General features: G+C 42.4%; 1 protein-coding gene and 1 long non-coding RNA gene across 6 annotated transcripts in view; one reads left to right on the top strand and one right to left on the bottom strand.

Annotated features, from left to right (window-relative positions):
- Rpgrip1l (RPGRIP1-like) overlaps positions 1-23,882 on the top strand; it is a 102,478-nt gene extending 78,596 nt beyond the window's left edge. Inside the window, exons 24-27 of one of the 4 annotated variants that reach the window (XM_005388309.2) lie at positions 11,693-11,777; positions 16,367-16,500; positions 18,992-19,133; positions 22,666-23,882. In XM_005388309.2, coding sequence (XP_005388366.1) covers positions 11,693-11,777; positions 16,367-16,500; positions 18,992-19,104 — 332 coding nt within the window. In that variant the 3' untranslated portion in view covers positions 19,105-19,133; positions 22,666-23,882. Of the gene's footprint in view, positions 1-11,692; positions 11,778-16,366; positions 16,501-18,991; positions 21,940-22,661 lie in introns of those variants that run through there. The other 3 variants (XM_005388310.2, XM_005388308.2, XM_013516223.1) reach the window with 3 other exon arrangements.
- A 6,683-nt stretch (positions 23,883-30,565) lies between these two features.
- On the bottom strand, positions 30,566-51,837 carry LOC106148925. 2 transcript variants are annotated; one of them, XR_001234697.1, is made up of 4 exons: positions 51,366-51,837; positions 47,867-48,896; positions 38,303-38,410; positions 30,566-30,644 (listed from the first exon to the last, which is right to left on the bottom strand). It is a non-coding gene; the product is annotated as an uncharacterized LOC106148925 (long non-coding RNA). The 2 variants fall into 2 exon arrangements; XR_001234696.1 differs by lacking the exon at positions 30,566-30,644 and adding an exon at positions 31,807-32,046.
- Positions 51,838-72,089: the final 20,252 nt, after the last annotated feature.

Below are 72,089 nucleotides of genomic sequence, written 5' to 3'. Positions count from 1 at the left end.
GAATTTAGGCAAGGTGGTTAAGTTTCATGGTTCCTTGTCTTCTTATTTGAAAAATGAAGTGCTTTATGAGGTCCTTTGTAGCTCAAATTCTGTAATAACAAATTCTATAATAACAAGTGGTTTGAGAAGTCACATTGTAAGTAAGTAGTGTGGTCAGGACAAGAATCCTTGGTACCTCCTTCCTTTCATTTACTTGATATAAAATAAGCATTAACAAAAATATTTTCTTCAAGCTTCCTAGAGAACGGTGCAAAGGTTGCTTGTGGTTGCAAAGTATTAGAAAAGCAAACCATATCAAAATACTCTTAGTAAAGAAAGAACTATTCAGCTATTTTAATGAACATATCCCAAGAAAAGAAACAAATTTCTTTGCCTTTTGAATTATTCTTTATAAAGGTCAGCAGTTGAATGTGTGGTTGGACTGGCAACAAAATTGTTTTTAAAAATGGATTGTACATTGAGAAATTTGGCCATGTAGCAGGACATATGTTTCTATTTGCTTAAAGAGCAATGCAAATCCTTCTTTGGCTCAAGGCTGCAATACATGCTGAAGTGTCTTGTATTTGGTACATTCTCACATGGTTACCTAAGTCTATTGGAGTTTTGTGGTTGTTGATTGGTAGGTTTGAAATTGTTTTCTTTAGTGCAAGTTACAGTATTATGTAATTGATATTTTAAGAGTTGTTTATGTTTCTAATGAATTAGTCATTTGATAACAAGAAAAACAATAACCTATTATGAATGAACTGAGTAGAAATGTTTACTATACTTTTCTTCAATTTCTATTCCTAATGAGTAACATTTGACTAAGTAGAATTTCAGATTAACTGGAAAGAAGGAGCAAGGAATGCACTCAGAAACAAATTAATACTGTTTTATATCTGTTATACCTTTAAAATGAAGTTCTATGTCATTAGCACATTTGAGAATTATTATTAACCTTGTTAAAGACTTTATTTTTCATTCCAGTATAACATAGCAGAAATGTTTTTAAATTATTATATTTGCATTCCTATTACAAGAAGATGGCCTTGAATCTTTGGTTAATAAGCAACTATTTCATCTAATTATTGTAATAATTTACCATTCACTTGTTACTTGATATAGAAGGTCAATACAGTAGAAGGCTCATGTCTTCCAAATCTCATTAAATGTTAATGAAAGTAATTTTATTTCCAAACCAACTTTTTAGTTCAAACGGAAAATTTAGAGGACAATTAGTACGTGCTATCTACTGTTTGATCACCATACTGGTAAAGAGGTTAGCTGAACCTAGCCTGATTTTACCCTGCATTGTGACCTGATTCTGGGCAAAAAGAATTTGAATTCTGGGGCCTAAATTAAGTAAATAAGATGAGAAATATAGAGTAGTGATCCCTTGGATTATTCATAATTGAATTCAGTCTTTATTAAAGGTGTTAATACCAGTTCTACCTATACAAAAATACATTTTCTCAGGGCTGTTCTCGCTGAAAAAAAACTGAATTTGAACCCACTTTCTGGGCATTCAGTTGGTAGCAAGAACACATTTGTATTTTATTGGGCTTGAAAATGTTTGCTCAGAGAATGCTGAGAAAGCAAGAAAATAGTGTGGTGGGGGAAGATTAATGGCAGGTCTGAGAAATGTTGTCTGGCTGAATAAAGCTTTCTAGGGAACTGACAGTAGGAAGAAAAAGATTAATGAAATCATCCGAAGTTTTTATGAGACTTATACAGATCAGGACCCTTAGTCTCTGTGGACTGAATAGTCTATCTCTTGAAACAATTAAAGTTTAATTCAGAAAATGAAAAGGATGTAGAACATCAGATTCTGTTACTAATGGGAGGAGAAATTTGGCAAAGATAAGGATTACAGGGATGATAATACTATAATACAAAAGTTATTGAAGATTCAAGATTATCAACCCTTTATAATTAAACCATCTGCATTTCCTCTGGCATATGACATTGATAGAGAATACAAGGATTTCTCTAACCTGCAAAGTAAGGGATTTTTTAAATATGAAGAGCCCATCAAAGAAATGTACACATACTTCAGGAAAAGAAAAACTTGTATAAATATTTTAATGCTGAATTTATTGAGACATCATGAGATTAATACAAGTTACCTTTGGCCTCTACAATAACAAGAGGTGTTCAAAGTGGTGGCCATTAGCTTTCAGACATTTGTTAGTACAGCAAACTTCTGCTTGAGTAACCTTGGTCATTGGTATCACTGCATGTGCATTCTCAAGTTCTTCTCTAAGGGCCAGCACTATAGTGGGTTTTCTATGACGTACTACATTTTCTAGGGTCCCCCAAATGAGGGTAACACCAGCTACTGAAAAAAAGGTTCTATTTTTCTTTTCCTCAAGTGTGTATTTATTTTTTGGCAGACTCTGTATATATATTTTTCAGGAGGGTTTTTTTTTTTTTAAGAGAAAAAATTTCAAAACAAGTTAATAGGGTAACAATGGTTAACACATTACATATTGTTATCTTTAAATTGGTTACTCATAGTACAAGCTCTCGGCCTTTAATTGTCCAAACAATAGTAGTACAAACTTTTCTTTTAAATGGACTAAGAGAAATTAGTATAACTGTCTTAACTATATTACATATATACATTTTTTTTTTTGCTTTTCCCTTCCTTCTTTTCTCCATTTCCCCATCTTAGTTTCTTTTTCCTTTTAAAGTTTCTTCCCATTTTACAATATCTATTGTACATTTTGAATCTTGTTTACTGTTTCAGCTTCTCACAATAGGGAGACAATATGATGTTTGCACATGTGTGTCTGGTTTCTTTCACTTACGAGTACAGTCTGGAGTTGCATCCATGTACCTATAGAAATCTCCAGTTTTTCCCTCTTTATGGCTGAGGAGTACCCCATTGTATAAAAAGATCACATCTTTTTTATCCATTCCTTGATTGATGGGCATTTGGGTTGTTTGCAACATCTACTTATTACAAATTGTGCTGCTATAAACATGGGTGCACACATAGCACTATGGTACGAAGTTTTTAATTCTTCTGGGAAGATCCCCAGAAGATGAATAGTTGGGTCAAATGGGACCTCCAAGCCTAGCTTTTTGAGAATTCTCCACACTGATTTCCACAGTGGTTGCACTAGTCCACACTCCCAACAGCAGTGGAAAAGGGTTCATTTTTCCGCACAGCCCCTCCAGCATTTGTTATTAGTTGATTTCTTGATGATAACCATTCTTTCGAGGGTAAGATGGAATCTCAGTGTCATTTTAATTTGCAACTCTGAAATGACCAGTGATGTTGAACTTTTTTTCATGTATTTATTTGCTTTTTTTTTATTTGTTTGATTTCTTCACCTGAGAAGTGTGTATTCATCTTAGATGCTCATTTTGGGGTTGGGTCTTTAAATTTGGGAGGTCTGATTTTTTGTGTGCTCTTTATATGTTCTCAATAGTAATTTTTTGTCTGAAGAACAGCTGGCAAACATTTGTCCCACATTGTGGGTTGTCTTTTCACTCTGTTGGTCATGTCTCTTGCTGTGCAAAAGCTTTTCAATAAGATGAGTTCCCAGTTGTTGATTCTTCGTGATAGTTCCTGTGTGATTGGGGTTTTATTCATAAAATCTTTGCCTGCACCAATGTCTTCATGAGTTTTACCTATTCTGTCTTCCAGCAGATTTACTGTTTCTATTTTAATATTTAGATCTTTGATCCATTTCGAATTTAGTTTAGTGCATGGTGAAAGATGTGGGTCCAGTTTTAGTCTTTGGTACCTGCAGAGCCAGTTTTTCCAGTGCCATTTATTAAAGAGGCTATCTTTCTTCCAATGAATGGTTTGGCACCTTTGTCAAAGATAAGGTGGCTCACTATGCCTGGGGTTGTTTCTGCATCTTCTAATCTGTTCCATTGATCTTTGGGTCTGTTTTTGTTTTGGTTTGGTTTGGTTTTTTGCTGTTTTTATCACAATAGCTTTGTAGTATAATTTCAAGTCAAGGATTGTGCCTCCCACTTTGCCTGTGTTGCCCAGAATTGCCTTTGCTACTATAGGTCTCTTCTGGTTCTAAATGAATTTTAGGATTGTTTTCTCTAGCTCTGTTAGATACACTATTGGAATTTTGATCAGAATTGCATTAAATCTATACAACAGTTTTGGAAGTATGGCCATTTTCACTGTATTGGTTCTTCCTATGAAAAAGCAAGGGATATTGTTCCATTTTCTGGTATCCTCTTCAATCTCCTTTCTCAGAGTACTGTACTTTTCAATGTAGAGGTATTTTACATTTTTCATTGTCAATTCCTAGGTACTTCATTTTTGTGGATGCTACCGTGAAAGGTGTTGTTTCCCTAATTTCTTTCTATGACTTTGTTATTCATGTACAGGAAGGCTGTTGATTTTTGAGTGTTGTATCCAGCTATGCTATTGAATTTGCTTATTAAATTTACCAATTTTTAGTGGAGATTTTGGGGTATTCCATGCAGAGTATCATGTCATCTGTAAATAATGATAATTTAACTTTTTGCTTTCCTATCATTATTCCTTTTATTTCTTTCTCTTGTCTAATTGCTCTGGCTGAATTTTCCAGGACTACACTGAACAAGAATGGAGATGTGGACATCCTCGTCTTGTTCCTGATTTTAGAGAGAAAGCTTTCAGTTTTTGTCCATTTAGGATGATGTTGGCTGTTGGTTTGTCATAGACGGCTTTTATCAGATTGAGATAAGTTTCATCTATTCCAATTTTCTGTAGGATTTTTATCATGAATGGGTGCTGGACTTTGTCAAAAGCTTTTTCTGCATCTATGGAGATGATCATACAATTTTTGTCCTTGGCTCTGTTAATATGGTATGTTACATTTATTGATTTACGTATTTGAAATCATCACTACATCCCTGGGATGAACCTCACTTATATAATCTTCTTGGTGATTTGCTGTATTCCGTTTTCCAGTATCTGATTGAGGATTTTTGCATCCATGTTCATTAGGGAGATTGGCCTGTAATTCTCTTTCTTAGTTGGGTCCTTCTGGTTTTGGTATCAGAGTAATGTTTGCTTTGAGGAAAAAAATTGGGAGTATTACTTCCCTTTCAATTTTGTTAAAGAGTTTGATAAGTAGTGATATTAGATCTTTTCTAAATTTCTTACACAATTCAACAATGAATCCATCAGGGCCTGGGCTTTTCTTTGTTGGTAGGTTTTTAATTACATTTTTTATTTCATTGATTGATACTGGTTAATTTAGGATTTTTATATCTTCCTGATTCAGCTTTGGTAATTCATATGTATCTAATTCATATATATCTATCTGTTTCTTCTGAGTTTTCCATCTCATTAGAATACAAGTTCTTGAAGTAAGTACAGATGGTCTTCTGGATTTCTGCAGGGTCCATTGTGATTTCACTTTCTTCATTCCTACTTGCATGGATTATGAGTGGTTTTTTTCCTTTTTTGATAAAGTTTGATAAGGGTTTGTTGATTTTATTTAATCTTTCAAAGAACCAATGCTTCAATTCATTGATTCTTTCTATTGCTTTCTTAGTCTCCAACATGTTAATTTCTGCTCTGCTCTTCATAATTTCCCCACTCTGTTATGGTCTGTGTCTGGGTGTCCCCCAAAAGCCTTATGTAGTCATGGGACAGGCTTCTAGAGTTTATGATAGATTTATGGGTGTAAGTGCTATACTGGGGTGGGTAGTTTACATATAATATAAGGGAGGGAAAGAGGTTTGCTCTTCCCTGTGCCGCTTCTCCTCCCTTTTGCTCTTACTGCTTTTGCTGTTTTTCTGCCGCCATGAGCTGTTGCCCTCTGCCATGTGCCACTCTGCCATGGAGCCAGGCAGGTGTGAACTGAAACCTCCACAAACGGTAAGCTAAATAAACCTTTCCTTCCTTAATTTTGTGCATCAGGTATTTTGTCCCAGCAATGAGAGAAAAATAACCAAGACACCCTCCTACAAGCTTTTGGTTTAGCCTGCCCTTTTTTCTAGAAGTTTGAGGTTCACTATTAAGTTATTTATTTGCACTTGCTCCTTTTCCTGATGTGAGTATTCACTGCTAGAAAGTTCCCTGTTAGGACTGCTTTCGTTGTATCTGAAAGTTCTGGTATGTTGTATTGTCGTTAAGATTTAATTGTAGAAACTATCTAATTCTTTAATTTCATCTGTGACCCATTGGTTGTTCAGGAGGATGCTATTTAATTTCCATGTGTTTAAGAAGTTCTTGTGGTTTCTTTTGCCATTGATTTCCAATTTCACTGCACTATGGTCTGATAGTATGCATGGGATCATTTCAGTTCCTTTGCATTTACTTAAGCATGTTCTATGAACTAGTAAGTGGTCTGTTTTGGAGAACGTTTTATGTGCAGCTGAGAAGAATGTGTATTCTGATGTTGTAGGGTAGAACACTGTAGACATCTGCTAAGTCCATTCATTAAAGTTTGGTTCAGTTCTACTATTTCATTGTTGATTTTTTGTCTAATTGATCTGTCTTTTTGTGACGGGGGTATTAAGATCCCCCAATACAATTTTAATAAGGCTGATTTGATTTTTCATGCCTCTTAATATTTGTTTTATATAGTTGGGTACACTGGTATTTGTCGCATATGTATTCATGATTTTTATCTCTTGGATTGTTTCCTTATAAGGATATAATTACTTTTCTTTGTCTCTCTTAATCAGTCTTGGCTTGAAATTGACTTTGTCTGTAAATAGAATAGAATGCCCCTACTTTTTTCTGGGTTCCTGTCTCATAGAGTATTGTTTTCTATCCATTGACTTTCAGCCTATGTACTTTGTTTTGAATTAAATGTGTTTCTTGTATGCAGCATATTGTTGGATCTTCCTTCTTGATCCATTTTGCCCCTCTGTGTCTTTTGATTGGTGAATTGAGACCATTAACATTGATGTTTATAACTGACATGTATTGACTTATACTTGTAATGTTATTTTCGTGTTGTTGGCTCCCCCTCTTTTTCCCTCTGTCTGTTCAATTCTATGCCTTGCCTGGTAGATTCTTTTAGTTGGGGGTTCATAGAATTGTAGTCCTTGTTACCTCTTTCTAGAAAGTCCTTCAAAACATTTTGGAGTGCTGGTTTGGTGTTCATAAATTTCCTCAGATGTTCTTTGTCATGGAAATATTCTCTTTCTCCATCAGTTTTGAAAGATAGTTTTGTGGGGTACATTAATCTGGGTTGAAGATTGTTTTCCTTTAGAACTTGAAATCCTTCACTCCAAGCTGTCCTTGACTTAAGAGTTTGTGCTGAGAAGTCAGGTGTGATACATTGAGTAATGTTCAAATCATGGTAAGCCTGTCTTCTTAAGCATTTATCATTTCCTTTTGGTGAAGCATTCAAAATCCTTCCCTCTAACTTTTACGAAATTTATAGTACCTTACATTATCTGTAGTCACTCTGCTGTGCAACAGAACACCAGAACTTATTTCTTTATTTAACTGTAATTTAGTACCCATTAATCAAACGTTCCCTACCCCTCTTTCCCCTACTTTCTCCAACCTCTGATAGCACCATTCTAAGATCAACATTTTTATAGTCCATATATGAGTGAGATCATGAGTGTTTATTTTTTGTGCCTGGCTTTCACTTAACATAATGATCCATCCATGCTGTCACAAATGCAAAAAATTTATCATGTTTAGTGGCTAAATAGTATTTCACTGTGTAAGAAGGATGTGTTTTTAATGGTAGACCATGGAAGATCAACGTAGGTATTTGGACTACTTGTTTATATCCTTTCTGAGACATACACTTTTATTAAGTTTACATCAAAAGTCTAGCAAATCCTTAACAACTGATGGACATGAAAGTTAGATATCACAGCCAGTATTTGGTTCATGCCTCTAATCCCACCACTCAGGAGGCTAAGGCAAGAGAATTTCTGCAAGTTCTGGCCCAACTTGGGCTATATAGTGAGTTCAAGGCCAGCCTGAACTACATAGTGAGACCCTGCCCAAAACAAAACAAAAGTTAAATATCTTAGCTTTTGTGAGATTTTTGATACTTTCAGTAGTTACCAGAATCACCTTTTTAAAGGATGGATTTAAAATCTTGAAATTGTAAGAAAAGAAATTAACCACGAGTTTGTGAATACCAAATGAGTCATAACATTCATAGGATCATAGGATTATGACTTAATCACAAGTGGCCAAAGTATCCCTGTTTCCCAGAGGATTCAGTATAAAGTATTGAGTAGTTCCTGATCCCATTTAAAAACTGGGATCAAAGGGCCAGACGTGGTGGCGCACACCTGTAATCCCAGCACTCAGGAGGCTGAGGCATGAACATCGTTGTGAGTTCAGGACCAGCCTGGGCTACAAAGTGAGCTCAAGGCCAGCCTGAACTGCATAGCGAGACCCTGTCTCAAAAAAAAAAAATTGATCAAAGGATAGGAGGAGAAAGGAAAGGGGGCTATAAAGGAGAGTAATACATGTATTAAAATACCCACTGTGAAAGCCAATGTTTTATAAAATTAATATACACTGATAAAAAAGAAAAAAAAATCAGTCAAAGAAATGTTGGGCTAAACAGTTTCTCAATACAGTATATGGTACCATGACCAGCAACAACAGCCAGGAAGGTGTAGAATTGCAAATTCTCAGGCTCTATCCCAGCCCTACTGATTTAGAAACTCAGGGGCTACAGCTCAGTACTCTGCATTTTCACAAACCCTCCAAGGAATTGTAATGCATATTAAAAACTGAGAACAATTGGGCTAGACTAAAATGCCCAATGTAGCCTGTATCTGTACAAGCAGGAGAACTGTGATCTATTTTGGTTCACTTTTTAAAAACTAAGCTTATTGGTAAGGAGCTAGAATTTTTTTGAAAAGAAATTTTTAGACATTTTCAGCTGAAATGTTGGACTTAACTCACCTAGACTAGGTGTCTCCGATTGATATCCCTTCAAGAAAGAGTGAAAGGAAAATGTGGTGCTTCCCTTGGTACAGGTACAGAGCCCTCTCACATGCTCTAGCCTTGTAGTAGCAAAACCCTTAAAGCGTAAAGGGCAGGAAGAGTTTTGGCTTCATACAGAAAGGAGATACAGCATGGAGGTTAAGGAAGGCAGGCTCTGCAGGCAGACCTTCCTGGATTCAATTTCTGACTCTGCTGCTTTCTAACTACATCATCTTGGATGAATGTCTTACCTTTTCTGGGTCTATCTAATCATCTATAAAATGTGGGTCAGCGTGGTCCTTAACCTGTGTGATTGCAGTAAAAATATAGAGTGTAGGGCCTAGTACACAAACATCACTCAGTAAATGACGGCTATCATCATTTTTACCTTTAGGAAAATACACAATGCAGTGTGCTGGCAAACTGAATGAAGCAGAAGCACAAATAATCTCCAATTACGTTGTTTGTGGAGGTTTTTATTTGGGGGAGGAGCATTTCTTCTACCAATTTCAATGATAAGATTTTTTTTTTTAATGAGGTTAAACATACAGTTGCTGTGTGGGTTAGCAATCTGGATAAATACCAAAAAGAATTGAAAGAAAAGGTGCAACAGATATGTGTACACCCTGTTCACAGCAGCACTATTCATGTCGCCAAAGATAGAAACAACCCAAGTGTTCATCACAAAATGAGTCCTTAAAAAAAAAAAAAAAAAAATGAGTCCTTAGCCAAATGTGGTGCATACATGTAATGGAATATTATTCAGCCTCAAAAAGGAATGAAGTTTGCTATATGCCGCAAAACGTTGATCATTGAAAACGTCAATGGGAAGTAAAATAAGCCAGACACAAGGGGACATTTGCTTATATGAGTGGCAAATTCCTCGATACAGAAAGTAAAATAAAGGTTCTCAGAGACTGAGAGGAGAGGAATGGGAAGTTACTGTTTAATAGCTGCAGAGTCTCAGTTTGGGACAATGAAAATATTCTGGAAAGGTGGTAGTGATGGCTGCAACAACAATATGAATGTACCTAATGCTGCTGAGCTATGTGCCTAAAAATGGTTAAAATGGTAAGTTTTATATTACGGACATTTTACTACAATCTTAAAAAAGTGTCTAACCAATAAAGGTGATCAAAAGTGCTCTAGGTTTAACTGAAAATTTTTATTTGAATGTTGGACTTGGAAATTTTTGTTTTAAAGCAACGCCACTACCCTTGTTTTCAAATGATATGAACTACTATAGCATAAAAGCTTTAGGACTCTGAAGTAAAAACAGATATGGAATACCACATCTTGTATTAGTGATTAACAGCTCCCCCCGCAAAAAAAACCCCACTTGAAAAAACAAAAGTTCCCATTTCGCTTGGTATAGTGACACCCTCTAAAAAAAATTTACCTCCCAGCATTAATGGAACTCATCTATTAACATGGCTTTTGGGCATTGGTAAGTAAAACAAAATACTCTGAACCCTTGGTCTTTATTAACTTCTGCTAATCTCAGTAAGTTATGTAATTGTATAGGTCACATTTATTAATACAGTATCATGCGTGAAGTCATAAGCCAGAAGTTGCTCTTCGATCTTGGTTCTCCGGAGATAGTTATTAACTTTGTTATTATTTATTTCTTGAGTAAGGGTTGTAAGTTTATAATCTCACATCAACCGAATGCAAATCAGACACTTTAATTAAGCTGAACCCTTACTAGATTGGTGGGCCCTACAGTGAGTCTTATTTCTCTGAAAGCGCCAGCCTGCCCCATCATGATAACTTCATCTCCCACTCTGTGCGCCACAACCCAGCACCCTGCTGCATCTTTGGCCTTCAGCTTATTTTTGCTCAACTGAGCCAAACAAATGGATGAGTTAATAGCATCATAATTTGGAATTCCTCTGTAATTGTTCAGGGAAATGCTTTCACTATGAAATTAGTTCCTAGAAGAGCCTGAGACCTGGCCATAGAATTGCCAGGTGCCTGTCACCCTGTGTGCAGGGAAGCCTTCACATTCAAATAGGATCGAAGAAAGAAATGTCTTCGGAAGCTGAGGTATGGCTGAAATTCCGCCAAACTGAGAGGAAACATCAGGATGAAGATTGGACTTTCGCACTCTGAGATGCCATTTCCCAAAGTACAGACACTTGCAGTGTCAAGGGTTTCCCGTCTTCTTCCCAGTGGGACTTTATATGAGTTATCTTCTGGTGTTTCAGCTAAGTGAAGTCTGGCCACGGTCTTGTATGCCTGCATGTACCTTTAAAAATCAAAGACAAACCTCACAACCTAAAATGCTCCGTCTCTCTTCCTCCGCACTCCCCGCCCACACACCAACAGACATCAGCCGTGGATTTCCTCAGCCCAGTGCACTAGATGCCTCTTTTATTGCATGTTGTGGCAGGAGAGGAGGATTAAATTACTGAGGCTGTCAGAAAGGACAAGCACTCTGCCATACATTATCATTATCACTCACTTCTCGGGCAAAAGAAAACGCAGTAAATCCCTCAAATACAAGGCAATAAAGACCAGTGGCTTTTACTGTCATGACTGCCAGTGCCATTAACAGGCAGTGACAGTGATGTGGCACTCTTAGATGTTGCCTGTATCTTTTCTGACAGTGTGCATATAAACCTGCCAGTGACATGACATTAGATCACATGACTGTTCAGATTTGATTCTGGTTCCTGGAGCTGTTTTCTTTTCCCAGGCATACAAGCAAGGTGGCATGACTTGTGTCTTTAAAACAGGTATGTGTAAAAATACAGAATGGCCCTAACGTAGCATATTCCTGAGTGACTTCCTTCTGTGGATTTTTTTTTCCTCCTGGTATAGTGATCGACGTGGATAAAGAAAACAACCAAGAAAAGAGAGATGTCTTAAAAGCTATACTGCAGAAACAGGAAATGCCTAACAGAAGGTACATTTAAGCAGTAGAAATGATTTAACAGTATATATAAGTAGGTATCTGCGGCATGGTATGGTTTAGAAAAAGGAAGAGGTCGCAAGATGAGGAATCAGAACATCTGAGTTCTCAGACTCACTGTCTGTCCTTGAATGAATTTGTGACGTCGATGGGTCCTCCCTCCCCCTTCACCCCAAGGAACATAGTGGTCCCACCTACCATACCAGCTAAGTGTGATAATCCTGTAGTACTGGGAAGACCGAAAAACTGCAGTGTATAGAAAGTGTCCCTGTGCCAAATGTAGCAACAAAGAATAAAACAGGTTGAAAGGTAGAGTCACACGCTTGGGTATTAATTCTTGTTCCATCACCTACTGACTGTCTGACCACGGACAAATTGTGTAACCTCCCTGTGCTTAATTTTCTTCATCTGTAAAGTGGAGGTGACAATACTGTGTGGGGCTATTATGAGGACTAAATTAGGTAATATGTATAGCACAGATAGAATAGCGCCTGGCACATACCAAGTTCGTGGCAGTCACTGAAGTAGTGATACTTGGAGTGGCCTGTTGCCCTTGTAGAGTAACTCACTCTCACTGTCTAATGACTCATTTCATATTATTTTTGAGTGCATTTTCTTCAAAACTTGAATAGGACATTTTGCAATTCTGGCTCAGGAGAGAAAAATCTTTCCAGAGGGGGGAAAAATGATCTTAAGAAATTAGTGCTTCTGTGTGAGCCTGAGCACGTCAGCCTGAGCTGAGTTCTCCAGTGCCTACCTGCTGCTCTCCAGCCTTGGCCGGGTAGATGTTTCTCTCTCCACTGTCCTGTCCTTGCCTTTGTGAACTACGGACAGCACAGCCTCTCGCTGACTTCAGAGTGGAGCTCTCCTTGCCACCTCACAAGAGTTCAAGCTCCTTTCTTGTAAGAGGCCATGAAAGTGTTTCAGAGTTGCTCCCAAACATGCATTTTCTCTTTTTTTTCAAGAAGCCTGCAATGCTTAGCTCTTGGGATCTGAGAGTAGCTTTTTATCAGCTCCTTGAAATACACATCATTTCTTTAGATCTCTGTTTTTGCTTCAGAAAAGGTACAAAAACCCTACTATTAAACCTTGGGTTCTGCCTTCCCAGGGTGGTAATCACTCAAGCTCTACTTATGTACCTCGTATTGTTCAGCTTCCTTCATGGCCTCCTCACAGTTACCCCAAGTAGTCACTAGCAAGTGAACCACACGGGCTGTGGAGCTGGCTCCCGCAACAAGCATTCAGGTCACCACCGTCCAGGACGAGCTCTGGCTCCGTGCGCAAGTCCTGGGCTGGAACTTAGCAGTCTTTTTCTCTGCCTCTGTGTGCTCTTCATTTCTGAGATGGTAGAACATATATCTAACACTTCTCCTTGGAAGAAAACAATTTTGTTTTCTCAAGTGTTTTTTTTTCCCATTAAAATCCAGATTCTGCTTTCCTTTTAGAGCTACCTTTCCTCAGAAGATACATACATTTGTACAGAATAGGTAAAAAATTTAAAAAGAAAAAAATTCACAGTAACTATTATGGCTCCTATACTGCCATCATTGTTCCTCAGAAATGTCCAAACACCACACAGAGACACAAATCTCGTATCAGTTTTTAGGAAAACCGCAGGTGTGAAGTGACTGACCTGGAGCCAGGACTGTTGAGTGTGGCCCTCTGTGGGAGAGGGTTACTGCCTGTCCTGAGGGAAGAGGAGAGTTTCACTTACACTTTCCATAGGCAAGGCCAGCTTTTATTTCAGCAGATGTTCTCACCTTTTTAAAGTCCTCACACATTTTATTCCTTCACATTACTTAAAGTAGCTCCTCGTTTCTGAGATTTTTTTTTTTTTTTTTTGACATAGTTCTCACTATGTAGCTCAGGCTGGCGTCGAACTCACAGCAGTCCTCCTGCCTCAGCCTCCCAAGTGCTAGGATTACAGGCATGCATCTCAAACAGCAACCCTGTTCAGTAGTGGCATATAAGCCACAATTACAGAAGTCTGGCCAATCTTGACCTTGACAAGTCTAAAGTTATGCACACTGCCTAACGAATTATTTATAGTCCCTATGTATTTTGCCCCATGACGCATTTGGAAATGTACAAGTGTCACTTTCAAAGGGAGGTAACACTTTGAAATGGGACTTTAAAAATTACCTTAAAGTATAGTTTCCACACAGACTCGGAGCTTCTTTCTTTCTCCCTCTGCTTAGCAGTGTTCTAGCGAGTAGATCTATCCCTGAGGAAGACAGAGCCCTATAAGAACAAGTAAACCATTACATATTGCAATAATTAGTAACAGAAAATTAAACAACTTAAATGCTCAAAAAAACCCAGCAAATCTGAGGAGGTAACATTTAGCTGATTTATGAGAGAACCCAATCAAGTCCCAGGAGCCCAGGGAAAGTCGTTCCAGGCAGAGGGAGTTTCCCACGCGAAGGAACACCAAGTCAGTATTCTAGGCCGGGCCAGGAGGGTCACGAGTTTGGTCCCAGAGAAGTGGATCAGAGGAGGAGAGGAGGAAAGAGGGGGCAGGAGCAGGTCAGGAGCCTGCGGCACCTGCGCAGATGTCCATCCAGGCCCTGAGACCAGACCATACACTCTCCAGGTCGTGGGGCAAGTTTCAGCTCCCGTTCTGGCAGGGTTGAAGGTAAGGAGGCTGGGTTTGTGTCTGCGTGCGTGGATGCAGTTTGGCCTTGTCCAAAGTGATTTTTGTTTTTATTCTAGTGACTTTTCCCTTTTTGAGCTTAACTACAGTTTAGTACATGTATTTTTGATATCTCATTTTGCTGTCTGCAAAATTTAAAGCCAGAAATACTACCTTTTTATATTTCTAGCCCTGTCTCTGGGACTTAGAAGATTTTTCTTCTTCTCATTTGGTCTTAGCATTGTCTCCTTCATTCAATGGAGACAATAGCCTGTGTTTCTAAAGGGACGAGGCTCTGATCCTTAAATATGAGATAAAAATATGTAAAAATATAAAAAGATACATGAAATTACACATCACTTTTACACTCTGGTAGCCTTGTAGTTTTCTTTAGCACTGATGTTGTAAAAACATGGGTCCCATATCACTTCTGCTTCCTCTTCTTCCAAGTGCATTCATCTAGGATAACTTCTTCCATCAGCACTTTGTCTGCTTGAGTGATGCAGTCAATGTATAATTTGCAAATCTAAGTTTTCCATGGAAACAAACTTTCCCATGACAACTTTTTTTCTCCCTTGAAGCTGCTCTGCCTGGATTCAACCTAGTGGTAAAAGATCAGACATTTCCTTAGTGCTTATATTCTTCTTACTGCTTGCTTGTATCATCTTATCTGACCCTTACAAGAGCCCTCCGAAATGGGTATAATTATCCCCATTGCTTAGATAAAGAAACTGATATCAGAGAGGTTAAGTAATGTGTCCCAGCTCACACAGCTAATCGGGTAGAAAAGCAGGAATGCAGACCACCACGAATGGATGCCCTAAACCACTCCATCTTAATCCCTTTATCTTATACACCCTATAAAGTATGCATTTTGTCCATGAAGGCCAGGATTTACTCTTCGTAACTATTGTGTAAGTATTAATTTTGATTTTGACTTAAGGGATTTCTATTTTCTAATCAAAACTTATTGCTAGCTAAAAACAGGGACTTGGTAAAGGAATGAATTGCTGAATGTTTATTTTCAACGAATTGGTTAAAAACATTGTCATGTTTACCTATAAATATTTGGAAAGGATTTTATTTATATTTTTCAAGGCATGATTTCCCAGAGACTTAAATTTTTATGTTTCTTGTTTTGTTTCTGATTTGGGGTAGATACATTCTGAAAAGTTTAACATGCTAGAGTTTACAAGCATTCGTGGTTTAAGCTGTGCTGCCAAGACATATCAGAGGAGTACTTAACTGTAAATTCCTGTCATTTGGTCAATCCAAGTGTGTTTGGCCTCAGCACAAGCCACTAATTCAAATCAGTTCCATCAGAACGCTATAATTACGTGTCTAAAAGTAAAATAAAACTTGGACTCTATGATTGTAAGTTAAAAGATTGCTGAAGTAATACAAACATTTGATACAGCTATTGGGCAGAGCTATAGCATTTATCTAACATGACTCAGAATGTTGCCCAAGGAGCCTGATCTCTACATTTTGTAGAACACATACAGTTGATTAAATTGCCTATCCCACCTCCAGAGCTATACATTGCTAAAGGAAATACAATGCTAAAGGAAATGATGCTTTCTATAGAAACTGCTGACCACATAACCTGCGTGACCTTTATTCACTTGGCACTTTCAGTCTGGAAAGTGGAGGTGTTAGACTGTCATTAGGTGTGTCGTAACTGAGCAAACTTCTGGTCATTCTCCTGACCTCATCATTTTCTTAGATTGTAGAGGAAAAGCCAGTAGTCAGTGCATGGGAAAGTGGGTTAACTTTACCTGAAGGTTGAGCGTGCTCTAATAGTTCTAACAGTTCGTGTAAGGACTTGTCTAAACTACTGTAACTTGCTTATGTCACATTCATACACAGTGATAAAACCCATGTGGGAGTTTTGTTTTGTGGCGATCTCCTCTCCTTTGTGATGCTCTGCTCTGTCCTTGCGCCTTCTCAGTGTTCGCTTCACTGTGGTCAGTGACCCTGCAGAAGATGAGCAAGAGCTGGAGTGCGAGGACATCGGCATTGCCCATGTCAACCTCACAGACTTGTTTTGGGAAGGGAGAGACATCATCGAGCAAAATATCGATGGTATGTGTGGAAGTGTTGCTCAATTTGTACAACCAACAATTGCTAAAGTCGTAACTCTTTATTAAAACCTTCTCTTCGCTGGCCCCAAGGGAGTTGAGTCACACATCAGTGGAATCCTTCGCAGTTCCAGTGGACTTCTGTTGAAGCTGGAAGCCTCTCCCCCAATCCCTCCCCTGTCCTCTCCCTCTGCCTTCCTTTGAACTGATAGAAATTTTAAAATAATTAATAGAGCTTCACAAGGAATTATGCATTTTTTAGTATTAGTAGGGGGTAGAAATTTTTCTTCAGATGTTGTTTATGAAAGCCTCATTTCAGCGCAGGCACTTAGCCGTAAGAATGTTATGCTGTTTATGTTTGTAGAAGGCTCATTTCAGCAAACACTGAGCCTTCAGCATGTTATTCTGAGAGATTATTGTGGTGCCTTTTGCATGGTTTCTTGTGAATTCATTGCTACAATACAGTGATGTAGCCCCTCAAGTGACAGGGTAGCTCGGATCTCACGTTTCCCACCAGCAGGAGGGGATTTCGTCAGGAGTAGAGGATTCCTGACAAAATGCATTTTCCTAATTTGTATTTCACCAGGTGCAATTCCAAGTAATGTTTAATTTCTACATTCTGTCCCTGTATAGCATATTTAGAACATGCTGGAAGAATTATATTTTCTGAATCAGACTTTTTACAATCATAATCAGAAGAAGACCTGGGCTATATACATAAAATGGAGGACATAGCTATTTCCAATCTCATCTGTTAAATTAGCAGAGCCATCTGTGGTTTATTTACTTATTCACTCATGCATTCAACAAACACTTCATTGAACATCTCTTAAGTGTCATACTTTACTTAAATTCTTACATTCTGCTTATACTAGATCTGTGTCAAATGCTCAAAAGTTTTTGTTTTTTTTTTTTTTTTTTTTGTTTTTTTTTGAAACAGGGTCTCACTATGCAGTTCAGGCTGGCCTTGAGCTCACTTTGTAGCCCAGGCTGGTCTCAAACTGGTCTCAAACTTGCAACGGTCTTCCTGCCTCAGCCTCCCTAATGCTGGGGTTACAGGTGTGCGCCACCACGCCCAGCTGTTTTATATTCTTGATCTGGTTTTTCTTTCCCCCTTCAGTTCTGGTTAGCAACCAGTCTTCTTGTTTTCCCATGAGACCACAAGTGACCGAACCAGCTAACATAGACAGCTATTATGGCTGGGAATTATATTTTGGAAATGAGTCCAAAGATTCAGCGCTGATCATGGCAGAATGTGAATTCTTTATTAGCTGGCACTTAGAAGGAAACAGTCCCTAAGGAAAGGTAAAAACTCAGAGGAATGGGCTGGGCATCGTTTTGCCATTTTGCTTTTCCCATTACTCATTCCTCTACCTAGGTTTTTGTATACCAAGTTTTGTTTGATGGCACCCTTATAAATTTGCATTTAAAGACCCGGCATGGTGGTGCACACCTGTAATCCCAGCACTTGGGAGGCTGAGCAGGAGGATTGTTGCGAGTTCAAGACCAGCCTCAGCTACAAAGTGAGCTCAAAGCCAGCCTGAACTGCATAGCGAGACCCTGTCTCAAAAAGACAAAAAATAAAAAATAAATTTTTTTTTTTTTAAATTTGCAGTTAAAACACACAGACCTGGGTGCAGTGGCCTATACCTTTAATTATTCAGGAAGCTGAGGTAAAATTTCTTAAACCCAAGAATCTGAGGCCAGCCTGGACATCAGAGTGAGACCCCTTCTCTTTGAACACTTGCACACAAGCATACATATTATTTAAGTTCAAGGAAAACCACAAATAATAGAAACAGGAAACTACAAAGACTCTTAGAAAGTATCAGACTTGCAGAGTCCAGGATGCTGGTCTTGAGTCACTAGCAAGTATCTCTGTCCACAGAGGGCTGGCGTCTCAGCTGTGGAGTGGGCCTGCTGCTCAGGCAGCCTTGGAGAGGACCCTGGGCTTCAGTCAAATCGTGGGAGACCATTCTCCCAAGAGAACTCCATACACACTCCGAAAGTTCAAGGACCTTCAAAGCCAATCTGTAGTCTTTAAGATTCCCACATGTGCCATTTTAACCCTTTCTAATTTCACATATAATCTTTAAATGGAATATTTTATTTAGAAAGATAAATAACCCAAATTATGATGTTGTAAGGTCTTTACAGTGATTTGTGTTTAGAAATTTGTTTTTAAACTTTTTATGTCTTGCTAGGTTCGAAATTCAGATTCTTACAGGAATCATTATCCTGTCATCTTCTCACCAGGTAAACTTCAGAATTAGATCACTAGTTTCCGCACCATAAACAACCACATGTGCAATGTATCTAAAACATACAACTTCATGTGCATATGACAAGGTTTACTTTTTGAATCTCTGAGATGCCAGTAGATTTAGGGGCTTTTCCAGAGCTGTTTTTATCTTTTCAACTACTATTTCAGCTAGCCTATGTCAAGAAACATGAGATGACCAGTACTAACACCTGTCATGATATTTTCTCCCTAGTTTTTGATGCACGAGCGACTGGTGAAAGTATCGGCAAGCTCAGGGTAACGGTGGAAGCTCTCCATGCCCTGCAGTCTGTTTACGAGCAGTACAGAGAGGACCTGGAGGCTTGAAGGAAACTGCTTCAGAGGCATCTCCTATGGTACTTCTGAGTAAATGCACACAAGAAAGCTCCTCCATGAGAGCGTGTGTAATTACTCTGGTGTATATAATCTATAATTCATGGGGAGCTGGGAGGGGGAGACCTGCGTTTGAAATGGCAAGTTTTGTATAGTTTTTCATTTGTTTATTTTTCTATTCCCTCCTTCCCATGACTGCTATCCCTCGGGCTTCAAGCTCCCACAATGAGCAATACCTTCTCAATAATTTATACCTACATGGTAGCATGAGAAAGCCTATTTGCATTTTCAGCGTTTTCTTATGAAGAACTGAAGTGCAATTCCCATTTTTATTTTTAATAAGGAAAAGGATAAATCTTAGAAAACCTATGAAAAAGAAATACTTTTATGTTATCCTTAATCGTCCCACTAAATGGAATCGTTATGATTAGCCTCATTAAGAGTTTTATACTGTGAAGATTTTATTAGAAGCAATATATGAAAATTACTTGGATTAATGTGTTAATCTTCCTCTTTAAAATGCTAATATCCATTTTATGCACATTAAAGCTCAGTATGCATTTTCTTTGATGCATGCAGTTTCTATCAATTAAATATAAAGAAGAAGACTTGGCACCAACTTATTAAATTGCTGCAAGTTTTTTGGTTTTCTTAAAAATTATAAAACTTGTTTGTATTTTCATGTATTTGTAATGGCAATAGGGGACCCTGGAATGTGTGTGTATAAAGAGGGGATAGATAGATGGTTAGAAGTGAAAGTTACACTTTGGAAACTTAGCCTAGGACATAAAAAAAATTATGACTCAAATTCTGATATGCTTAGTTAGACCTGAAAGGAGTATCTTTTTTATCATTTTTTAAAAATTTACATCAAGCTTATACAATGCTAGGGTGTATCTGGATAACCAGATCCTCAAAAAGCAGCTGAGAAAGTTAATTTTCTAGCTTTTACCCAATCTCACTGAAGGATTTAATTGATATTTTTAATGGAGCTGTGAATCAATGCTGCAAAGGAATTGTCTCTAGAGGTCTAGGATATAATGCATTTCATTTTTTAATTTACTTTTTTATTTGTCATTTTCTTCAAAGGATTTTTATAGGCTGTGGGTTTTCACTGTTTGCAAACAGGCTATGTTCCTTCTTAAGCATATGTAAAGTATTCAGGGAGATAAGTAATTTATTAAAATCTACCTAATTTGCCGTGATATATTAAATCTCTGCTTCAGTGATCACAGACCATTTCATTTAGAGAATTAGGCATTCCCTCTTTGTGTGATTAAAGCTCTGGAAAATGAGTTCTTTGCTCCTATTTGTGAACATTCAAAGCCTGCTAATGGCAAGAAGATGGAATAGATTATGAGACAATTCATTACAGTTCAACAGAAAAAAAAAAGCAGCTATAATGCAAAAATGCAAGTATGAATATCTGCATATAGTTTAAACCATCTGTGCTCTAATGGCTTCAATAATGACTCTCGTCTTTTGGAGGCTTTGAAATGACATCCGTACAATATTAATTTGTTGATGTACATTGCGGGACCAATAGAGTATGATCTGACCGCAGAAATCTATAAATTCTGCCTGTACTGTTGGGCCTTCCTGTCCTGGGGCCTGCCATTGCAAGGAGAACCTTGCTCTCATCAAACTCTGCAACTTTTCATAACAACTCATTCCTCTGGAACCTTGTAGAGACCACAAACATCTGCAGACAAAACCTCTCCAATCCTAGTAAACAACCACATGTTTGTTGTCACTTCAGCTGGCTCTGAGCTCATCTTTTTGGCCTCTCTTTCTAGCTTTCTTTGGCTTTCTGCAGTTACAGTGTCATTAAGGCCCATAATATTCCCTGCAGTAATTTAAAACAGCCAGATTATACCCTGGGATTAACTGAGTGGTTTTTGAGACATTTATTGTGGTATTCTCCCAGGAGGTTTGTATTATTGTTTTAAAATGTTACATCCCAAACTAAATACCCTTCTGCAGGGAGAAGAAATGGATTGCACTGACTTCTTAGGATCTTTAAGTAGAGAGGGAAAGTTTTTATTAGAAAACTTCTGGGAGCTACTCAACTGCATAGAATGAATACCTCAAATAAGATTAGAAAATTAGTCATGTTTCCATCACATTCATGTTTACTATATTAAAGATTCCTTTTCTAATTTTAAAATACTCAGCCTTAAATTCTTTCAGATTTTCACAATACTTGTTTTCACACATAATGGCTACTGACACATTTTCAAGTGTGTAAATGGTATCACGTGCTCTCACGTGGAAGCCAATTGGGATATCTCTTTGTTTTGTCTGTGTCAATCCAAGCACAGTAAGAAGTCCCCCACCTTTTGAGTTAAAGAAGGACGGATGGTACTCTTCTCAGTGTGCGGCACTTGACCCATTCCCTCTGGTGGAGCTGCAGCGGCTGCCACAGTGGCCTTGCCACGCAAGAACACCGGTTGAGGGGCAGGCTCCGCAGGGTGATGCCTCTTGGGGCGACTGTTTACAGTACACTCAGAACTTGGGTGAGCTGTACTGCTTTTGTTTGGAATTAAAATAGAGATGTGGTGTGTTATGAGGGAGAGTGTATTTTACATTTTTTTTTTTTTTTTTGGCCTACTGTGGTAGAAATGTCAAAGTTCCAGCCACTGTCATGAGAAGCAGTTGACAAAAATAAGTTTTATGGTTCACAGCGTGGTTTGCGTAGAGCACATCTCTCTTCACTCTGTTTCAACACGCTTTCTAAATCGTCATGGTTTGTTGCCATTTAACTCAAATTAGTTTTTAAAGAATAAATAGAGAAAATGTTTAATCAAATAAAGAAAGGCCGCATTGAAATCCTGCCGTCCCTGCCGTTCATCTGTTACCGCAAAACACAAATACTGTCTATGGTTAGGAAGAAGCGTGGGCTGAGACGCGGTCACGTGACCCGGGGGGCTGTGCGTGCACCCACACTGCCGCCACAGAACATAAATCACCTTAGTAATCTTACACCCAGAGCCGTGACAATGAGAACCAGTTCCTACACATGTTCTAACAAGAATCTGATTAACATTTTTGTGGATATGGAAAATAACTTTTTTTTTTAGTCAGACTGGCACTGTTGCTGAATTTAGAATGATTTCCTTATGTACTAAATAGCAAAATGTGGATCTTGTCTGTGAACAAATACAAGAATAAAATGTCATCTTTGTGTGATACCAGACAACCAAGGGGGCGCTTTGGGGATATAAAAGTATCGAATGATTGACAATATCTGGATGATAACTCATCTCCAACGATGAGAGCACATTTTAATAAGTCACTCATGCCTGAAGGCCTCTGACTACCTTAACAAAGAAAAACTAAACCTATGATTTATTATAGATTGGGCAGCGCGCCTAATTAAATCCATGAATGGGAGCAAACACAGCTTTACATCCCCTTTGTTCAGAACAAAAACAACCTCCAGGTCAACCAGAAAGCTAAACAGTATCAAAGCAATGGAAACAAGTGTTTTTAAAACTAAAAATACAGAATTAGAAAACATCTCCTCATGCTAATCTCTTTTATCTTGCAAGCTAGAAGTTTCACTTTCATTTGAGAGCACCACCAGTGGACTGCACCTCAGTCTGACCTGCAGGAGGACCGGCCCGTGTTACAGCATTGGCTGCCCTCGGGTCTTACCCTGGCTTTTCCACATGACCCTCACCAAGGTGTGAAGCCCGTTTCTCCGTCGGGCTTTGGGAAGTAAAGCCTGGGACTCTTAGACGGAATATGATGTCTCCAGAAGCAGATGCCTTCTGCTGTTTCCCCCTCCCGATCTACAGAGATTCACAGTCCCATCTCTGCAGCAGCATTACGGAAGTCTTCACTGGGCACCACTGGTTTTCTCTTTAAATAACATTTAGTATCTTGATTTTCTTCTTTCTGTCACCTAATCTGTGAACACCTGTATTCAGCTGAACATCTCCCTTCCATCTTTCTCATTTTTAAGGTTAATCAGAGCACATTTCATTCTCTTCTCTATGTGTTTGTATTCTGTGGTGGAAAGGATCGAACCCAGGGCCTTATACAGGCAAAGCAAGTCTTTTACCAGTGAGCTACACTCTAGCACTTCTCTTCCTTTTTTACCACTTCTCTTGTGGTGCTACAGGCACTTCTTTAGATACCAGCATCTAGCCAGGCATAGGGACACACACCTGTAATCCCAGTATTTAGTAGGCTGAGGCAGAAGGATGGATGGTGAATTCAAGGCCAGCTTGAGCTCTACTGCAAGACCCTGTCTCAAAAAAAGAAAGAAAAAAAAAGATACCAGCATCTGTGACAGGTCCAGGGGCCTTGCCAAAACATTCCTTTGTGTTAAGACATCTTTCTTTTTTTTTTAATTTTTATTCTTTGAGACGGGATTGCTGTGCTGCCCAAGCTTGTCCTCATCTGGCCCCCTTCCTGCCTCAGCTTCCCAAGTAGCTGGGTTTACAGGTATGTGCCTCCATAGCAGGCTCAGGTAGACCTCATGTAACATGATAAGGCACTTGTAGCTGTTATAAAACAGGAATCACAAGCTAATTTTTGTGTCTTTGCTTTTTGTATCTTTTTTACAAGTCACAGAACCAGAACCTCAAGAAGCTCTCGAGAATCACTGGTAAAGAGCTGAAGCATAAGAAAGTTTAGTGAAAAAAAGACTTTGAGAAGATATTTCATTAAAATCAAACCTTCTTGTTCAGATAATGTTTTGCTATAGTTACACATGTTATTTTGTTTTGTTTTGTTGTTTTTTGAGACAGGATCTCACTATGTGGCTCAGGCTGGTCTTAAATTTGCTATGTAGCCTAGACTGGCCTAGAACTCATGGCAATCCTCCTGCCTGAGCCTTCTGAGTGCTGGGACTACAGTCTTGTACTACCATGCCCAACAGTGACACATATTAATAACAATAGGAAAAATGAGGGAAACTTTAGAAAAAAACATAAGAGACTATAAACCTGTAACCTAGAGGCTGGGAAGAGTTTTCTCACCAAGGGAAAAAAAAGCTGTAAAACAAAACATCTTGAATATGTGAACATTAGGGCACAGTGACAGTTTTCATATCAGACTGTTAGAGTTCAAGGTAGAAAACAAAGGGTAGAGGGTATTTTGTACTGTTAAAGGGAACGAAATAGGTCAAAGATAATAGGAACTTAAATACGTATCCACCAAGGAGTATAGTCTCAAAATATATGACACACAAACTGACAGAACTGTGGAAAATATTATGGCTACATCAATTTCAACAGTAGGTTTTAACTCACAGAGGGGGATAGATCAAAAACTTCACGTCAAGATTTGCTAAGCTTGATTGCTACACTCAAAGGGATATAGAATTCACATGGCACATTCAAAGAAAACTCAACTGTGTACTCAACCACAGGGGAAGTTTCAATTTCCAAAGAATTTTGATCTGTGTTTCAGACTGTATTTCTCTAAGCAAAATGGAATGAAATCAGAAGTCAGTGGCAAAAAGGGAGCTAGAACAAAGAATCCTTTCTAAAAATTATGAATGTGTTTATTTATAATCGACAAATAAAAATTACGTAGGTTTGTGGGTATGTGATTATCCTGGTGCCTAGTAGAAAAAGAAATAACCCACTCCTGAAACATAATGAGGAGAGAGACAGTGGCACAAACCTTACTTTATGCATCGGTCTGGGAAGTAAACACCAGTTCAGAAGCCCACCCCAGAGGAGGGGCCTGGAAAACGTTGAGCACAACAGAGAAGAGTGCGGGGAGGGGCTCTATGCTGGCAAAACGCAGGTTACACCCGTGCAGGTCCCCGCAGAAGAAGGCCATGCCCTAGGGGAGACACTGAGAGCAGACCTGAAGCCTGGTGCCCGGGGTTTGGATCTGGATGTTTCCCAAAGACTCAGGTGCCATAGGCTTGGCCACCAGCCCGTGGCACTACTGGGAGGTGATGGAACCCTTACTGTGTGGGGCCAGTGGGAGGAAGTTACATCATAGGGGCCACATCTTCGAAGGGAATCCTGGGCCCTTCCTCTCTCTGTTTTGCAGCTGCCATGAAATCAGCAGCTTTGAATCACCACACACTCCCCACCGTAATGTACCGTGTGACCATAGGATCAAAGCAACAGGACAGAGGAACCCTGGGCTGGAACCGTAAGCCAAATTAAATCTTTCCTCCCTGTAAATTGTTTTGGGTGTTTTGTCACAGCACTGGAAAGCTGACTAGGGAGACTCAGAGCGTAGGCTACAGGAGAAGTGAAAGGGCAAGGGAGGGGCTTCAGAATGCACAGGACCAGAGGTGGTAGCCTGGGAAAAGCACTGTGGAGGAGAGAGGGACGTTTTGGAAGAGAGAGAGCTACCCCAGGGAGACACGGAAGAGAGATAAAAGCTGAAACCATGGGCCCCCGTGAAACAAGACAGTATCCTTAAATGGTGTCGATGCCAGTAAAAAGCATTTCTTCGGAAACTGCATTTTGCTGTCACAGTAAAAGAGGACACCAATGAGCTGAGAAACTTGTAAACCACACAGCCCTTCCCCAGCCATGTGATTCTCCATCCTGGCTGGGCCAGGGAAATCCAAAATAGTTTCAACAGAAAAGGGAATCCTATATCCATCTTCCATAAGACCACAAAATGAAAAGAAAAGCTTCAGCTGTTGCCGATTATACTTAACTAACACTAGAGAAGTCGCAGGAAAAAGGAGTAGCTGCCCATTCTACCACCGCCCAGCATCAGCCATTAACACCTAGCATATTTCACGTTTTTCTTTTCTTTTTGAGAAATAGTCTCACTCAGTAATTTAGGCTGGTCTCAACCTCACTGTGTATCCTAGGCTGGCCTCAAACTCACAGCAAGCCTCCTGCCTCAGCCTCCCAACTGCTGGGCTTAAAGGCATGCATCACCATGCCCGGCTCATATCTTTTTTTTTAATGCATAAAATTTTTGAAATTAACGCAAATAACATATGTCTGTATTTTCACTAAAAGAATAATACAAGCCAGGTGTCTTGGCACATGCCTGTGATCCCAACCCTTGAAGGCTAAAGTGGGAGAATCACAAGTTTGAGGTCAGCTGATTTCATGGCAGCTGCAAAGCAGAGAGGGGAAAGGACCAGGGTCCCAGTATTCCCTTCAGAGAACTACACAGATGTCTAAGTCACACTTTCTTTGTAGCTAGGACACAATAGCTGACGCCTGCAGTATAAAGGAGGAGGTATTTATTTTGGGTCACAGTTTGCAGAGGTTTCAGTCCACTGGCTCAAAGGCAGGACAGCATGGCAGAGGAAGGCTGCTCACATCAGGGCAGACAGGAAGTCATCAAGGGAAGAGCTGGGAAGGAGAAATTACTTCCTGGGTGAAGCCCACAGTGACCTCCTCTTCCAACAAGAACCATCGCCTAACAGCTCTTCAGCTCTAATACCTCTGTGATCCAGTCATCTTCCAAAGGTCCTGTCCATGATCTCCTGAGGCTTTAGAGAAGCATCTAAATATTGATAATAATAGTGAGAGCCTCTCCATAGTGCAGATAGTTAAAATCTCTGTGTGACACCACCTCTAATCCAATCTACTCCTTGCCACTGGAGTTTTCCTTTTTTATGTATACTGTACTATGCATGTATCCACACAGTATGTATAAAATTATTTGCTTAAGTAAATGTGAAACTGCAGGCTTTGTTTATACAGTTGTTTTTTTTCACATAATTGTTTAAACACTGTTTTTGAAATGTACCCAATGTTTTCAATTGCTACAATAAACTTATCCTTGGGGAGAAAAAGAGAACTCTCTTTTAACAGGATAGAGTTCTACCCCAGTAAAGAATTGGATGGTTTGAATGAACCATCTTTCCTATTATGGACAACTAGAAAAATCGGACTCTGTGTGTGCACGTGTTTACATACATAAGTATTATTCGAAAGCATCAAAGTGCTCTCCAGCCACCTGGGCTGCAGAAATTTGCAGAGGACAGTATGATAAAGGAAAGCCAGGAAGATGAGCCACACACTAAGGCTCATTTCCCCGCAGAGGCATCTGCCAGTCTGAAAGAATGGATGAAGGGCTGAGCAGAGCCTTCAACAGACTCATAAGTCTTTTAGGGACAAAATTGGAATTCAGCACCCACCAAATAGTAGAAGCCCAAGTAAACACCATAGCCTTTGAATTGGGACTTCGAAAAACTAAACTAGGAAAATAATGGTGACTTAGCAATAGTCTATCCCAAAATATAAGCTGTTTTGAATCTTCTCAATCTCTAAATGGGTTAAGGTCATCCAAGATTGCTAGAACCACTGGCCCAAACATCTCTCAGGAACAAAGACAATGTCCCATAGAAGATATCATCCATGCCCTCAAATTGTTCCTATATTTTTTATGTAACACTTTCGGTACACATATAAAAATAGTCCAGGAGAGCCAAGCATGGTGGCACATGCCTGTAATCCCAGCACTCAGGAAGCTGAGGAGGGAGGATTGTTGTGAGTTCGAGGCCAGCCTGGGCTACAAAGTGAGTTCAAGACCAGCCTGAACTGCATAGTGAGACCGTGTCTCAAAAACACAAAAAAATAAACAAATAAAAATAGTCAAGGACACAAAACCCTGTGACAGAAGACCAAGATGACAAAAGACAAGCGAACCACTCACAAGTAATTCACATAATGGAACCATCATCTATGAATTTCCAAGTAACATTTGATATGTTCATAAATTTTCTTTTAAGGAAATCATGAGAAATTTCACAAAGACTTAGACATTACTTTTTAATCCAAATGGAAATTTTATTAATTGAAATTACAGTAACTGAAATTAATTCACTGGATAAGGTTAACAGTAAATCATACACCGCTTAAGAAAGATTCAGTCAACTATAAAAAAAAATTTGCAGAAAATATCCTTTCTGATGGAAAGAAAATGGGAAATACAAAAAAAGAGAGGTAGAAAACACAGACTAATATGGAAAATTAAACACATTCTTAATGGCCCATGAGAAGAAAAGGAGAAAGATAAAACCAATATTGTAAGAAGCAGTGGCAGAGAATTCTCCAAAATAGATACAAGGCACAGGTTTTAAGAATGATTTAATCCCATTTGCTCAAGATGAGCACGCACAGGGGCGGGGGATATGGCTCAGCGGCACAGCGCCTGCCTGGCAAGAGCGAGGTCCTAAGTTGGATTCCCAGTACCAAAAAAAAAAAAAAAAAAAGATAAAGATGGGCAAGCACAAAGAAAATAATTTAAGACACATTGTAGAAAAACAGAAAACCAAAGAGAAAAGCTTACAGGCAGCCAGAGACAAAAAGATCTTCAAAGAGCAACAACACCAAAATGAAGCAATACTTTCCTAACAGAAACAGCAGAAAAATTTGGAAATAGTATGAACCACCTCCTGAACCCCTACTTCATCTGCTTCCTCATCTTTTAGCAGTTGAGAGAAATTCCTGAGCAGTGGGATCAGGAGTTAGGGGATTATGCACCCCATCTCCAACCCTCTTCTGGACAGTTGAGGCACATTGTACATAGCTGTTCTGGAGCCTAGCAGGATCAAGCCACAGTAACTCCTAGAGGTGATCCACTTGATGATACAACTTTGCATTGCCTTTGCCATCTAATTTATTGCTCCCAGCCCTTCAGACCTGGCTCCACGACAGTTTTCCCAGTAAATTACCTGCATACAAGCCTTTGCTTGATACTTGCTTTGGGGCAACCCACAGTCAGAAGATACCTAGAATGGTCCCCAAAAGTAGGACATCAGGTGGAGTCTGAAAAGAGGACACTTACTAATCCTTTGGGGTTTTTTTATTTTAAAGAGGAAGGAAACAAAATCACAACAGTGAAGACCAAAACAATAAAAACAATACAGGATTTGAAAACAAGACGATAGGAATTAACAATGGTTGTTGTATGACATGTTGTTATCTTCAATGAAGTTACTCAGAAAAAAAAAAAGATAGTATTCATGGTAAGTGATGTTGAGAACATGGGATATGACACATTTTTAGTGGTGGTCGGTTAAGTATGGGGTAGGGGAAGGAGAACTGATTATCAGCTATTTAGTTTTCTGGGTTGATATTATAATTCAATTTTTTAAGTGTGTTTGTTTGTTTGAGATGGTCTTGTTATGTAGCTCAGGCTGGCCTTGAACTCATTGCATAACCTCGGCTGGTCTCAAACTCATGGCAGTCCTCCTGCCTCAGCCTCCCAAGTGCTGGGGTTACAGATGCATCCCACCATAACTGGCTGTTTTTTGAAGTTTAAATAAAACTTTTTAGTGAACAAAAAGCTCCAAAAGGAATAAAACCAGTCACTGGGTATGATGGTACATGCTTGTAATCCCAGCTACTCAGGAGGCTGAGGCAGGAGGATCATAAATTTGAGGTCAGCCTTAGCAACTACCAAGACCCTGCCTCAGAATAAAAATGACAAGGGATATAGCTCAGTGATAGAATGTTTGCCAAGCAGGCTCGGGGGTGGAAGGGTGAACAAGGCATTTATAAAGAAAATAAAGTGAAATTTGGCATTAAATTTATTAAGAGCAATTTACAAAACAAGACAATAGTGAAATGATCTTATGAAATAACTCAAGAACCAAGGATATTTTCTCTAACTCAACTATCTTTCTGAAATCAAAGGTATAAAAAAAAAATTTTATTGCAGTGAAATTCACATAACATAAAATTAACTATGTGAGAGTGAACAATTGATAGCACTAAATTCATTTGACATCTCATTCATTATTACCTCTATCTACTTCCAAAACATTTCAATTGCTCCAGAATAAAACCCCCGTCCCTCAGCCTTTGGCCAACCTGCATTTTGTCTCTGAATGTGTCTGTTCAGATTTTAATTCAGATGGAACCGTATGATATGCAGTCTGTTGTGTCTGGCGTCCTCATATAGCACAGTGCTTTCAAGGTCTGTCATGCAGTCCTCATTGGCACCTCTTTCTGTCTGTGACTGAATGACGCTCTGTGGCGTGGCTGCACTGCCCTTGTTTAGCCATTATCACTTGCTGGCCGCTTGAGTTGCTTCTGCCTTTTGGCTGTTGTGAGTATGCTGTAACGAAGGCCTGTGTAGACGGACTTGTTTGAACATGTGCTTTCCATTCTTTTGTAGAAGCATCTAGAAGTAGAATTGCTGGATCGTGTCATAATTCTGTGTAACTTTTTAAGGAACTACCGAGCTATTCACACGTGAATCATTTCACATCACCTCTGGTTCCGATTTCTGTACATCCCCGTAACTCTTGTTAGTTGTGAGTATGAAGCAGCCTCTCTCGAACTTTCCTGATGACTAAGAGACCTTACCATCTTTTCATGCTCTTATAGAAAACTGTAAACATGAAAAAATCAGGGCAGTTTTGTACTGATGAGTCCTTTCTGAGGATTTTTTTTTTTTTTTTTTTGTCTTTTTGAGACAGGGTCTCACTATGCAGCTCACGTTGGCCTTGAGCTCACTTTGTAGCCCAGGCTGGTCTCAAACTCGCAACGATCCTCCTGCCTCAGCCTCCTGAATGCTGGGATTACAGGCGTGCGCCACCTCTCCCAGCTCTGAGGAATTTAGTAGAAGACAACCTGCATCCAAGTTAAAAGATGAATGAGAAAAGCGTTGAAAGACTGTTGGGGAGGACTGACCATATTTAACCATAGAGTTTCAGCAAACAGAAGGTGGGGGTGAGGGTAGAAGAGAAGACTGAAGTTGTATGTTCTTACAAAGTATAAATTTGTGTGTGTGTGTATGTGCGCGTGCGTGTATGTGGGTATGATAATCCAGGGGCACTGTCCCACTAAGCTATACCTCAGCCCGTTTTATATTTTGTTTTGAGACAGGTCTCTTTGAGTTGCCCAGGCTGGACCCCAGCTTGCAATACTCCTGTCTCAGCCTCGCAAGGAACTGGAATTACAGGCATGAGCCACCAAACCGTCTTTTCTTTTAATTATTAGAAGACAAGGGAAAAAGAAAAGGGAGAGTAGAGTATGCTTTTAGCATGATAAGTGGCTCAAAGTTATCACTTAAGGCAGAAAAACTATATAACAAAAGACCAAGTAAAGAAAAATGTCAGCACTATATACTAGTGAAAAGAGAGCTACTGAAACAAAATCACAAATTTTTCCAATTACGAAAAATTGTTTTTAACTGGAAGAGGCAAAGAAAACAGGCTACAGAGTGAAGAACATGAGATAAATATAGCATGCACAGTCAGTATAACACAAAATAACAGAACAGAACTAAGACCAGACCTTTAATTTGCAGCCCTAAATATATATGATCTTAACAAACTTATGAAAAGAGAGAACACATTTTCAGGTTGGCTTACAAGGCAAAACTCGGCCTTATACTGTAAGGCACACTTCAAAAACGCAGTGAGCAATGCTGTACCAGGCAAAAGCACATAAAGAAAGCAGGAACTGTAAACTTGAGAGCTGACAAAATGAAATTCATGGGTGGAAGGGAACTGCTTAATAAGACAAAACTCTTTATGCTACTAAAGGCCATAATTCATGGAGAAGATCAGAGCAGCAGTCTTCATAAAGAGTAAGTAGAGGAGAAGAGAAACACAGGGGAGCACCTGAAGAGGGAACTGTAAGATCTACTGTCCACCCAAGAAAGGACAAACAGGCCAAAGAAGAAGAAAGGCGACATCCACAATGCAATCCCAAGTTCGATCTTAGAAAAATACACGTCGGTGATCAAAAAATACAATGAGTGTTTAAATATTTTTCTAGTTTATTACGGTAAAAGACACATTGCTGTCCCCATCAAAATACTTCCCCCTTGCCCTGAGTGCGCTTGTCCTAGTCTTTCCATTCTCTGAAGCAGTTCTGAAAGTCCTCTTCTGTGAGTCTTTTTAATAAGGTACAATGTAAATGACACTGAGTAATGCTGCAAGGTTCCATCCAACGGCAAGACGGGCTCACAAAAATGTTACAGCGCCTTCTTCACCTGATTGGGCACTGTGTGACTTCCGGCTCTTTCCTGGAGTAAAAATGACCACAAAAACTAAATGCTTTGAATCAAATTAGGATATTGCAGCAGCCATGACAATGCAATGAGGACACTCACAAAGAGGTCTTCCAGAACTGCTTCAGAAAGGGACAAGAGGGGTGGGAGATAGCTCAGCAATGTGAAGCACCTGCCTGGCAAGCTCAAGGTGGTGAGTTTGATTTCTGGTACTAAAAAAAAAAAAAAAATGACAAGAACAATGGGATAAGTCTGTTGGAACCAAGGGGAGGTATTTTGAGAGAGATTAATGGCAGTGAGTCTTTAATGAACTTTTTTTTTTGTCTTTTTGAGGCAAGGTCTCACTAAGCAGTTCAGCCTGGCCTTGAGCTCACTTTGTAGCCCAGTCTGACCTCGAACTCGAAACGATCCTCCTGCCTCAGCCTCCCAAGTGCTGGGATTACAGATGTGCGCTATTTAATACACTTTTTAAAAATTTAAACATTCACTGTATTTTCTGATCACACCACATATTGAGTCCTCTTATCAAAGAGAATTATTTTCAAATACATGGAACATTCATGGAAATTGGCCATATGTGAGGTCACCAAGAAAACAATAAATTCCATTACCCATTTATACCAAAGATTGACATTTTTTAAATGTTTCCATGAAATTCATATATGTTACCTAGAAAACGTCAAAGAAAGGTATTTGAAGAGAATGCATTTCCTTATGTTCCATTGTTATGGGCATTCCAAAAGTGGAACACGAGGCATTGAAGGATTAAGAAAAAATAAGTGTCTTACTGGAGTGCAATAAAACAAAAGGTAGAAGGTCTGTGTCTGCAAATTTTAAAAAGTACAAACTTTTCCGTCAAAGGAGATATATAAATTGAAATGGTACAATTGCTTTTAAACATAATGATTACAAAAACACCACAATCAGAATCTTTGAGATATAGTTAAAGCAAAGATTGAGAGAAATTGCCTATATTAAATGCACAAATAAAACAAAGGGTAACACTAAATTAAATATGTATCTCAAAATCTGGAAACAAAAATAAATCTAATGAAAATAGAGGAAAGAAAATAGAGCCGAGTGTGTGGTGCACGCCTGTAATCCCAGCACTCAGGAGGCTGAGGCAGGAGGATCGTTGCAAGTTTGAGACTAGCCTGGGCTACAAAGTGAGCTCAGGGCCAGCCTGAACTGCACAGGGAGACCCTGTCCCCAAAAGACAAAAATAATAATAATAATAATAATGATAAAACAGAAACTAAATTTAAAAACCAAATAGTAGAACTAATGGCTAAAAAGATAATTCTTGAAATAACTGTCCAAATAAATCTAAGGAGAACACACACACACACAAATTAAAACACAACAGTGGGAGGTTAACTACTGAATCACAGTATGTTCTGAAATAGTATGTGTCTAACTTCCAATTCTGTGCAAATACCTTTAAAAACCTAAGTGACATGGAACTTAGGGGAGAGATAAAGTTTAAAAATCGGTTTCCACCAAAACTGGAGCTGGTGGTACATACCTATAATCCCAGTACTCTGGGAGGCTGAGGGAGGAAGATCACAAGTTCAAGCACAGCCTGGGCAATTTAGCAATTTAGTGAGACCCTGTCTCAAAATTTAAAACAACAAAACAAAAAAATCAGTTTCCATACAAGATAAAATGATCACCAAGCTAATCTCAAAAAGCAACAGGAGCAGGTGGCTTTGGCGGGGATCCCAGAACACCTTCAAAGAGTAGATTGTTTTAATGTGATTCAAGCTGTTCCAGAGAAATAAAAAGAAGGAAAATTTTCATAATTGTAATGAAGTAAATATGTCATTGATTTGTAAGCCAAATAAACACTGCCTACACATATGCAAAAGAAAACAACCTTATATTACTAATCTCAGTTATGAATATTGAATCAAAAGTCCTAAGTAAAACAGTAGCAAGTAGACTTGAGCATCACATTGAAAAAATATAATCCATCATGATTAAGAGGTGTTTATTTCAGGAACACAAATAGTGTGGCTCAGATTTAGAAGCAGACCCAGGTTCGTACAGGAAGTTGCCACATCAGAGGTGACATCAAAGTAGTGAGGAGAAATGGACTACTCAGTAATGGTGCTAAAATCATTGAAAAAACATTGGATCAGTATATCACAAAAAAATTGGATCAGTATATCACAACTCAAAATAAATTTTATAAAATTTACATGCAAAGAAGGAAACTAGAACACTAAATATAAAAGCACTAGAAGTAAAAATAAATTACAGTATCAAGTGGTAATTGTCTACAAAGTCAAGGATCTATGAAAGTAGCAATAAAGTTGACTATAAAATGAAAATGTCCTCATGACAAAAAATCATAAAATCAAAAGACAAAAACCTGGAAAAATATTTGCTAAAATTGAGGCAAAGCTAATGTCTTTAATGCATAAAGAGATCTTAAAGAAAAAAGACCAACAACCCACAGAATAATGGGTAAAGGATATGAAAACCCAGTTACAGAAAGTTCAAATGACTTAATGGAGTGTGTATGACATTAATATTATCAAATATGCTGATATAGATTGATGATATTAAATATGGAAAAAAGCTGGGCTGTGGTGGCACATGCCTATAATCCCAGCATTCTGAGAAGCTGAGGCAGAAGGATTACAAAATGAAAGCCAGGCTGGACATTCAATAAAAAGACTGAGGATACAGCTCAGTCAGTACAAAGGTCCTGGATTTAATTCCAAGCTCCCCACAAAAAAGAAACTTTCTCATAATTTAAAAAAAAAATCAATCCACAGTGATATATAATTTCCAACTACCTAATTAATGAGGTTTAAGATGTTATAATACATGGCATTTGAAGGGCTGTGTGCATGCATTGGTAGCGGGAATCATTTCCTACAAACAACATGGAGACCAATTTTCAATTCTATTAAAATTTAAAATGCACTCATCTTTTAGTCAACAATTCCACTTGTAATAATCCACACTGAAGATGTATTTGCAAAAGAAAGAAATGACATATGAAACAAGATTGTTAGTTCAGAATTTTTTTAAAAAGTAAAAATTGAAAACTACAAATTCAATGGGGAAATCGTTGTGTAAGTCACGAGACTGAATGGTGTGCAGCTGTTTAAAACATGCAACCCAGAATGCACTGATACAGAATAGTCACCAGCATTCACTGTGTCTGCTTGGTTTGGGTCTTAAAAGAACAAAATTGTATTCTTTCACGGCTCTGGATGCTAGTGGTTCTAAGTCAGAGTGTCCTTCCCTCTGATGCTGCAGAGATGGGCTGTCCCCTGCCTCTCTCCTAGCGTCTGGTGGGGCTGGTAAGTCCTTGGCCTCCACTGCTTTCTACCCCTCTTCCTCCAATCTGCCTCCATCTTCAGAGAGCCTTCTCCTCTCTGTCTTTAAAATGTATTTGTTAGTGAAAAAGTAAGGTAAAGAGTATCGTGAGGAGTGTGCAACAAATTATATTAAAATACATATGTGCATGGACTTGAACACAAATACCTTTGGAAGCATACCAAAGGTTGTAAGTCATAGCTGCCACAGGAAAGAGAACTGAGTAGGTAGGTGAAGAAATAGAAGAGAAATGTACTGTATTTAAAACTGTGTTTTATATTATGGGGCCAATAATATCCCTTAGTTTTGCAGGCTGATCAGGTCCACAATCTCCTGAATGAGTGTACGGTGAAAGCTAAATAAAAAGAGGCAAATAGCATGATTTCAGGGCTGCAAGAGGATCAAAGCCCTCTCACAGAATTCAAGCTTTTATCAGGGCTAAGACCAAGACCTTCTCTGGGTCGCCCATATTTATTTGGTTATCAGAAGAAGGGAGGGGAGTACTCAAGAAGGGGCAGAACTACTCAAGGACTTCTCTAAATAAGGTATTAAGTTAATCCACTGAAGAATGAGATGCCTGAGGCTGTAGGCTTTAGGTGAGATCTGATCCAGGTGTCCTTGGCTGTGATCTTGTCTTATCCTTTGAGGCTTTCTGGCTTCATTCACCACTACAGGCTTTAGTAGGGATTAGTGACTCACTGAGGTTCACTTACTATGAGCCTGCCCTTTCCAGATGAGGAGCCTAGGCCTTGGACAGATTCACAAGTGAACATGAAAAGCCAATTGATTAGTTTAAGTCCTGGTCAGGTCTGCTTCATAGTAGTCTCCACCATTATATCTGAGCTATATTATATATATCATAAATTTTATCCACTTAAAAAGTAGAGCTTTTTTAAGTGTATTCACTTAAAAAGATGTGATTTTTTAAGTGTATTCACTGACTTCTTTAACCGCCACCAAAATCTAATTTTAGAATATTTTCAACATTCTCCCCCCAAAAAACACATGTATGTTAGCAGCCATTCTCTTCATCCAGGCCCCTAACCCCCATCCCAGGTATTCGCTAATCTGCTTCTGTCTCTAATGGATCTGCCCATTCTGGACATTTTACATAAATGGAATCATATAAGATGTGGGCTTCATGCCTGGCTTCTTTCACATCGTATACAGCAGTGTCTTCAAAGTTTGTTCCTAGTTCACTGTGCATCAGTATTTCATTCTTTTCTGTTACTTAATAATATTGCATTATATGAACACACCACAATCCATTTAAACATTAATTAGTTAATGGACATTTAGGGTTCTCTTTTCTACTTCTTGTTCATATCTTCTTGATATGAACATTTGTGTACAAGTGTTCTGCACAAGTATTATGTGTTTATTACTCTTGCATATATATGTAGGAGTTAAATTTTGGGGTTATGTGGTAACCCTGTGTTTAACTTTCTGAGGAGCTACCAAACAGATTTCCAAAGTTGGTACAGCATTTCCCATTTATACATTTTGAGTTTTATACCACATGCTAGTATTACTTACTCAAGACAATCAATAAAATATTTTTAAAATAATGTTACAGCTATACCCATTAACTTGAAGGGATTTTCACTATTCCATTTAGACTGTGATCTAAAGCAAGATACTGTCAAGTAAAAGAAATGCCATCATGGGTCACTTAATGATGGGGACACACTCTGAGAAATCCCGCAGTTAGGTGCTTTCCTGTTGTGTGACCATCATAGAATGTGCTTACAGAGATTAACATGGTTACATTACTAGGCAATACAATCTGATAGAGCTACTGTCATAAATGTAATTCACCTCTAACTGAAATATCAATACATGGCAAACAATAATAATAATAATAATAATATACTTCTGTAAATTATATCTGTTATAAATGCATCTGGGTACAAGGAAACAGTAATCTACACTAACAGTGGTTTAAGCAAACAGGAATTTATTTTTCTACCATAACTGGTAGTCTGAAGATAATTCCTAGTATTGGTACAGCAAGGCAGTAAGATCCTGAAGGACTCATGCTTTTTATGTTCCTGTCCCAGCATTCTTAAAGTTGGTTTGTCATTTAATGGCCAGAAGATGCTTGCAGCCCCCATAGGCCACATGTATGCATCCTATGCAGAAAGAAGGGTTACCACATCACCCAAAGCAAAGACCCTACTCAATCAGCCAGCAAACTTTCCTAGAAGCCCCACCCATCCAAATTCCACTAACATCTCATTGGCCAAACCTGGGTCACCTGGCTACCCTAGCTGCAAGGGAGTCTAGGGAACATGGGGAAAGGATTATCACTATTGGCTCAAACCAGTGTTGACCCATTGTCAGAGATAAGCATACTGCATTGCAAATACAATTAACATTCTACTAGCAAGGAAGAATGGGCTCACCAACACCAAGGACACACAATCAAAAATAATTGTACAAGCGAGAGAAATGTATGGAAAGATGCACCTAAGAGTGTCAGTAATAGTTTAGAAGGGTAGAGGGAAAAGACAGCAGGACTGGGGTGTGGGGATATTGGTGCACTGAGCAACAACTAAGCACTCAGCAACTAACCTTTGAAACAAGACACATTCTAGCTTACACTGAAGGCCCATGTGGGAACTAAAGGAAGCTGTATAACCAGTCTCTCCATAACTTTTGTTAGTGTCTTCATAGTGAGAAATTGTAAGCTTGGACATTGATATCAGAAGCCCGCTAACTGTCTTTGGGTATACACTGATAAATACAGTGATACCCAGTAAATTGAGAACAAATTCTCAATTTCAAAAAATTCAACAAGAACTGCAAAGAGTATACCTTGAAGAGCCAAAATTGTCTTACAGGAATACAGGAAGGGATAAAATGGGTTATGTACACAGGAAAGATAACCTTAAAAGTAAGAAGTCACAACAAGGAAAATTTGACATGAAATCACTACCTTCAGAAATGTATAGTGGATGTACATGGCTTCTCAATGGCTCCAGATAGACTCTTCTCAGTCTCTTGCTTCACATTCCCAGTCTGATCATCATGCTTCCTCCAAAATCTATAAGAGAGTCAGAGGTAGAGAATCTAAATCTGTTTTGGTAATAGAATTGAGTCAGATGAGCTGTATATTAAGGCCCCATCTCGTGTCCCCTCTGCCACAGTTCAGATTCTAGCTATGGCTTTGGTGGCCAAATCTGTGAAGACTTCAACTCACATCACCCTTATAGTGTCTTGCCTCAGGTGCCCGCTGCGTCCTTTCTCCTGCTCTGGAATTTCTGTGAAGTTGTGCACACCAGTAGGCGTTTACTGGGCATAAACACACTCCACAGCAAGCTATTGCATGATGGAAATGGTACGTTCAGGCTCAGGTCCAAGAGCCGGATCCAGAGAGCAATGCAGAATACTGGTAAGATCCCAAACAGATGGCTCAAACATCACTGCCACCTGAATGCCTCTTCCTTAACCCACAGGTCTGATCTCATGGGACAAGAAGAGTGTTTGCTACAACTACATATCAGCAGAAGGAGGAAAAAAAAAAATCTGAGGCATGATGTATGGATCAACAAGCTTAACTTGTTGATGTGAGCTGAAAATGGATTGCTGCCGCTGTCCAGAGGCAGAGTATGAAACAGATGGGCAGAGTAATCAGCAGAAGCCTGAGGCACAAGCAGGGGAATAGGCACAAGAGAACCTATCTTTGTGTCTAGAGCTAGTGCACGCCAGAAATTGCCTACCACAAAGTAGACCCTCGGCAGTTCAGTAGCTGGGATGACTGATGCCACAGTACTTATTTATATGTAACTCTACAAGCCTGTGAACAGAACGCTCATGGGAGCAGGGATGGAGCCCATGCACTGCCTCAATGTGGCGGACTCCTCTCCAAGGCTCGCCCTAGCTACCACGCCAAGTGCTCAGCCAGCCAGAACATGGACCAACACTGAGTCCTTGCTGTGGTGCTGTCCCTCACAGAGATCAGCCATTGCTTTTTAGAGTGTGGTTGTCTTATTAATGTCATTGTCATTTCTTGCTTTGGCATATCAACTCCTAGTGCAGATGTTTATGTTCAAAATGTCTACCAAGTACAGTCATTAGCAGCAGTGGTGTTTGCTATCAGGAACAGTAGAGGAAAGCATTCTTCCATGGAACACCTTCCTGTGGAGGGGCAGCATCGCTGTTAGTGATACCTGGAGTTAAGTCAAGCAAGACATGAGGAGCATCAGCTTAGCTTGGTTACTTCCTGTTCATTCCAAAGCAGGACTGACATATGCAGCTTGGTCTGTTTCTAAAGCAGATGTTTCACTCGGATCGCTCCACCGGTACACAACATAATTGTAAATATTCATGTTTTCATATTACATGTCGATGGAAATGATTTGCATGGAAGAGTCCTTAAATGTCAAATAAAACATCACCATTGAGCTTGAGCTCATACCAAATGATTGCTTTTATGGCAATTAACTTCCTATTTTGGTTCAGTCTTGTTAGTGTCATTGTTTATGTTATTAAAACCAACTGCACAACACCAAGGCCGTGATTCATGAAAGAAAAAATAAGCTGGACTTCATTAAAATTAAAAACTTCTCTGTGAAAGACATTGTCAAGAGAATGAGACAAGCCAGAGACTAGGAAAAACATATTTTCAAAAGAGATATCACTATTATTATCAAACAAACACACACACAAAAAAAAAACTGTTAAAACTCAAAAATAAGATGAACAACCTAATTTTAAAATGAGCAAAAGACCCAAACAGACACTCACCAAAGAGTCTATCCAGATGGCAAATAAGCATATGAAAAGATGCGCAACAATCATGTGTCATCAGGGAATTGCAAATTAAAGCAACAAGGAGCCTGGGTGTACAGCACAATGGGAGAGCACGTGACTAGCATGTGCAAGGCCCTGGGTTCCAGCAACAAAGAAAAACCCACAAACAAAAAATGAGATGCTACGATACATCTATTAGAACAGCCAAAATCCCGAAGCCAAAACACCGACACACCCAAGGCCAGTGAGAATGTGGAGCAACAGAACTGTTGTTCGCTGCTGGTGAGAACGCAACATGCAACAACCGCTTTGAAAGACAGTTGGACAGTTTCTTGCAAAATTAAACATAGTCTTACCACGCAATTCAGCAACCACAGTCCTTGGTGTTTACCCAAAGAAGTTGAGAACTTACATCCACGCAAAACTCTGCACACAGGCATTCATAGCAGCTTTATTCATTAGTGCCAGTGCTTGGAAGCAACAGGGACATCCTTCAGCCAGTGAGTGATTGACTGTGGTACATCCAGACAGTGGGATACTAGTCAGCACTATAAAGACACGAGTTGTCAAGCCATGAAAATACATAAAAGAGCCTTAAATACACATTACTAAGTGAAGAAACCAGTCCAAAAATGCTATATTTCCAACTAGATCATCTTCTGAAAAATGCAAAACTATGTGGACAGCAAAGAGATGAGTGGTTGTCAGTTGGAGTGAAAAGGGACAAATAGGTGCAGCATAGATTTTTAAAACACTGAAACTACAATATTATGGGGCTGGGGATTTAGCTCAGAGGCAAAAGCGCCTGCCTGGCAAGCGCAAGGTCGTGAGTTCGGTTCCCGGTACCGGAGAAAAACCAAAAGAAAAAAAAAAAAAAAGAAACTACAATATTATAATGGTGGATGCAGGGCTACCACTAAGTGAACACTAATGTACACTGGCTGTGATAACAACATGTCAGTTTATTGCCAATAATAAACAGGTCATTCTCACACTGGATCTTTGCAGTAGAGGAAGCTATGAGGAGCTGGGGGCAGGAAGTTTACGGGAACTCTGTGCTTTCTGACCAGTTGTGCTGGGAACCTAAAACTGCTCTAAAAAATGACATCTTTTAAAAAAAGAAAGAAGGCCCGGCATGGTGGCGCACGCCTGTAATCCCAGCACTTGGGAGGCTGAAAGAGGAGGATCGTTGTGAATTCAAGGTCAGCCTGGGCTACAAGGTGAGCTCAAGGCCAGCCTGAACTGCACAGCAAGACCCTGTCTCAAAAAGACAAAAATAAATAAAAATAAAAAAGAAAGAAACATTACATTTGTCCTCACAGGCTTCCTCTTTGAAACCCTAAAGCTCTTTAGGTGTTAAAAGGGTCCTTCACATGAGATTCTTGGGTAACAGAAGAAAAATATCTCTTCAAACTATATAAAAAGAAGCGGGACAGCAGAGTCCTCTGACTGGGGTTCACTCGTTCTGCTCCTGACTGCATGCCCATAACTGGACCCGGTTCCTTGGGTCTTGCGCCTCAGTGCTAACAGGAAAACATTGGAAGAGATGACTCTAATACTAACCACACCATGAAAATATGATACTTTCATTTCCATTTTTCATTTTCATAGAGAATAATAAGCTTCCAGGGCCATTGTCACAATATACACCATTATTCTACAGCAAACATAACTTTAGAAGTCAGGCAACAGACTTGTACTGGGAAAATAGGAAGAAAGCTATTGCAGATGCTTTTTCATCTCTGTGCTCTTTAGATTAGTTTTTTTTTTTTTTTTTTTTTTTGAGACAAGGTTTCCTTATGCAGTTCATGCTGACCTTGAACTCACTTTGTACCCCAGGTTAGTCTCAAACTCACAGTGATCCTCCTGCCTCAGCCTCCTGATGCTGGGATTGCAGGGGTACACCACCACACCCAGCCTAGATTATATAATTTCTATTGGTAAAATATTTAATTTCACCTAATCTGCTATGCATTTTTAATTTTAGACATTTTCTATCTAGGTTCTAATTTTTGTTTCATTTCTCTGATTTACTATTCATTCATTACAAGTATTTTTTTTATGTTATTCAGCATTGTTATAAAAGCCGCATTAAGATTTTGTCTTCCATGTCTAACATCTAGGTTATCTTGGGATTAGTCTCCTTCAGTTGTGGTCTCATTTGTTTACTTAATGAGCAGTCAACTCCAGTGAATTCAAAGTCTAAATTCTGTATTTTGTGCAGAGGGCTGCAACTGAAATCTCAATTCATTCTTTTATTTATATCTTGATTTCTTAAAATTTACCTTAAGTATATGCAGATCATAAAGTAGCTGAAGATTTGAGCAAAATGAATAGACTGACTCCTGTGCTCCCTTTTTGCCCATCTCTTTCAAACTTTCCCGTTTCTGCTTTCTAGATCCTGAGGTCACCCCAAGCTCCCTCTGATTATTCATACCTCTTAGTCCAAGAGTTTCTGAGTTTTAGTCATCAGAACGGTGTCTGATTGAGGCCTGATCTCCCCCAATCAGTGCCCCATCAGTTTGCTTGCCAGTCTCCTTTGGAAACTGCTGGACAGACGCACCCAAAAATAATGCTTTACCATTTGTCAGATAACTTTTAATCCAATCCATTCAATGCCTAAAATTAATTATCACACCCACCCACATTGGGGAGGATGATCAAATATTAATCTCATCCAGAAGCATCTTTATAGAAACACCCAGAAATAATGTGTAATCTGACCTCCCCCTAGCTTAGTCAAGTTGGCACATAAAATTTACCTTCACGATTATGAAAACACAAGACGATAGGAAACAGGGAGGTAGACCTTTTGCAGATAGGAAGGGGATTCAGGGATGGAAGGAGAGGAAAGAGAAAGGAGGGAAAAGCAAAATAAAAAGGACTAAGATGCAATATGTATATGTACCACCTCCCCAGGATGAGTGTATTCATTGCATATTGCAAACATGTACTGATAATTAACAACAACAACAAAAAAACCTATGAAAGCACAGAGGTGCCATAGATCCCAGCTAAACTTCAGTGAACATAGTTTGAATGAGTTTGGGGGACTGTTAGTTATCACAGCAGTACCTAGCCTATCCTGACTGGTACAAAATTTAGTACCTAGAAAATCATAACAATCGCAACAAAAAGAAATACATGGTGTGGGTTCAGGGGCTGCCATCCATGGGTATGGGTGCTGCCTGGAAGGTTGATGACCCAGCCTTGCAATGGAAACCTGGTAAAACCTTGAATGTGATAATTCCTAGATAAAAAGAAGGCAGAAAATGTATCCAGTGGAAACTCTTTTCCCTTCTGACATGTTAGGTCATGTTAGAGAGAGTGAGTGTGCTGAGAGCATGTGTGCCAGAAGTGAGGTGGGTAGAACACAGACTGACATGAAATGTAGCCTTTTTTAAGATACTGAGATTTGGGGTCCCTTGAGGCTGTAGCAGTCAACCCACTCTAACAATAAAAGAAGAACTGTAACGGTCTACACAATATGTTGTTAAAGACTTGACTGTGTGCAGATGTATATCAAAAGGATATATATTCTAAAATGTCAGTAGCTGGCTACTTAAGATTGTGGGTAGTTTCTATTTCTTTACCCCCATGTTGGTATTTTCTGATTCTAACATAAATACATAATATTTGTGAAATGAAAGTTGTAAATTGGCTGGGCACGGCAGCGTACACCTGCAGTCCTGGCACTGGGGAGGCTGAGGCAGAGTGATCACAAGTTAGAGGCAGGCTTGAGTTACACAGCAAGTTCAAGGCCAGCCTCTATTACATAGTGAGAACTTGTCTCAAAAAAAAGTTCTCAAAACAAATAATGATCACCACAACAACAAAAGTTAGGAAGGGAACAAGGCTGAAAACTCAGGGATCAAGGAAACACTATCTAGGACCAAGGGCTCGAAGCCAGTGTGTTGAATCACCTGGAGGAAGCCAACAGCCACCTCACAGAGCAGGGGAGAATTCTCCAAGAATGCAGCTTTCCCTCCTGTCCTTGTTATTTTGCCAAGAGAAGAGTATGTGTTATTGCAACAAGATGTAGTTACTTAGTGTGAAATTTTCCAGACTCAACAACATCCAATGCAAACATTTTTGCATTGGAGCTGTCAGGCCCAGGGCTGCAGACAAGAGGATCTTCTTCCTGCAGTACCTTGCCCTGTAGCAGTAGGTAGATGTTAACGTTCAGTTGGATCGCCATTGGCAATGATTAAGGTCTTGTTAAGGCGCCTTGCAGCCCTCTTTGTGAAGTTCAAGTGCTTGAAAATGTGTCGCCACCCTAACGTGACTGAGGCACTTTTTGGAAGTATTTGAATGTTCTTGGGTATTTTAAGAGTGGTTATCAAAGCCATGTGTACACTAGTAAATAACAACTCACACCACCAATCTTTAGTATTGTACTTTAGGAAAACCTAAATAAAAGAAACAAAGATGAGAACTGTAGTTCTCCCTATAAAACATCGCTTTAAAAAATGATCCAGCCAAGCATGGTAGCACACACCTACAATCGCAGCGCTAGAGAAGGCTGAGGCAGGAAGATTGCAAACTTAAGCCCAGCCTGGGCAACTTAGGAATTTAGCCAGAAGACTTCATCTCAAAAATGCCTGGGAATGTATCTCATTGGGAAGGACTAGGTTCAGTCTCCAGTGCCCTCCTCCAAAAAATCCATCAGCCAGCCTTGTAATTCTAGCTTAAATCCTTCTCCTTTGTACTCTCATTTTCCTCCCTCACAGTAAAATGCAGAGTCTACACATGGTCAAGGTGGGCACCGTGACAACCTCCAAAATCCCATCCCACTCCAGTATTCTCTAATGTCAAGATTCAGGGAATATTGTATACCTCTTAAACTCCAAGTCCTGGTCCTTCTGTCTAGTTTGTGGTTAGGCAGCTGTCATGGTTACTTTTTTGTCTTAGCTAGGACAAAATACCCAACACCCAAAATTAGGGAAGGAAAGATTTATTTAGCTCACAGTTTGTGAAGGTTTCAGTCCCTAATCAGTTGGCTCCAAGGCAGGTTGGCATGGTGGAGGGGCAGCACTTCAAGGCCACAAAAGACAGCAAAGGCAACAAGAGCCAAAGTGGCAAAAGGGAAGAGCAAGCCTCTTTTCCTGCCCTTGTATTGTATGCAGGCCACCCACCCTAGCGCGGGTGTAGCACTCACACCTCCAGCCCCAGCACTGGACAATGAACCAATCACAAACTCTAGATTCAGCTACCTTCAAAAGGCCTGCCCCCCCATGACCAAATGAGGCTTTGAGGGGATATCCAAACCCAAACCCTAAAATTCCACCCCAGAATTTGGTACCGGGAGTGGGGCCATTGCTGTGACTATACTGACCATGTAGTTCAAGAGCCTTTGAGAATGGCTTGTGGAAAGAGTTTTGAAAGGTTCAGAGACGTTGCCTGAAAGAGCAGCACTGGAACACCTTAGGCTGTTCTGTACGGGAGATTCTGGTCAGAGGTCAGAAGACCAGAAACCTGATAGAAATCCTGCCAGTAAAGACCAGCCTTGGGAGATTTCTGCTGGAAAGAAAGACTGCTTTGGCTGCTGGACTCCAGACGATGTATGTTATGGCTTGGCAAAGAGTTTGTCTGCATTTTGCTTGTGTCCAGAGATTTTGCCTGAGACTGAGATTAAGGGCGGTGGACTAACTAATCTCATAGAAAAAATTTCAAGGCAGTCAAACGTTGTGGTGGCATGGCTATTGTTGGGGGCTTTTAACCAGACTGATGTTGTGAGTCAAGAGCACAGAGCTCAACAGGATGATTGAAAATGTGTGAGTCTGGCAGAAAGGAAGTTCCAGTTACAGCTGTGGACTGCAAAGACAGAGCTGAGGAGATCTCAACTACTGAGAAGGAATAGGAGAATATAAAAGATGGTCTGAGGGCATCACAAGGAACAGCAAGTCTCTACCCTTTGCTGCCTCAAAACTGCAAAGGTAAAAACTTGCTTTGAGGAGAAAGCTGCAGAGCACCATGTTCCAGAATGGTGGCATCATAAAAAATTTGTTCCTCAGAATTGGATTCAGAGTGCTCAGCAATCCAGGCACTCAACCCCTACAGAAAAGAGAGAAAAGCCTGGCTACTACTCTAGCTGGGAGCAAACCTCGGCATCATCCACATGGCACTGGTTTTAGGTGTATGCAGAATGCAAGAGTTAGGGGGTTAGAAAGGCTTCCATCCAGATTTCAAAAGAAGACCTGAGAAGCCAGGCAGTATGCTCCTGAGAGGGCAATGTGTGAAGCTGTGAAGGAAAAGCCAAAGGTACAGTGGAGACCCCAGAAGTTTAGAAAAGCAAGAAACATGGATCATCTGAGGAAACCTGCAAGGAGGGAGCAAAGCCAACCCAAGAGTGAAGCCATGGGAGCTATAACCACTGGAAGTGCCATAAGGGTGGAGCCACCCCAGCATTTTGGAGCTCATAACTTGCCACAGGTTGCATTAGATCCTGCATATGAAACTACAGGACTTAATATTTGCCCTATGGGATTTTAGATTTGTTTTGGTCACATTCCTTTGTATCCGCATTTGTACCTTTTTATCTTGTGCCATTGAATGTTGGAATCATTTAACTTTTCATTTGTACAGGGCCTCACAGCTAAGAGTTTGCCTTATATCTTGGAGGAGACTTGGGACTTGGAATTTTCAGCAGTGCTGAAACTGTTAGGACTCTGACAACTTTTAGAGATGGGCTAAAATGCCTTTTGCATAAAGGGATATGCATGGGTCTTTGGGGGACCAGGGGAGGAATGTTATGGTCTGTGTGTAGATGTCCCCTGCAAAGCCTCATGCAGTCCTAGGGCAAGCTTCTAGAGTTTATGATTGATTCATGGTCCAATGCTGGGATTATGGGTGTGAGTGCTACACCCACCCTGGGGCAGGTAGCCTGTATACAGTATAAGGGAGGGAAAGAGGTTTGCTGTCTCTCTCTCTCTCCTCCCCTTTTGCTCTTGTTGCTTTTGCTGTCTTCACCACCATAAACAGACCATAAGCCACTGCCCCACTGCCATGTGCCACCCTGCCTTGGAGCCAGCTGATTATGGACTGAAACCTCTACAAACTGTGAGATAAATAAGCTTTTTCTCCCTTAGCTTTAAGCATCAGGCATTTAGTCTCAACAATGAGAGAAAAGTAACTAAGACACAGGCTGTAATACACAATGGGGCCAATACAAGTTTTAATATGTAAAAAGTAGAAAGCACTGGTGTTGACCAATATACAAAACCAAATCCATTCACCAAAGAAATAGCCCTGTTCGAAGAACTAAATCTTTCTTCCTGCTAATATATTTCCTGTATAGTTTCCCTTGAAGTTTGTTATTCATTTTTTCTCACCATCAATAAATAAGAACTGTTTGTTACATATGTAGCAACTTAGTGTTCCCCTTTTAAGTTATCGTGGCTGTTCAGTAAGGGGCACATATTCTTCCCACCTGTTCTGATTGTCACTGGTATTATTAAAAAGGGAAGAAAAAAACCTTTCCACTTGGGTTTATTCAGAGAGTTAACATCTGATTTTACATGGAACTCTTTAAAAGAAAAAGAGCAACATGGCCCGAAGCACTTCTAGCATAGGGTGTGGAAGTATTTGATGTCCCGGTGCTTGTTCATAAAAGAATGTTGTTTTGAAATGTGCAGTGGAGTCAGGAAAAGAGATCCAAAGAAAGTTCCCATTGAGACAAAATCAAATCAACCCACTGCCCCCAAATACCTCCCCCTTAGATCACGGGGCCCTTTGGCTCTGCGCCCACCATATGGGTCCACAGCCTGTGATCCCAGGGCTGCTGCCTGCGGTGATGCGTGAACAGGACGTGCCCCAGCCAGGGGCACTAGCAGGCATCTGGAGAGACCTTTTTTTGGTTGATGGTGATTCCAGGTCTCAAAGGCTTGTAGAAATAACTGGAACTTCTGCTTCACCCCCAGAAGGATCCCTAATTGAATCTGCAGGAAAAAAAACTGACAATAGACAGATAAACAAGAGAAAGGAGGTGCATGGTTATTAACAGGTCCATTCACGTAAGTCACGTAAAGTATGAAATTCAAAAAAAGTCACATGATTTGAGCATGGTGGGGTCAGTCTCCCAGAGTTTCATGTGCTGGGGGCTTAGTGTGTAGCGTGACAAAGTGGGAGCTCACAAAACCCTTAAGAGGAGGGATTAGTGGGACAGCATTAGGTTTGGAGGGCGCTCGCTCCCCCTGCAGGAATCAGTATAGTTCTCAGGGGCCGTGGTTAGTGCCCCCAGAGTTACTATAAAAGCCCAAGCCTGGCTCCTCCCTTGTCTCTGTAGCTCCTTGTCTCCCTCCCCGGCTCCCTCTTTGCACACACTTCTGCCATGAGGTTGCCCAGCACAGCAGAGCCCACGCTGGCACTGTGCCCTCGAACCTCCAGAACTGTGAGCTAAATGAACCTCTTTTCTTTTCAAAGTACTCAGAATCAGGAGTTTTATTATACTTAGCAGAAAGCGAACTAATACAAAGGGCCAGATGTTTGAAATTTAAAAACCCTCTTCCAAAGGGAGCAAAAAGTAAGGGATGGAACCAATACAAGAGGAAGGGTAAATGAATTTTAGGAGCGATAAAGTGACCCAGAGAGCTGAAGATAGCCTGGAACAAAGGTCTCCGGGGCTCTGGCTGTGGTGAGTGGCTGTCGATCTCTTCACCATCCTCACTGATTAATGTCCATTCCAGGGAGAGGATCCGGGCATATCAACAGTCACATTCCTTCCAGAGAAACTTTCTTTAGTCAAATGAGGAAAACTTCAGAGAAAGCCCCTCCCTGCGCTTCAGGAAAGAAAGAGAGTTGAGCAGCAGGGCAGAAGGTCACAAAGACCCTGTATCTGCTTCTTTAGTCGAACACTCAGCAGGTCAGAGCACCACAGGTTGGGGTAGCATTTTCTGTGCCCTAATAACACTCTGCGAGAGTGCATGTTTCCTGGCACCTGCCTTTCCCCTACGCACCCAGAGGCTCCTGGATTACTCTTTACCACCATTAATGCAGGCCCAGGGCGAGACAAGCCATGCATAACACTTAGGGGTGAGCCTCAAAACTCAGCCACCAAGATAAATCATGTCTCCATGCCATCCTTCCCAAACAATCAAAATTAATGCAAAAAAATACAATGAATAAATAAGTGATCAAAATTTTAAGTAAAGACAGTATCTATAACATGGCATTGCTCAGCTACATCAGAACTTGAGGCAAAAGGAAAAAACAGTCAATAATGCTGATTCTGCCTTTATTTAAAATCTTGATATTTTTTTCATTGTGGGGTTTTAAAATTAATTTTTATATTACTTTTTAAAACCTTGCATTAACATATGATTTGTCTCTGGGGTAAGTCTTTGGCACACCCTGAAATGCTGTGCCCACGGGCAGCCCTGCACCCCGCAGGCAGTAATGGGATTTAAGTTAAGTTCCCTTCTCCGTTCACGTCAAAACTCACCTTCCAGAAAGGATGAGGAAAACAGGGTTTGTTAGAAACCTGTAGCAAACCTGTTGCCCAGACAGTTAGCATTACAGCCTTTTCCTTTATTGCTATTCATCTCCAGATCCTGCCTCTGCCTCAGGCACGGCACTGCCTGGAATTTCACCTCTGTCCCATGCACACTACTGTACTATGCGACTGACTCTTAAGGTCATGGGGGTGGGGGCTTGGGGAGGCAGAGAGTGATTAGTCAAATAATTCTTATGCTGGCAAGAAGCTGCTTTCAGACAGAAGTTTCTAGTCTTCATTTCTCCTAGAACTCACTAACCAGAGCCTGCCTCCAACCCTCCACAGGTCTAAGCACTTTAGATGATAGTAGGACCACTACCTCATTCCTCAAGGGCCCAGCAGATAACTCCAAACATATACTGTTCTTGCCAAGTTAACCCCTCCAAAGAGATCTTTCCAAATACAGGAATGGTGCCATGAGGCCACCTGGCTGCCACTGCAGTGTCCGATACACCAGCTCTCCTTTGCGTCTTGGGCACTTACAGGACTGAATCACCTGTCGACAGGTCTTGCAGTCATCTATGTCATTTTCCTCTATCCTCAGCCCCCAGAGCTGGGCCGAGCACTGAGCGAATGCTGGGCGAAGACACTTAAAGCCATCCCACCCACGACTGCTGGGGGAGGGTTGGGGCTGACCCAGGATGTTAAGGGAACAGAAGGGAATGGGCACACTGAGATGTGGCGCATTCTGAGTTCTTTGGTTCAGAGCCCCAGGGGGCTTCCCGAAGAATCCAGCTCTGCCGTCTTCTCCCTGAATATAGATGCTCCACCCTCACTGAGACTCCTCCCCAGAACATGCATAACTCCCCAGTTCCAGCTTCTGAGTTTGCCAAGGTGGAGAGAGAAGAGCATGGGGTGGAGTCCTTGTTCCCTTGCTTCTTAACCCTTTGTGTGTGTGTGACAGTCTCTCCAGGCCTCTATGAAACCAAACCCTAAATATGGCTTCCTGAAGGGTTCAGTGAGATGCTAAACATCGAGCAGAGTGCCTGGCACACAACGCACATCCAGCAGACACCAGCCATTCTTATTCCCTCTCAGCCTGTAGGGAGCTCACGCTGCAGGGAAGAAAAGACAGAGCCGCTGCTCACCGTGGTGTGCCAGAGACACTGCCCTGAGGATGCTCTCCCCTCACTCTCATTGCCCTGGGTATTTTCATTCCTGGTAGCATTATAGGAAGTAGAAGATTTTGGGGGAATAAAAGATTCTTTGCTCCAAAGGAGAACCCCCAAGTGCAAGTGATCTTTAAGCCCTGAGCGGTGAGGGTCAAGTGTGCAAAAACATCCCTGGCAATGGATCCCCAGCTTCAGAGGCAAGGCTGGGCAGAGGCAAAGCTTGGGCGCTCCCTCCTAAGGCTGGCGAGGGGGGAGTGGGTCGAAGTGCCAGTCATGGGAAGAGACGGGAAGACTGCCTTCTCATGGGTTTGCATAAACTTCAGCTTTGGAGCATTTATTTGTTTCCAGAGAAGAAGGCTTTGTGGGTGTAGTGGGTTGCAGATGCCTTTCAAAGCATGTTTTGCATCCCACATGGCAGGGCCCCCCCACCGCACCAGGGAGACCGAGGTTCACACAGAATACTTCCCAGCAGGAGGGAAGGAGAAGCACTCCGTCTGTCCTCCAGGTCAGCAGGAATTCTTTCCTGCAATGGCCCATGATGAGTTGAAGCCCCAGAGACCAGCTCTGGCTGTGAGACCCACCCTGCATTCCATCCCCAGCCCACCTTCCTGTCCCCCATCCTTTACTGGCTTGAAAGATCTTACCCAAGTCCAGAGCCTCCACATGCGCCCCAAAGGAACTGCTGGGCCTTGGCCAGCAGCAGTATCACCTCCCTGACAGCAAACAAGACTCCGAGATACAGGCTGACACAAGTTTCACAGAGCTCTTCCAAGCCAGCTGGCCTGACCTGCTTCACAACCCAAGGCCAGGAAACTCGAGCTGGTCTGCCAAGTCCCCAGACTGAGAGGATGGAAGACTTGCTGACATGTGCCTGTGTCCTTCATTGCTCTGTCCCCGCCCCCACCCAACAGGCAGAGTCCATGCAACCCTCAAAAAGCGCCGGGACACCAGCTCCAGCCTGGGCAGGCGCCTGTATTGCCACATCCCCACAAGTGGCAGGGAATTCACTGGCAGGTCCTGGGTCCAATGCCAGGAGGTGTACAAGAGGCCACCATCCTACAACCTGCTTCTCATCAAAGAGGAAAGCGAGCTCTACTCTACCAACCCAAGGCCAAGTTCATTTCTTAGTGAGCACCACTCTGGAGTCCTCAGAGGCACATTTGGTTTTGTTCTCCTCTTCTTCCAGAAGGGGGAGCCGTCAGAACTTCCGTAACCCAAATATATCTGGACAACTTTGAGCCCCACTCTTCCATCACGTCACCACCAGTGTCCAGTGTGGCAACCAAGAGCAACGGAGAAGAAAACAGGACATGAGCAGGAGGCTCTCAGAAAACACTGAAAGCGATCCCAGTAAGAATGGCTGTCATTAAGAAATCAGCCAATAATGAATGTCGGTGTGGCTGTGGAGAAATAGGAACTCTTCTCCACTGCTGGTGGGAACGCAGACTGGTGAGACCACTGTGGAAATCAGTTTGGAGATTCCTCAGCAAACTAGGTCGAGGTCCCATTCAACCCAGCCATTCCCCTTCTGGGTATTTTCCCAGAAGATCTGAAAACATTATATCACAGCGATATATGTGCACCCATGTTCATAGCAGCGCAATTTGTAATTGCTAAGTTGTGGAAGCAACGCAAATGTCCATCCACCGAGGACTGGATAAGAAAATTGTGCTACTTTTGTGGGATGGAATATTACTCAGCTATAAAGAAAGATAAACTTCAGGCTTTTATAGGTAAGTGGTCACAACTAGAGACCCTGCTCATAAGTGAAATAAATCAGACCTCCATGTGTAAGCATCGTATTGCCTCACTAGTGTAAGACCTGAAAGAGTGAATAAAAACTAGGAGGTATGACAGGTATTGTGAACCGAAGGGAAAATGCTCAAAAGTAAAGGGCAACTGGGGTGTGGGAAAAGAGAAGGGAAAGAAGGGGAAATTATGTATGTATGTATATACAGGATAGCTAACATAGTTGTACTACTGTCTTCTATTGCTCTACAGAAAGGAACGGTCAATGATTACTTGTTTGATCAATCTTACATGTCTCTATTTGTTTTCCTGAGAAACCACTTTGAAGATGTCAATAAGTAATACAACAACCATGGTTAATTTCCTACAACTTTGTCTGTAACTCTGTTTTGTTTGTATCATTCTTATTGCTGTTTTGTAAATGAATGTCTGTTTGTTAATATGTTTTCCTTCTTTTATTTTTAAAATTAAAAAAAATTTAAAAAAAGAAAGAAAGAAAACACCCAAAGCGATTCTGGGCCTGTCCACAGCACAGTCTGTGAACAGTGGTTCTTCTGTCTCTCCCCCCAAGTCTTTTCCCTCAGCCCCATGTTCCAAAATAGCTCTACATCTCTCTACCCTCAAAACTTCCCACCCCTCCTGACCAGAGATCAGCAAGTGCTTCCTCAGATCTGGTCTTTCCTTCCACCAGGAGCAGCTGGCTCCTGCAGGCCTCTTCTGCGGCTGGTGCTAATCACACACCACATGTTCCTGTCCCTGACTCCGTGACCCCCTCTTGTGTGAATGACCCCATCTGACTTTTCCTTCCATCACCCCTTACCTTGTCCTGTGCAAGCATGCATTTTGTAAGCATGCAAACACCTCCATCCTGGGGGTTTACTGCAGGTCAAACATTTACTCAGCCTTTAAAACTCTGTGTCAAAGGAATTTATATTTGTGTTTGCAAGGAAAACAGCCTATGCAGCAGACAGCATTTAATGGCTTTTTGCCACTAACTCAAGTAGGCAAAAAAGAACCCCACAGCCAACTATAAGTACCCCTGTGGTCTTTCTTCCTCCTTCAAAGGAAACAAAAGAAGCACCCAGACCCTCCACTCCCAGGAACCTCACACCTTGAGGTTGCCTTTTTTTTTTTTTTTTTGTACTGGGGATTGAGCCCAGGACCCTTGAACTGAGCTGTATTCCAAACTCCCACCCCATCACCTCTTGATACACGTTCTTGCTAAATAGATAAGTTGCCTAAGCTGGGCTCAAACGTGCAATCCTCCTGCCTCAGCCTCCCAGAGTGGTGTGATTTCAGGCATGTACTACCACGCTCAGCTTCCAGCCTAGCTTTACAGTTTTGTGATCCAGGCCTCAGTGAGGAGGAGGAGGAGGGACACCCAGGATTCACAGTTTCCATGGTGTGGCTCCTCAGTCAAGTCCTGCATTCCTGCAAGTGGTGACGGGTGCCAAGGTCAGTGCAGGACAAGCTGGGAAGCGTGCTGGAGCCGGCTGCCTGGAAGGACTTTCCATTTTGTAGTGATCCCCTGCGGGTCGGCCAGGCTCAAGGAACCAGGAGTGCAGATGAGTCTTTCCATGTGTCTCACAGGGAAACTGGAAATGACCATCTAATGCAGTCCAGAATCCCTCCAGAATGTCTTTACTGTTTCAAAAAAGAAAAGAAAAACCACGTAAGCTCAGTCGGTTATTAGGGGGCTTCTACCTGAAGGCACAAGGCAGGAGAGTAGTGCATGCTGGAGCTGAGTCACAGAGAGCCAGTGGCGGCAGGCAGAAGCCAGCATCGGGGCCAGTGAATGAAGGCAGTCTGACTATGGGCGTGGCACAAGGCCTAAGACGTCCGTTGTTTGATGAGAGATAATTCAAAGTAATTTTGTGAACGCTTACTGAGGCTCTTGGAACACAATGTACAAGAAGGATTGGGGGAGAAAATGAACCCCAATTTCCCTTCCACGCACTGTGAGGTAGCCGAGCACATTCCCCACTCCACAACATCGTCCCTAAGTATTAGAAATCTCACTGTTAGAGATTCTATCCTTTGGATTAATCCTTGTAAACAGTCAAGGGTAGAAAACACATTTCTTTCAAACCTCCCAAAGACTAAGAGTTACATTTCATTTCCAGCCCATTCTGGTGTTCTCCAGGAAAGTATGAAGTGTTTAGTTTCAGAATGAGTCAGGTAATTCTTTTCATTTCTGAAAACAGAAGTGATAGATGCTTACCCAGTATGTGTGGGTTTTCGCATGTGTGTGTCTTGGAGGGGAGGTGGATCTGGATGGAACAAGACCGGCTGGATGCCAGCTGCCGAAGCTGAATGATGGGTCCATGAGAATTTGTTTCATGCTCTTTGCATTCATATATGTTTGGAAATTTCCACAAAAGAAAAGAGAATCCTTGGTTACTTCCCAGTTCTTTCTACCCTGGTCAGTGAGAGGAATGAAAGTCAGCCCAAAGTCCACAGCTTTTCATCCCGGACAAGATCAGGTTTCCCCAGAGCTCTGTGATAGAAACAGGAAACCAATGCCCATTCGGTCCGTGTTGAGGACTGGAAAACACCATTCACTGTCACTGTAGAGATCTAAGTGCGAGCCAGTCCTTACCATAACCTCCAGGACACACAGCTCCATTGGCAGCTTTGGCTACTATTAGCTTGATATCTGTTGCAACAAATTTTTAATTGAAGAGGAAGAGCAAATTCCAAGCCCGGGTTCCAACCACCCATTGCTTGAAAGAGGAGCAGCAGAGTTCAAACAAACCTGAGCCACACACAGCACTCCCCCACCTCATACTGGTGGAAGCAAGCAGCGGGGTGCTGTTTCCCGTGGAATGTAGCACATGGGCACAGAGTCCCCCCAAATGCCAGGCTGTGTCCGACAAAAGCCAGAGCCAACAGTCAGGGAAGCAATGAGTCCTCAAGTTTTTCGGTCCACAACTACCCCAGAGGTTCTCTCATCCTCATAGCTGGCGTGTGGACCTGGAATGTTTCCCCAAACACCCATGTGCACAAGGCTTGGGCACCAGTGCTCCGTGCTATCAGGGGATGATGAAGTCATTAAGAGGTGGGGCCTAGTGGAAGGAAGTGAGGTCCTCGAGGACCCTGGTCCTTCTTCCTGCCTATCATAAGGTGAGCAGCTTGGCTCTACCATATGCTCGCTATCACAACATTCCACCTCCCCACAGCACCAAAGCAACAGAGGCAGTGACCACGCACTGAAACCACGAAACCGTGAGCCAGAGTAGACCTTTCCTCCTTGTAAGTTAATTCTCTCGGGTATTTTGTCCAGTGAAAATCTGACTAACATGTTCCCTCCAGATCACACTAAGGCTACCAGGACCTGTACCCAGTTTTCCCCAAAGGAGCCAACCTCTTTCTTTCTTCAACTTTCTTAATAAGCCATCCTTCCACGAAGTTCTCCACAGCTGGCTGCACACTTTGTGGGACACACGGAACCTGAGGGGGCATGTCTCTGGAAACACTTGAATCAAATACCCGTCCTTGATGGCCCTGGACAGCTATTTATTAGCCTCCCATGGGTGCTCTAATAAATTATTCCAAACTAAGCCCAAATTTGTTATCTCACAGTTCTGGAGGTAGGAATTCTTGGTGGGCTTAACTGGTTCCTCTGGTCAGGCTCTCCAGGGCCAAAAGCAAAGTGTTAGCCAGCCTGGTTCTTACCTGGAGACCCTGGGCAGAATCCCCACCCAAGCTCATTCAGGCAGGTGGCAGAATTTAGTGTCGTCTGGTTAGAAAAAACTCCTGGTTCCCTGCTGGCTGTCATGGGGATACTTGGCAGCCTAAGGCCATGTGAATGTCTGGTCACATCACCAGGCAGATGGAATGTGGCTCAGTAAGCCACTTTGGTGGGAGACATGGGTGTATGCGAGCCCCTGACCTTCAGCAGCTGATGGGTGTGGAGAGACACAGACGGACAACGCACCCACAAAATCAGATGGGAAAACCAGGCACTTTTCCTCTTGATAAATCAACCAAATCCACAGCCCAAGCACCGCCCCCTTTCTTTCTGGCTGTGCTGAAGACTTCAGGACCTGCCTGTGATGAAATCAGCTGTGAGAGTCGCCCCCCATTGTCAGACACGGGTTCCTGTTCCGTCCCTCCTGCGTCTTTCCAAGAGCCTCCTCTTGGGGTTGAATTAGTTGGGGTTCTCTCAGTCATAACACAGAACAGGCGAGGAGCAGTGCGCTGGGCTAGGCTCAGGACATTTGGGCAGGGACAGGAGAGGGGGAACCCGCATCCTGGAAGTCAGCCCAAGGTTGGATGGCCCAGAGCAAGGGCAGGGAAGAAGCCACGAGGCACTGTATGAAGAGTGATGTGTAAACGTCTCCGGCCAGGCGGACGGCAAGGTGAGAGGAGTGGGCAGCGGCCTCGTCCCAGGACTCTGGCTACAAGGATCTGTGTGTGGGAAGAGAGAGGGGAGGAGAAGGGGAAGGGAAGGCAGAGGAGAGGCTGGTAGAGAGGAGGGAGAGGAAAATGGAGCAGGAGAGGAGCAAAATCAGGTGCAGGGAGAGAGGAATATAGACAGAAGATGAGGTAAAAGCAAAAGAAAATTAGAGCCAGGTGTGGTGGTGCACACCCAGCATCCCAGTGCTGGCTCAGGAGGCTAAAGCAGGAGGATCACATGTTCCAGGCCAGCCTGGACTACATAGCAAAGCTCTGTGTTAGAAAAGAAGGCAGAGGAGGAAGGAAGAGGAAAGAAGACGAAAGTTAAAGACCAACCAAGTCAGGGCAGTTCTGAAGGAAGCCCCCATGTGTGGATACAACCCAGCACTGGCCCAGAAAGCCAGGGGTGTGCCAGGCTGCAGGCCTGTCATGGCTCTGTCATGAAAAGGCAAGGGAATGAGAAGCCAGGCCGGAGGGGGCCTGAGCTCCTAAACAAACCCACCAGCCGGGCAGGACGGCGGCCCAGATGCCCTCAAGCAGAGTGGGTCAGAAGGAGAGGTGAGGCCGGGTGCCCAGTGCCGAGCACCGGGCAGGGAAGCTGAGGCTCCTGGCCTCTGCAGTCTGGTCAGCTTGAAGAAATTTAGAAGACCCGGGTTTTCTGGCTGTCCACGCTCAGAGCACGAAGCCTGAGACTTCCCAACAGCTGGCTGTTCTGGCACAGACCCCCCTACCCGGGGCGGGCAGGATCACGTTTGTAGTGTTAGGGCTCCATCTACAGCCGGAGCATGGAGCCCTCTCTGGGTCTGCTGAAGCTCATTGCTCCCAGCCCTCCATCCAGCTCTTTCTCCAGACTTGGCACCACACTGCAAGTTATTTATTTCAGACTGTGTCTACAACAGCAGCTGTTCGGAATATACCAGAATGCCTTGAGCCAAAATTGGTTTGGAAGTTCTATTTTAAGCCACTGTTTGTTATGAATTGAGTTAAATTGGTCTTTTTTTGTTACCACTTTGTTTTCCATATTGTGACAATGGAACACATAAATGTCCTGAAAGTACCAACATTGCATTTTCTTTCATTCGCTCAACAAACATTCAATTAGCACCTACTATGTGGCTAGTAGTGTGTGAAGTACATTAAGTCAGGTCTGAAATCTCCCATAAGTTACTCATCAGAATGTTTTTGCTACTTCCTCTTGTCGGCTGGTGAAAGAGGAGAGAAAGACCAAAGCAAACAAAGTGTTTGTGACAACTTAGAAAAACAGCTCTGTGCCTTTGACATAGGACATAGTGGAAGCTAGAAGTCAATCTCAGATAAGGCCAGGAAGATTTTTGTCCTGTCCTATTATTTTTTCCTCAGAAATGATATTAGCTTTTCCTAAATAAAACAGTAATACAAACATAATAATTTTGCTTTGTGCAGAAAATTTGGAAAACAAGACAAAAAAGAATCTGTCAGTCAAAATCCTATCAACCGGTGGGCATGATGGCACACACCTGTGACAGACTGACAACTGGTGGTCAATTCGTAACACCCAGCTGAACTGAATCAGTGTGATGCTGGGCGTGGAGGCCCACCTGAGGACTGTTGCCAGCAACATAAAAAGAGAACTGGAGGGGAAGAGGGTACACTTGATTCTCCTGGAGAGGCCTGTTACGTTGGCTTTCCTAATATGAACTCTCTCATCTTTGGAGGAGCTCAGGTCTTCGCTGTCACTGAGGATGCCTGTGGTTCTTCTCAGGGGAGCTCTGGTCCTTACCTTGAGCATTGCTTCTTGGCTCCAGTGCAGATCCCTCAGCCTGCTGGCACAGGTCCTTCATCCTGTTGGCGCAGACTTTCTAACTTCCATCACTGACCTTTGGGCCTTCTCAGGGCAAACCCTTGAATCAGATTTGCATAAGATATTGCTGTGGGATCTAGACCTCCATCTGGACTCATGGAGGACACTGGGGCACTAGGTCTTCAGCTGGATTCGTGCAAAACATTGCCATGGGATTCAGGCCCTCAGCTGGATTCTTTGGGCCTCTAGTGTGTGGACAGATCTCCTGCACTCTTCTTATTTGACTCTTTGGGTGACTATTATAAAATAAATTATGCATCCTGTATTAAATTGTTTTTCTTGCAAACCCTGACTACAACAGAAGCTGAGGCAGGAGGATCAAAAGTTCAAGTCCAGCCTGGCCTTGTAGTGAACAGCTCTTCTCTGCCAGATCTGTATGCCACGCTGTTTCTGAGTTCACAGATGCTGGAATTGAATTGAAACTTCTGAAACATGAGTCAAAGCAAATGCCTTCTTCCTTTAAGTTGTGGGTGCTGGATATTTTCATGTCAGTGAGGAATGAAGTGACTAAGACCATATCTGAACTAAAACCTTCCAGGAGACCTGAGAAATTACCTCCTAGGAAGGCCTCCCTGCCGAGGTAAGGGGCACTCCTCAGTGGTAAAGGGCACCATGCAGGGCGTCCCAATTAGATTTCATTGCCTCCTAGAGTAGCAAGGACACATGGTTTAGAGCTGGACAGGTAGGCAGTGTCTGACCACGGAAGTCATTTCTCCCCAGGAGCAGGGCAGGGCGGTGGAACAGCAGCTCAGGATGGTTGCTGATAAATTCTTTACCTTGTAAATGATCTGGACTGAAAGCCTCTGGGAAAACAGGCAGCAAGACATGTTTTTAACCAGGTAAATATGTAGTCAATAGAGCGTGAACAAGGGCTCCGGATGTTTAAGAAAAATAGGATACAGTGAGCCAGGTGGTTCAAGCCTATAATCACAGGACTCTAAGGCTGAGGCAGGAGGATCAAAATCCGAGCCCAACCTGGGAAACTTAGCAATTTAGTGAGAACTTGCCTCAGAATAAAAAGGGCTGGGGATGTAGCTCAGTGCAGAGACCCTGGGTTCAATCCTCAGGGCTGAAAATGAGAAAAGAGAGGAAAGCAAACTAAAATAATTTTATCACCCAAACTTCACCAGTTGCCATGGTCAGTGTTACCCCTGTCTTGGTTTTCCTTCTTTACGTCCTGTCCACAGTTTTTTCCCATGGATACTTTATAGGGTTGATCTGGGTTTCTCTGGAGCCCTCAGAACAGTGTCAGAAGCAACTCCAGTTGTCCCTCGGTGTCTGTGGGGGAATGATTCATCCAGGATGCTCCAGTCCCTTCCATAAAATGGCGTAGTATTTGCATATAACTAATGCATTTCTCCCATATACTTTAAATCACCTTAAATTGCACAATGTAAGTGCTAGGTAAATAGCTATTGTATATTGTCTGGAGAACAATGACAAGAAAATCCACACATGTTCAGTACGGGCACAATATTTTACAAATACTTTCCACCCATAGCTGGTTGAATTCACAGATGGGGAACCCACGGATATGCAGAGCCAACTGTGCATTCATTAAGGCTCTGAAAGATCCAGGCTCCACCCGAATGTAAGGTGCAGTCTAGTCCTCCACACACTGGGTCAGAGAAGGCTGGCGACCGCTCTTCTTGGAATTGAAAGATTTTCCATGTTATCCCTTTGTTCATTAGATTCACATAGAGTTGTGGCTACAACTCAAGCTGCATTGAAAAAACGGGCCTTTGAAGAGAGGGATTGCACAGCAAAAGTCATTGTGGGGTCCATTTTTAAGAAAGAAGAGGGCAAAAGGAACCTGCTTGTGGTGAAAAGGAGAAACTTTCTTTTTTTTAGTGATTATCATCAATCATTCAAAAACCAAAACAAAAAATGTTCCACTAAAATATAAAATAAAAAAGGAAAAAAATAGAAAAAGGAAAAAGAAAAAAAAAATTTTAAGTTTTTTAAAAAAACTAAACAAAACAGAAACATACACACACAAACAAAAGAAAAAACTAGGAAGAACATAACAAAGAAACCCAGAATAGGGCTGAGGATATAGCTCAGTGGCCTAAGGGCCTGCCTGGCAAGCACAAGGTTGTGAGTTCGATCCCCGGTACCACAAAAAAAAAAAAAAAAAAAAGAATCCCAGAATATTTGAGCCGTGTGTAATGACCTGTGTGGAAACTGAGGCAGAGGTGTCTCAAGGGTCATGGTCACAGCTGTAGTGATTTCCAAAGGGGGTGACTTTACTAAGGAAGTAAAGTGTGACTGCCTTAGTTGTTGACCCCAAAAGATGCAGACAAAGGGAACCAGGAGTGGGAGTCCCAGAGGCAGGAGTCTCTTGCAAATACACCAGCTCGCTGGCTGTGTTTACTTCTGCATGCCGGGGTAGGGTACCGGGAAAGGTGAAGGAAGGGTCAGCCAGACCTCCTGCTTCTCTGATTCAAACTCCTGCAGCCAAACGCCTCTTAGGAGAAGGAGGTGATGGGTTGACCTCAAACCTTTCGTTCTGGCCCGGGTGGAGCTTCACAGAACAAGGGAGGCTGGCATAACCCAAAGGCCTCCTCGATTTTACGAGTATTCTCATCACACTGACAGCCTGCCGTCTCCCTGGAATGCACCTGTATCTTTCCAAGTGCTTATAACTGCCTGGAGATCAGCATTCACCTGCTTGTCCCACATCTTGCGTGTGTCTCTGGAGATCCGGAGATGTGGGAGCCAGAGTCTCTGACCTTCAGGACACCCTCTCTCCACTCTCCAAGCCCCTGCTGAATGGAACCTCCCAAGCTTTCTGTCCATCTCCCTTTCTGGAACAGGCTGGAGGCAAGGAGGACCTCTCCACTGTAGGAGAAATGCCCCAGGCAGAGGAGCAGCCCACATGCTCAGCGGCACCCAGTGGGACCCTTGAGGATGCTAAAGGAACAGTAAGGACAGGAGCAACCTCCATGCTCAGACACCTGCCCTCCACCTGCCCATCTCTATAGGTCAGTTTGACTACTAATCTCAGCAATGAATTAAAATGGCGTAAAATACTTCAGGAAGTTCCAGGTTATACGTACAGCAGGGCTCCTTATCCTGGGCTGGGATTTCTCCAGCTGGAAATGCAAGTTAACAATTTTACCTGACCCTCAGACTCCGTCACCACCTACTTCTTAGGGATGCAGTGACAAGAGGTACTTGCCCTGTTTTCCAAAGCTGTTCAATGCCAAGAATCACCAAGGAAACTTGTCAAACTACAGACTCCCGGGGCAAACCCTGGCCTGGCTGAATCAGCAGTTGTAGGAGGGGCCTGGGCTTCTGCAGTTTATAAAGTTCCCGGCTGATTCTCTCGGTTGGGTGAGCTGGCAAGTTTAGGAAGCACTTAAGTTAATCACCATGAAATCCTTTAATGTTTCAGAAGCCATCAGGCTCTGAATACTCCAAGCCTTTACTATCACTATCATGGCAGGGTTGCTGGCTTAGCAAATAAACATACCGTATGGTTACATAAGTTTGAATTTCAGATGAAGAAAGAATTTTTAGTATATCCTGTGCACTGTCTGGGACATATATTTACTAAAAGCTTAATTTGTCTGGCATCCTTGGAAGATGTTTGGCACCCCATTTTATGATAAGGAAAAGCTAAAGCAAAGTGTAATATTTTTTTTTTTATTCTCTTTTTGGTGTCCAGGCTGATCTTAAAGGCACAAGCTCAAATGACCCCCCTGCTTCAGCCTCCCAAGGAACTGGGACTCCAGGCACCTGCCGTGCAGTCTAATCTTTATGAAAAGAAAGAGCGTCCATGACAGGAGGTGTCGGGTCTGGATTCCGCTCTGGGAGCCTCTCAGCCCCTCGCTTCTTACTCGGTCACCGCTGCGGCCTTTCTCGTTCTGACAGACAGAACCAACCTGAACAATTGTTACCACAAAAGGCAACAAAATCATTGTAGAAGGTAAAATGGGTTTTTAAAGCATAACATAGCATTCCGCTTGTTCATAACGAATGAGACAGTGGAGCATGTAGCTTAATGCCATCCCCTTACCAATGGCCGTTGATTTTGCAATCATTGAAAAATTTCTAAGCTAGACGCATTTTTCCCCCCTCTGGCGAAGTTTTCCGGGGCCGCCGAGACCCCTGGTGTAGCTGCTGCTGCTGCTTCTGTCTGATGATACCTGACACTGGGCAAAGGGTCCCCCAACACACACAGGGTGCACGCGCCTCTCGGTTGCAAAAGTTCACAGTAGTGCCAATTTGGAAATCCCATGGGCGTAAGACAGGCCTCCCAGAGGTGGAAGGAGGCGGGTAATGTAGATAGAAATATGAAAATCTGGGCTGTATGGTCTAAGAATGAAATGTTTGCTAAATCAAATTAAACTACATGATGGAAATGGAGGAGAAAGTCCTTAAGGTGACTTCTAAATGAAAATGAAATGTCGGTTAGTAAGTTACAGAGGTACAGTGATACCAAGTGGCAGGCTTGTGTCTCATTAATTTCCAACATAGATTTTTATGTGAGGCTATTTGATTATAGTTTGATTATCTGACCCTGTAATTAAAGTTTATTGCCAATTTGGAAGCCTACATGTAAAATGAACTGGTTTCCTTCAAAGCAATATACAATCTTTTGGACTCATTGACTTCTGGTTTTGCATTTAAATGGAAAAGTCAGTTATAACGTGACAAACAGGTTGGGGTTTTGATCATTAATCCTGCTAAAGCAATATTCATAAATTCAATTCTGAATCAGTTGGAATACTTTTCTTTTATTAGTTTCTGTGTTATTAAATGAGATTGTTTCTGACTAATATATTTCTGGACTCAAACTGTAGCTCCGAGCTGTTATTCAAATCAAATAACATGCCCCTTACTTGTGCCTCACACTAATAAATGCCAACTTGTGATACATTTGCAAGGAGCTGTCACCAATATTAAAGGAGGCAATAACGCTGCGGAGGTCTTGAAGTGAGGTGATTTTTTTTAAGGGCTGATATTCATCATTTTTCTTCACACACGTACACACAAAACCCAGATACTCAAATCTTTTAAGTCTTAAAGTTGAAAGCGTGCTTTGATTCCTATAAACATAATTCATCACTACTCATGTGGCTAAGTCATTGAAATTAGAAAACTCATAACTTCAGGATACAAAGTAAAAGAAAATGGAAGCTGATTTCAGAGCAGAATCAAAGTTCTAATTAAGAGGGGAAGGTACTGCTTATCTTCTAAAGGGATTGAGGGTTTTTTTCCCTAATATTCCGATGAGGAGAGGCTACATTGTCTTTGAAATTAATATATATATGTATATGTATTTATAAGTCACCTAGGGGTTCCCAAAGCAAAAAGGGGCCTTGGACACCCTCTTTCTCAGCCCCATTCTACAGATAGGGAAACTGAGACCCTGAGAGAAGTCAGCAAACTGAGGCAAAGCTCAAGTGAAAACCCTCTTCTCACACTCGCAGTAATTTTTCCCTGATACTTTCCCTACCATCCAGCTGACAAAAGGCTCATAAATATTCACCAAACTTCCCAGGGGCTAGAATCAGAAGCCAGCCCCACCCCTCTGCCGTGTGACCTCCACCTGTCCTGGGGGATACACCCGCCCTCTCTCTGATTCCTCAGGTAAATGAGACCTGCAGTGTAAACTACAGGGGCAGGTGGCTATGCAAGTGCTGCATGAGGTATGAAGGGCATACAGTAACAGAGTCCTGAAAGCATAATATCCTTCCCCAGTAATGCTAACAGCGGTGATGTTTCCATCACTTTGGGCCATGTTTCCCCGACTGCCTGTGCGCGGGCCTCTGAGATTACCCTCCAGACAGACGAGCTGGTTGGTCTTTTGTCTCTCTTTGCTGAACTCCCTTCTCTTTCCCATCATCCGCTATTCCCCTGATGGAACCTTGCTGGGTGTTACTAGGTTTCCGCCCTGTCTCACAGTCATGTGGGTAAGGATGGCCTCTCCTGACCCTGGAGGAAACTTGGAACTGGAGGACCCTGCCTTTTGAGAAGCTTAGAATCCACCCTCTGCTCACGGGCCCTCTCTTCCACTCCACCTGCCGGTGCTTCAGCCTATACCCAGCCCTCCACTGACCCAGGGGGCGCTCAGTGGGGACCCCAGACCTGAAGCACTTCCGGCAGCGGGGCGCAGCAGAAGCAGGTGCCCTTCCTGTCCATACTGTGGAGGAGGTGGCGCTTTGAGCATTTGTTTAGCATCCGGCAAGCCTGAGGTGATGTGCACTACTTCACCACCTCCTCCTGCCCGCCCTTCAAGGCCCGCATTCCCTGGTGAGAAGTGAGGAACCCGAGGCAGGGAGCGCTGGTTGGGGCCGTCTTCGCTCCTGCCTTTGCTCTGCAGTCAGGCGGGTGCAGACCCCAGGGGAAGAGGGCCTCCACGGAGGAGGTGGCACAGCGCCGCACGTGCTAGGTGTTGGGGGTGGTGACTGTGGGCGTGGGTGTTACTGAGCCTGAGTCTTTGTCATCGTGAGCCACACCCCCCAGGGAGACTCGTTGGATTTTGCCACCAGAGAGTTCTGGACTCCACCTTTCCTACTCAGGATGCAACCAAAGAGCCGGATTTGCTGGCTGCAGCCTGAGGTGGGGAAGGCCCAGAGCAGATGGCCGGTCCCAGGTCTGTGGGCTTTATTAGAAATGGGTCACCTGCCGGGCATGGTGCTCTCCAGCAGGCCGGCATTGACACCACTCAGGTCTCAGTGTGCAGGGCCTAAGAGACCCCAGCCTCGGCTGGTCACACCCACACCTTCACACCTGTGGCAGTACTAGCCGCACAAGTGGCTGATGGCAGGTGATCGCGGGGATTACAAGAAACTGGGTCTCTGTGGCAGCTTCTGGTTGCCCTGAGAGATGGGCGGTGACTGGGCTCAAGGGGATGGCAGCCCTAGCCGCCTGCCACCACCAGGGGGCGCTCTGACAAGCAGCGGCACCCAGGCCTTTTTGACTGCGGAGGGGAGAAGGCCTTGAGTATGGCCATGACTTTGCTGCCTAACAAATACGTTGGCCCTGCTCTCTCTCGATTGTGTATCCGCAATGTGAAACATTTTCTACAGCTACGTGCACTGCCTTTGTTTAAATGTGTAATTCGTGCGTCATAAAACCCTCCCTCTCAAAACGTCCAAGCCAGTGGGTTTTGGTATACTCCGAAGGCTGCGCAGCCATCTCCCGGCCTTCCTCCGGAGCTGTGCATCACCCCGAAACACGCCCTGCCGGTGGAACGGAGACCAGCGCCGGGGTAGCCCTCCCTGGGCGCGGTGGTTAAGACAGTGGCACCAGGGCGATCCTGAGCACTGGCTGTACGGCAGCAGCTCTGTGCGCCGAGTGTGCCGCACGTCTGCACGCGCACGCGGGTGCATTTGTGAAACGTGAACACAGGCTTCCTTCGGTCTCCACCACCGTAGGCGGGTGCACAGTATTGTCAGCACCTTACCGAGGGAGCCAAGGTGCAGAAGGATTGAGCATGCAATCGCCACCCTCTGGATTAGACCCCGGGTGCCTCAGCATCCCCTCTCCGCTGAGTCTGACGAGTATGGAGACATCTCCCTACACCCAGGAGGGCCCATGGTACCTGATTTTTTTTTTTCCAATTCATTAAGTTCTGTTTTAATTGTGGTAAAATCTACATCATTATCTTTGTGTGTGTGCAGTGCATGTGTGGGACTGGACCTAGGGTCTTCACCTGGAGCTACTTCCCCAGCACTTTTAAATTATTTTTGACTTTGAGACAGGGTCTTCTAAGTTGCTAAGGCACCCAGGCTGGGCTGGAACTTGCATTCCTCCTGCCTCAGCTTCCCAGAGTGCTGAGATTACAGGCATGTGCCACCACTCCCAGCTCAAATGTCTTTAAGCAGCAAACAATTCAGTAGCATTAAGTGCACCTATAGTATTTGCACAACCATCCTTACTACTACTCATTGCCAGAAATTTTCATCATCCTAAACTGAAATTCTGTACTCATTAAACACTAACTCCCATTCCCACCACTCTGGCCCTTGGTAACTGCTATGGTGTGGATGCCGTTTGCCCCTAAGCATGGCAGAACTGGGAGCTGGCCTGAGACTGTTAAGAGGCGGGGTGAAGTGGAATGTCCTTAGGTCATTAGCGTTGCTGCCCTAGGAAGGACTGGGGGGCCCTGGCCTCTCTGGCTTCCTGTCTTGAGATGTGATCATGCCCTCATGCACTCCCACACACACTTGTGCCATTGCCATCCACCATGAGGTGACATAGCCAAAGGGACCCCTCACTAGAGTCCATGCCATGCTGTCTGTATTTTCAGACTCCAAAACTGTGAGCTAAATAAACCATCTTTCTTCATAAGTAGCTGTCTTGATAATTTATTATAGTAATGAAAAGCAGACTAGTACTAGGTATTTGGTTATTGTAGGTACCTCATTAATGGAATCATACAATATTTGTGTTTGGCTTACTTCTCTTAGCATGTTTTCAAGTTTTACTCATTTTGTTGCATGTATCAGGATTCTATTTCTTTTGTGGTTACATCAATGTATGTGTATACAACGCTTTGTGTATGCATTCACCTGTCCATGGACACTCAGATTCTTTGTAATTTGGTTATTGTGTGTATATGTATACTTAGTTGACTACTTGCTTTGATTTCTTTCTGCATTTTTTTGTTTTGGTTTTGTATGTGTTTTGTGTTGTTTTGTGATACTGGGGATTAAACTCAGGGTCTTGCTACCTCCCCAGCCTCTTTTTACTTTTCATTTTGAGACAGAACCTCCCTAAATTGCTAAGATACTTAGGCTGGGCTTGAACTTGTGATTCTCCTGCCTCAGCCTGCCAGAATGCTGAGATTACAGGCTTGTACCATCACACCCAGCTCCTGTTTTTCAGGGGTCGAATTGCAATCATATGGGAATTCTGTGGCTGACATTTTTGAAGTACCCCATACAGACTTCAGCTGTGGCTGTACCATGTGACATTCCCATCAGCAATGCATGGGAGTTCCAATTTTCCCACATCCTTGTCAACATTCATTTTTCATTTTTTGATCGTCACCATTCTGGGTGTGAAGTAGTATCTTGTGGTTTCAATTTGCATTTCCTCAATGAGTGGTGATACTGAGCATGTGGCTTTTCGTGTAGCTGATTCATGTTCAAAGGTCACAAAATGGAGAAGAGGTGTATCTCTGGGTGGACAAGGAGTTATCCAGTGCAAAGGGGGTTAATCTGGTACAGATCAAAGTTTACCTCCTTATCAATGAATTTCCTGACCCAGTGTCCTCAGCCTGCTGCCTATAAGCATCACAGGGAGAACTGAAAACTTGGGAGGCCAGCAGCACCCCAGAGCTTCCCAGAGAGCGGTTCAGGAGGAGCCGCATGACTTCTGCACAGCCGGGGCTGGGAACCACTGCGCTGCACAAACTCGTTGGGATGCATGCCCAACACCCAGCCAGCTCCGCACAGCAGGTTTGTGAAGCTTTGTTGTTTTTGTAACAGCTTTATTGATGTGATTTACATCCATACAAATCATCCATTGGAACATACCATCCTGCAGTTTTTACTATATTTAGAGTTTTTCAACCATCACCACAATCAAGTTTAGAACACTTTCATCACGTCGAAGGGAAACCCCATACCCTTTAGCCATCATCCCCAACCCCGTCCTCCCGAGTCAACAGGAACCAGGACTACCACGCCAGCCTGGCTGTGAAGGTGACTGCCTGGCCTCTCACGCTCACTCTGACCATGCCTTCCTGTGGCTCGGTCTGTGGTAGAGCTGCGAGCTCTTCAGGGGTCAGAAGGGACATCTGGTAGGAATGCAGAGATGGATGAAGCAAGAGCCACCTGGCTCTAGGCTTAGTCAAGGAAAGCAAGGGAACAAATTCCTAAATTATTACAATGCATGCCAAATTCAATGTTTCTAAAAGTGCAGGAGGCATATCAGTATAAAATGGGAAGTGGTTTTAGGGAGCACATAGGGCAGCATTAAATAACACTAAATCACCAAAGGACAAAGCTATTCCCTTTTCAATTATCTGTTAAGCCTTTGGATAAAACAAGGAGAACATCTCAGCTTGGTGCTAATAGGTCTTTAATACCTTTCTTCAATCACACCTCCTTACAAAGTGCACACGGAAACCCAAGCCCCCAGCACCAACAGTGTGGAAGCAGAAACTGGCAACATTGCGCTGCGTTCACTGAGTTTATTTTACAGTTGTCTTCCAGTTGGCCAGACTCGCTGATTTCCCCCCACTTAACCATTGTGATACAAAGTTTACTTTTAAGATACACACATTTCAATCTAAGTTTTAAAATGTGAATTTATTTGGAGGAAAAGGTTGAGTCAACAGCAGAGCAGGCGGCACACAGATGTGGCAGCAAGGAGACAGGTGGCATCCAAATGTCCCCGAGAAGCACGCGTGGTAGACCTCAGGGCCCGCGGGAACCGCTGGCTTGTATGTCATTAACTCACAGAATGATGGCTGGGGATTTATGGGCAGAAAGGACCTTAGAAATGGGGACCTAGCCACTTTGGGGCACGATACCGGGAGGCTGTGGGTGTCACCAGGGGAACCAGCACTGGCTGTGCATTCTGCGCAGGGCCATCCTGTCACATATCCTGGTGTGTGTGTCATGGGGCACTTCACTCTTCCCAGCTGACTCATGAGACGGTGCATTTTGCTTCCAGAAATGTGAATAATGAGCAGTGTGAATCCCTTGGCTCTGTCTCTCCGACTTAGCAGAGCTCCAGGGACGGGCTCATTTGTGGAGAATCACAGAACTTTCTTTTTCTCTAGAAGTAAGACAGCAACCTACTTGCAACTTCTACAAGTGTCTGTGGTGCTGCGTATCCAGTTTTCTTTCCAGCCTTTTTACAATTTGTTTTTGCAGAGCTGGGGATGGAACCCAAGGCCACATGCATGCTAGGTAAGCACTCTACCACTCAGCTACACTCCCAGCCCCAAGATTTCCTTCCAGATAAATGGTAGCATTGGCCTTCCTGCCCATATTACATTGGAGGATAACTTGTCATGCAACAACGTTAACTAGCTAGGGGTGATGGGGCAGGCCTATAATCCCAGCACTTGGGAGATTGAGGCAGGAAGATCACTGCGAGTTTGAGGCCAGCCTGGGGGACATAGCGAGTTCAAGGCCAGTCTGAATTACATACTAGGATCCTGTCTCAAAAAAAAAAAAAAAAAAAAAAAAAAAAACATAACTAACACAAAATCTGGCTTTTTTTTCTTCTTCTTCTGCAGTATGGAGGTGAAACCCCACAGGGCTTTGTGCATGGTAGGCAAGCTCTCTACCACTGAGCTACATCTCTACCAAAACGTTTGGTTTTGGTCACTTGTCAAAAAACATTTGAAATTCACTGCATTGCTGCACAAATCAGCAATTTATTTTATTTTATTTTATTTATGCAGTACTGGGAATTGAGCCTAGGGGTTTTTGTTTTTTATTTCAAGACAGGGTCTTGCTAAGTTGCTCAGTTGCTCAGGCTGGCTCAAACTTGCGATCCTCCTGCCTCAGCCTCCCAGAGAGCTGGGATTGCAAGCATGCACCACCACAAGGAATTCCTTTAATTTCCCAGTGGTTTGCACACCTTGCTTACCTGCTCATTGGTTCAGAAGCATTTAAGTTTTCCTTGATCTGTGGGCAATCATGAAAAAAGCCATGACAGAGATTAATATTAAATTCAAATCTGTCTTAACATAAAGTTGATCTTTCTCACCGGGACTCTCTAAGCCTATCTGAGCTGTTCTTGTGGTTCACCAACCCTAGCTCTCCCCAGAGTGTGGCTTTACACCCCCTCTGGGCATAGCCCCCAGTTCCCCTTGGTGTTCCCCAGCCCTTTTCTTAGCTGCCTTAGTTCTGATGCCACCCCCCTGGTTCTGTCCCTGATACCTCTGTCCGAAGAGCCCCCCATTAGATGCTCGCTCTCCCCTTCCCATGTGTCTCTCCTCCAAAGCACCTAGGGCCACCGGTAATATTTTGTTCCTTTTATCTTTCCTCTCCTGGGATGTAAATTCCAGGAGGAGAAGCCTTGTCTGTCTTGCCAAAATCTTAGCAGGTATCCAGTCCTTATAGGTATTTTCTGATGCAACAGACCAGCGAGTGAATACGAGTGGAAAAGTGGCTGAGATTCAGCTCCCATAAGTCATGAGTGCAGGGTTACAGAGCTGGCACGGAGCTTAGCCAACGGGAAAACCGTGTTGAAAAGGGTACCTTGGGAAAATAGCCTGTTCATTCAAAATAAAGCTTTGGTTACAGCAGGCCATAAAGCAAGGCTTAGGATACATACATCTTACAGACACTGAATATTCTACAATTGTGGTTTCCAGGTCTTAAAAACACAGGGAAATGGCAGTTAACATTTAAAATATATCTGACTGATTTTATCCCTTAAAACATCATGGAATTTATAGAGACCTCTTATATATATATATATATTTTTTTTTCTTTTTTCCTGTCAGACCAGTATTCAAAATTCAATGGGGAATAATGTTGTCATTGTGTAAATTCATAAACAGATGGGTATAAAGTATCCTGACGAGTGTGGCTCTCACTAGCAGCAGCAGAATATGCAGAAAGGCATAATAAAGAACTCACATTACCCCACTGAGTCACAGGTGAGCTGCACCTCTATTTTAAGTGGTGGGTTCCTGAAATACGATGGTACAACAAACGGATGTGTGAGCGTTTTATTAAAAGAATAGCAGACAAAGCAGAAATCACTGAATTTGTTTCTCAAGTTTCTGTCTGTTAGCAAATTCAGCAAAGAATGCACAGAAGGTGTTTCGGACGCGTTTGATATAATGCTGTGATGGGCTGGGGCCTCGGGGTTAGCACCATTCCCTGCAACTGTTACAGGGATACTTTAGAAAAACGCACCGAAGTCCTCGTTCCTCCTGCGACCTTATCCTGAATGCTACCCGGAGCTCGCTCTGTTAGGACTTGGGAGGCCCGGGCGGGGGGGCGAGAAAAGAGGCGCCCTCTGGTCTCCTGAAGCTCAGCAGAGGTGGCAACTGCAGTGGTGAGGACAGTCCCAACCTGCCCCCTGGTGGCAGGGACCTCCGAGCCGTGCAACGCGGTTTTCTTCACAGTCTGAGATTTTCTCATTAATCCAAGTGTGGCTCCCGGAGGTGTCACGAGCGAGGGCATAGCTCTGGTTGGCTCTGGAGAAAGCACAACCCGGTGACTGTGGCTGAGAGCGGGCAGCGGAGCAGGGAGGGGAGGACCCCGGAGATGGAAGGCGGAGGGCTCAGCAAAACGGCCGCTTTGGTGTGCTGGGAGAGGTCGGGAGAGAAGCTACTCATCCCCTGCTCTCTTTGGTCTTTTGAGTGTGAGCCTCTCCAGCTGGCTGGAGGAATCGGGCTTCCTTGGGGAGGAGGGAGAGGCCACAACATTTTCAGAAGGAACGCAAGGGA

The sequence above is a fragment of the Chinchilla lanigera genome, unplaced genomic scaffold, assembly GCF_000276665.1.
Source record: "Chinchilla lanigera isolate Chin_1 unplaced genomic scaffold, ChiLan1.0 scaffold00032, whole genome shotgun sequence".
Classification (NCBI taxonomy): domain Eukaryota; kingdom Metazoa; phylum Chordata; class Mammalia; order Rodentia; family Chinchillidae; genus Chinchilla; species Chinchilla lanigera.
This window is presented reverse-complemented; position numbering and strand designations above follow the sequence as displayed.